The following is a 72,089-nucleotide window of genomic DNA, read 5'->3' as shown; positions in this document are numbered from 1 at the left end:
TAGTGGGCTTTCTTCAGAGTCTGAATCTAAGTCTTGAATCTGAAGAAGGGTCTCGAACTGAAACGTCACCTATTGCTTTTCTCCAGGGATGCTGTCTGACCAGCTGAGTCACTACAGCTTTTTGTGTCTATCTTCGGTGTAAACCAGCATCTGCAGTTCCTTCCTACACCAAAGGAATGAATAGGGTGGGAGGCAGGGAAAATGCCAAAAAATCGGGTTTCCCCCACGATTACTTGACCACCACACTCAGAACAAAAAACTTCCATGAGGTAAAGGAAACATAGAAACATAAAAACATAGAAAATAGGTGCAGGAGTAGGCCATTCGCCACTTCGAGCCAGCATTGCCATTCAATATGATCATGGCTGATCATCCAAAATCAGTACCCTGTTCCTGCTAAAAGCTAAATCTAACTCCATTGGAAGCAAGGAGCAGTTCAGAATTTAAATGTACAAATAGCAATTATCAAAATATCAGGAATCCATTTGTAACGGGAGACAGATAGCCGAGGCACTTACCATCTCCCCGATCACATCAGTGGGTGGCTGACTGATACAATTACAGGCCATTAGAGTAAAATTGGGTTTCCTCATATCCCTTGTCACTTGCCCTTGACGGGTTTAGTACCAATGTCATTCAGAGTTAAAAAAAATAGAGAAGAGCGAGATTGAAATCTGGAGAAAACTGGGGGTTGTGTCAGAATCCTCACTGGTTGGAGCCTCGTTGGCAACTGTGGGGCCTCGCAGCTGACGGAGTCTCGTAGCGGCGGCGGTGGAGCCTCGTGAGTCTCCGTTACATCTCTAGCCTTTGTCGATGAGGGCTTGGGGCAATCACCATGAGTGGGGGAAGGGGAAGGAACAAAGGTGGAGGCAGTGTGGGTGGATCACTGGGAGGGGGGAGGGGGGAGAACAAAGTAACTTTGTCAGCGGCGTTTATGTGGGCGACTATATGCACATCTTGGGTATGCAAGCAAAGAATTTCACTGAGACTTGTCACATGTGACAATGAAGTGTTCCTTTCCATTCCACTCCATTCCAGTTATAGCAAGCCAATTTACCTATAAACCTGTACATCTTTGGAAACCAAAAACCCACCCAGGTCACGGGGAGAACATACAAATTCCGTACAGACAGCACCTGTAGTTGGGATCAAACCCGGGCCTCCGGTGCTGCAAGCGCTGTAAGGCAGCAACTCTACCGCTGCGCCACCGTGTCGCCCATCTGGGCTAACTGGGATTATTTCTGAGTCTGCACTGAAGATGATACATGGCTTTAGTTTGTGAGCCATAAATTTGTCTTCAGTGCAGGAGTTGAAATGCCATTGTTTTTTTTTCCTGTGAAGATTCTTAATTATAATCTAGGGTTATAACAAGCAGGTTAATGTAATTCTGGTTGGCTCCTGTAGATATGCAGGGGTTTGGGTACTTTGGAAATGGCAGGCTCCTGTGAAAAAGGTCAAACTCTGCTGAGGTGACAAAGGGACTCGAGGTGCAGGAGGCCCATGTGATCTAAATGATGCCATCAAGTCTGGATTTCTGAAGAAGCTCCCAACTGTTTCTGTTCCTGGAAGCCCTAGGTGTCATTAAAGATAAACTTATCTTCCCACAAATATCTTAGATTTAGCTCAACGAAATCCACCCTCTTCGCATACCTAGTTTAAAGCATGATTGACTGTTGTTTGTATATCAGGGAAGAAACAATGGTATATTGAGTATATAAGACCAAGCCATGTGTGGACTTCATCTTACACCTGTATCTCGAATGACAATAGAAAATAGACAATAGACAATAGGTGCAGGAGTAGGCCATTCAGCGCCATTCAAAGTGATCATGGCTGATCATCCCCAATCAGTACCCCGTTCCTGCCTTCTCCCCGTATATCTTGACTCCGCTATCTTTAAGAGCCCTATCGACCTCTCTCTTGAAAGTATTCAGAGAACTGGCCTCCACTGCCCTCTGAGGCAGATAATTCCACACTCACAACTCTGTGTGAATAAATGTTTCCTCATCTCCGTTCTAAATGATTTACCTCTTATTCTTAAACTGTGGCCCCTGGTTCTGCACCCCCCAACATCGGGAACAGGTTTCCTGCCATCGGGAACAGGTTTCCTAGCGTGTCCAAACCCTTAATAATCTTATATGTTTCAATAAGAAGCCCTCTCATCCTTCTAAATTCCAGAGTATACGAGCCCAGCCGCTCCATTCTCTCAGCATATGACAGTACCGCCATCCCGGGAATTAACCTTGTAAACCTACGCTGCACTCCCTCAATAGCAAGAATGTCCTTCCTCAAATTAGGGGACCAAAACTGCACACAATACTCCAGGTGTGGGCTCACTCGGGCTCTGTACAACAGCAGAATGACCTCTTTGTTCCTATGCTCAACTCCTCTTGTTATGCAGGCCAACATGACATTCACTTTCTTCCTTGCCTGCTATACCAGCATGCTTACTTTCAGTCTGAAGAAGGGATTCGGCCCGAAACGTTACCTATCTCCTTCGCTCCATAGATGCTGCTGCACCCGCTGAGTTTCTCCAGCATTTTTGTGAACCTGCTTACTTTCATTGACTGATGTACAAGGACCCCCAGATCCCATTGTACTTCCCCTTTTTCCAACTTGACACCATTTAGATAATAATCTGCCTTCCTGTTTTTGCTACCATAGTGGATAACTTCACATTTATCCACATTAAACTTCATCTGCCATGCATCTGCCCATTCACCCAACCTGTCCAAGTCACCCTGCATTCTCATAGCATCCTCCTCAAGGTTCACACTTCCACCCAGCTTTGTGTCCTCAAATTTGCTAATGTTACTTTGAATCCTTTCATCTAAATAATTGATATATATTGTAAATAGCTGTGGTCCCAGCACTGAGCATTGCGGTACCCGACTAGTCACTGCCTGCCATGCTGAAATGGACCTGTTAATCCCTACTCTTTGTTTCCTGTCTGCCAATCAATTTTCTATCCATGTCAGCACTCTACCCCCAATACCATGTGCTCTAATGTTGCCCACTAATCTCCTATGTGTGAGATGATGCTAGTAGGGTTGCCAACTGTCCCGTATTAGCCGGGACATTCTCGGTTCATGAGTTGGAGGGGCGCTGGACTTTGCTTGTGACATCACGGGGGCCAAAACTCCTCAGCTGGCCCTCCGGCTGGGCTTTGTGTACAGTCCAACACCCGGGCCAACTCATCATTCACCCAGCCATGGCCGAGTCGGGACCTTGAGTTCTATTGACCAGGCCGCTGTTAAACAAGTCCCTAACATGCAGTAGCAGAGAGCTAGACTCATTGTTTTGTTGTTATGCTTCTGTTTTATTGTTCTTTTAATAAACGCTTCATTTTTAACAGTTGAAGAATTCTTTCTCCATCATTGATCCGTATCCTCGAAACCGGCTTGTTTCATTACAGTGCCGTACCAAGGAAGTTTCCACTGGTGGGAGAGTCTGGGACCAGAGGTCATAGCCTCAGAATTAAAAGGTGCTCTTTTAAAAAGGAGGTAAGGAGGAACTTCTTTAGTCAGAAGGTAATTAATCTGTGGAACTCATTGCACAGAGGACTGTGGAGACCAAGTCAATGGATATTTTTAAGGCAGAGATAGACAAGTTCTTGATTAGAACGGGTGTCAATGGTTATAGGGAGATGGCAGGAAAATGGGAGTAGGTGGCAGAGATCAGCCATGATTGAATGGCGGAGTGGACACAATGGGACAAATGGCCTGTTTCTACTGCTATAACTTGTGAACTTGTGCAATAATTCGGGAACTACATTGTTAAATTTCTATGAATAGACGTTTTTTTGATTGTTCGATGCCCGAGGCATGATACTGTGCAGCGAAAAGCTGTCACAGTAGCAACTGACACTCCCCAGCAGGAGACATCATATTATTGGCAGTAACTTTGAATTTTCATAGCAAGATTGAACTATCATTAGGACACACAGTATGTGATTAACTGATGAAAGTCACCAAAGTCTAATAACAACCATCTTTTTTTCTCTTCTGAGCCAAATTAAAGAGATGACAACTTTGATTTAGATTAAGCAAAAAACATAAAACTGTATCCATTGATAATTTTTCTGAGCGAGTTTAACAATCAAGGATGTCGAGGTACCAAAACTTGAAATACAAAATCTTGTTAATTATCATTTTTTAATAACATTTCTGATTGTGTCCTTGTGCCAAAAGGGTGCCAAAACGCCTGGCATTTTGATTTACGCATTTTTGGAATAACGTGCTTTCAGACTGAAAGTAGAGGGGGGGGGGGGGGGGAGGGGGAGATGGTATGAAGAGCTGGAAATGACCCTGTTCTTTTCTTGCCTCCAGCTCTGCACCCTTATTTTCAAGCTGAAGAAGGGTCCCAACCAGAAACGTCACCCATACTTTTTCTCCAGAGATACTGCCTGACCCCGCTGAGTTACTCCAGAACTTTGTGTCTATCAATAGTAAATTTTAGTCTACTTTAGAGATGGAGCATGGAAACAGGCCCTTCAGGCCACAGAATCCACGCTGACCATCGATCACTCGTTTACACTAGTTGTAAGCTATCCCACCTACTCATCTCCACCTTAATACACGAGGGGAACTTTACAGAGGCCGAGTGACCTAGAAACCCGCACATGTTTTTTCCAGGATTTCGGAGCAAACCAGAGCACCCTGAAAAAACCCAATGCGGTCACAGGGAGAACGTGCAAATGCCCACACAGGCAGCTCCCGAAGTCAGGATCGGACCCGGGTCTCTAGTGCTGCGACGCAGCAACACTGTCAGCTGCGCCACCCGAAATGTACTTCAGTCTGTGGAAGAATGATTTTAAAGATATCGTTAATGCTTATATTAAATCTGCTTTTCGTTCTATTTGTGTGCATGAGTCATTGTGCGAGGCATTTGACATGGAAACTAAGAATGCTATGATGTATATACTTCCACCAATAAGTAATTTATCTTTATTATTTTGGGCATACATAATTATAACAAATCTCCACAAACAAAAAGAGAACCGTGCAAGTGCTTAGTTCCTGTGCAATAATGTGCTTAGGCAGGGAGATGAAAATAAATGGCCCCATTAGAGACACAGCCTGACCAATTTGTTTTCATTTCAACTTGAAAAGATTGCACTGTTTAGCTACAAACAAATGCCGTTATTTACATTCGATCAACAATCGGTCAAACAGTGGAGAGACATTTTTTTAATTAATTGCTCTGAGGCGCGAGTCAGAAATAATTTTACTGACTGGGCTATGGACATGATCTTCTAATACAATGCAAAACTTCATCATTTGAAGTACTTACAATGTAATCAAATATATATTAGACAAGACAGATTGTTCAGAATACTCTTTTATAGACAAATAGTCGCATAATATATGGGACAATATATTGACTAAAAACTAATGAATTAAGAAACATAGAAACATAGAAAATAGGTGCAGGAGGAGGCCATTTGGCCCTTCGAGCCAGCACTGCCGTTCATTGTGATCATGTCTGATCGTCCCCTATCAATAACCCGTGCCTGCCTTCTCCCCATATCCATTGACTCCACTAGCCCCTAGAGATCTATCTAACTCTCTTTTAAATCCATCCAGTGATTTGGCCTCCACTGCCCTCTGGGGCAGGGAGTTCCATACATTTACAACTCTCTGGGTGAAAACGTTTTTTCTCACCACAGTCTTAAATGACCTCCCTTTATTCTAAGACTGTGGCCCCTGTTTCTGGACTCGCCCAACATTAAGAACATATTGTTCAAGGAGGAACTGCAGTTGCTGGAAAATCGAAGGTACACAAAAATGCTGGAGAAACTCAGCGGGTGCAGCAGCATCTATGGAGCGAAGAAAATAGGCAACGTTTCGGGCCAAAACCCTTCTTCAGACTGATAGGGGGTGGCGGGGAGAAGGAAGGAAAAAGGACGAGGAGGAGCCCGAGGGCTGAGGGATGGGAGGAGACAGCATGGGCTAACAAAATTGGGAGAATTCAATGTTCATGCCCGCAGGATGCAGGCTCCCCAAGCGGAATATGAGGTGCTGTTCCTCCAATTTCTGGTGTTGCTCACTCTGGCCATGGAGGAGACCCAGGACAGAGAGATCGGATGGGGAATGGGAGGGGGAGTTGAAGTGTTGAGCCACCGGTAGGTCAGGTAGGTTCTTGCGGACCGAGCGGAGGTGTTCGGCGAATCAATCGCCCAACCTCCGCTTAGTCTCACCGATGTAGATCAGCTGACATCTAGAGCAGCGGATGCAATAGATGAGGTTGGAGGAGATACAGGTGAACCTCTGTCGCACCTGGAACCACTGCTTGGGTCCTTGAATGGAGTCGAGGGGGGAGGTAATGGGACAGGTGTTGCATCTCTTGCGGTTGCAACGGAAAATGCCCGGGGAGGGGGTGGTACGGGAGGGAAGGGAAGAATTGACAAGGGAGTTTAGGAGGGAGGCAGACATGGGGGGAGATGGGAAGATGTGGTGAGTGGTGGGGTCACGATGGGGTCACGTTGGAGGTGGTGAAACTGACGGAGGATTACTTGTTGTATTTGATGGCTGGTGGGGTGAAAGATGAGGACTAGGGGGACTCTGCCCTTGTTGCGAGTGTGGGGATGGATGAGACCCTGGTGCGAGCCTCATCTATGGTGGCGGAGGGGAACCCCCGTTCCCTGAAGAATGAGGACATTTCAGATGCCCTGGTGTGGAACGTCTCATCCTGGGAACAGATGCGGCGTAGAAGGAGAAATTGGGAGTAGGGGATGGAGTCTTTACAGGGGGCAGGGTGGGAAGACGTGTAGTCCAGATAGCCATGGGAGTCAGTGGGTTTATAGTGTATGTCGGTCAGAAGTCTATCACCTATGATGGAGATAGTGAGGTCAAGGAATGGTAGGGAAGTGTCGGAAATAGTCCAGGTGTATTTGAGTGCCGGATGGAAGTTGGTGGTGAAGTGGATGAAGTCAGTCAGTTATGTGCGGGTGCAGGAGGTGGCACCAAAACAGTCATCGATGTAACGGAGGTAGAGGTCGGGGATGGGGCCCTGGTACGTATTGAACAAGGATTGTTCAACGTACCCGACAAAGAGGCAGGCGTAGCTGGGGCCCATGCGTGTGCCCATAGTTATGCCTTGTATTTGGAGGAAATGGGAGGAGTTAAATGTGAAGTTATTGAGGGTAAGGACCAGCTCCGCTAGGCGGAGGAGAGTGTCAGTGGCTGGGTATAGGTTGCTCCTCTGGTCGAGGAAGAACCGGAGGGCTTTGAGACCATCCTGGTGGGGGATGGAGGTGTAGAGTGACTGGACGTCCATGGTGAAGATGAAGGGGTGAGGGCCTAGAGAATGGAATGCGCGGAGGTGGCGGAGAGTGTCTGAGGTCTCTTGAATATAGGTAGGAAGGGATTTAACCAAGGGGGATAGGATGGAGTCAAGGTATGTGGAGATGAGTTCGGTGGGGCACGAAGAGGCAGAGACAATGGGTTGACCGGGACTGTCAGGTTTGTGGACTCCTACATATTTCCTGCATCTAACTTGTCCAGTCCTTTTATAATTTTATATGTTTCTATAAGATACCCCCTCATCCTTCTAAACTCCAGTGAATACAAGCCTAGTCTTTTCAATCTTTCCTCATATGACAGTCCCGCCATTCCAGTGATCAATCTCGTGAACCTACGCTGCACTGCCTCAATCACAAGGATGTCCTTCCTCAAATTAGGAGACCAAAACTGTACACAATACACCAGATGTGGTCTCACCAGAGCCCTATACAACCGCAGAAGAACCTCTTTACTCCTATACTAATGTCCTCTTGTTATGAAGAGCAACATTCCATTAGCTTTCTTCACTGCCTGCTGTACCTGTAAACCAACTTTCAGTGACCGGTGTACAAGGACACCCAGGTCTCGCTGCACCTCCCCCTTACCTAACCTAACCCCATTGAGATAATAATCTGCCCCCTTGTTTTTGCCGCCAAAGTGGATAACCTCACATTTATCTATATTATACTGCATCTGCCACGCATCTGCCCTACTCACTCAACCTGTCCAGGTCACCCTGCAAACTCCTAACATCCTCTTCACAGTTCACACTGCCACCCAGCTTTGTGTCATCCGCAAACTTGCTAGTGTTGCTCCTAATTCCCTCTTCCAAATCATTAATATATATGGTAAACAGTTGTGGCCCCAACACCGAGCCTTGCGGCACTCCACTCGTCACTGCCTGCCATTCTGAAAAGGACCCGTTCACTCCTACTCTTTGCTTCCGGTCTGCCAACCAATTTTCTATCCATGTCAACACCCTACCCCCAATACCATTTGCTCTAATTTTAGTCGCCAGTCTCCCGTGCAGGACCTTATCAAAGGCTTTCTGAAAGTCTAGATACACTACATCCACTGGCACCCCTTCATCCATTTTACTTGTCACATTCTCAAAAATTTCCAGAAGATTAGTCAAGCAGGATTTCCCTTTCATTAATCCATGTTGACTTGGACTAATCCTTTTACTGCTATCCAAATGCCCCATTATTACCTCTTTAGTAATTGACTCCAGCATCTTTCCCACCATCGAAGTCAGGCTAACTGGTCTGTAATTCCTTGTTTTCTCTCTCGCTCCTTTCTTGAAGAGTGGGATAACATTAGCTATCCTCCAGTCCACAGGAACTGATCCTGAATCTATTGAACATTGGAAAATGATCACCAATGTGTCCACTATTTCTAGAGCCACCTCCCTGAGGACCCTGGGATGCAGACCATCAGACCCAGGGGATTTATCATCCTTCAGTCTCATTAGCCTACCCAATACTATTTCTCGCCTAATGAAAATTTCAATATAACACAATGATCCTTCAGTTTGGGACTATCAGCAGACACTGTGCTCTCACATTTAATGTAATACTCAGACAGTTCAATAATATGAGCACTTTGAAAGTATGTGCAGTGGTTGAAATGAGTTCATGATTTTCAATACATTTTCATCTTCTGATTTGAAAAAATCTTTACAAAATACGATAACTAATTATATATAAAGTGTAAAAAGATTACCGACTCTGCATATAACATAGATTTACTTTATTGGTTATTGGTTTACTGTTATCACTTGTATTAAGATACGGTGAGAAATTTAGTTTTGCATGCTCTCCAGACAAATGAAATCATATATGAGTACAACAGGTGTAGAAAGCATTTTACCAGGGTACATCACAGCTTAGTTTGGGAACAGCTCCATCCAAGACCGCAAGAAATTGCAGCAAATTGTGGACGCAGCCCAGACTATCACCCAAACCAACCTCCCTTCTATTGATTCCATTTATACCTCACGCTGCCTCGGCAAGGCCAGCAGCATAATTAAGGATGAGTCACACTCTGGCCACTCCCTCTTCTCCCCTCTCCCATCGGGCAAAAGATATAAAAGTGTGAAAACGCACACCTCTAGATTCGGGGAAAGTTTCTTCCCAGCTGTTATCAGGCATTGAATCATCCTACTACAACCAGAGAGCAGTGCTGAACTACTAACTACTATCGACCCCCCCGAACTATCCTTGATCGGACTTTACTGGCTTTACCTTGCACTAAATGTTATTCCCTTATCATGTATCTGAACACTGTGGATGGCTCGATTGTAATCATGTATTGTCATTCTGTTGATTGGTTAACACGCAACAAAAGCTTTTCACTGTACCTCAGTACACGTGACAATAAACTAAATTGAACAGGTTATGCAAAAGACAAAATAAACAGAGTGCAAAGTTTAAAAAATGAACAGTTTTAAACAAACTCGAATGAATGTGGGTGAGGTGAATAACAAGGCACAATGGTTGTGTATGGTGGAAATGGCAATGTTTCGGAGATGGAGTTTAGTTTAGTTTAGAGATGCAGTGCAAAAACAGGCTCTTTGGCCCAATAAGTCCATGCGGACCAGCGAGCCCCGCGGACTAACACCATCCTACACACACTAGGGACAATTTATAATGTTATCAAACCAATTAACCTATAAATCTGTACGTCTTTGGAGAATGGAAGGAAACTGAAGGACCCTGAGAAAACCTATGCAGGTCACGGCGAGAATGTACAAATTCCATACCGACAGCAGCAAAACTTCATAGCTCTGTGAAAGTGGAGATAAAATGATAAAGAAGGCATATGGTATGCTTGCCTTCACCAGTCAGGGCATTGAGCATAATAGTCAGGTAGTCATGTTGAACTTTGGTTTGGCAACATTTGAAGTATTGTGTGTAGTTTGGGGCACTATTACATGAAATACTAGACTAAGTGGGATCCGTTGTGTCCCAGCATCACACGGGAGCTGGACCACCTCTCCACCAATTCCAATATTGATGACCAGTGGGGGGGGGGGGAACTGGTTTCCAGAGGGCTGGTATGGACATCATGGGCCGAATGGTTTCTTGGGCTGGCGGCTCAGTCACTCAAGCCTGTTGTGCTGGCAGCTCACTCACTCACATCTGGTGGGCTGGCAATTGACACGGCTGTACGTGAGAGCATTTATTTCTAAAATCAATATCAAGCGCAAACAGGAAGTAGTTAAGATTAGACTTTTAATTATATAGAAGGCAAGGCAACTTTAATTAGGCAAGGCAACTTTAATTGGGCAAGGCAACTTTAATTGGGCAAGGTAACTTTAATTAGGCAAGGCAACTTTAATTAGGCAACACAGCTTCAGCATTTCCAAACCACAGGCAACACAGCTTTAACATTTCCAAACCAAAGGCAACACAGCTTTAGCATTTCCAAACAATATTTTCAAACCACATTAAGGACACTGACAGGTCAGTAAAAACACTCACAGTTTAGTAGACATGTGTTCAGTGTTATTCACAGCTCAGACTGAGAGACGTGACCCTCTCGCTCCCCCATCTTGCAGAGACTGTCTGAGGCACTCAACACTTACAGGTTTTTTAGTCCCTCTGGAAGGGGCGTGGCCTTCAGGAGAGAGAATCTCAACATTTTTTAAATACTAATAACTCTTTTATTTTTCATCGATGGGAGCGGAGGGGAACTCTGAGTAAGATGGCCAAATATCACAGCCGTAAGTGGCAGCGTTTTTTCGAAAATCAATATACAGAACACCAGGAAGTGGTCAAGATCAGACTTTTAGTAATATAGATGTAGAGCTTTGGAGAGGGTGCAGAGGATCAGAATGAATGAGCTACATAGAAAGGTTGGAAGAACTTGGATTGTTTTTTGCTGGAGTGTCAGAGGAGAGAGGCAATTTGTCTGACAGCAGGTCAGGATTGATTTCGGGTCTTTGGCGCTGTAAGGCAGCAACTCTACAGTTGAGCCAGTGTGCTGCCACCATGTGCCACTGCATGCCATATTGGAAAGGATGATGATATAAGATGCCAAGGTCACGAGCGGTCAGCTTGGGCAGAGATAATGGAGAAGGTTGGAATCAATGATGAAGTGGTAGAAAACCAATTTAGGTCTGAGGAAGTTTCTGATAATCTGGTGCTACACATCAGATAGTCAAGAGGCAAGAGTGTTTAATTGTCTTAAGCCCCAGACAGAACAATGAAATTCTTACTTGCAGCAGCACAACAGAATATGTAAACTGTAACCAATATAATAATTAAGAGAGAAACAAAAAATAGATAGATAGACAGAGGGAGTATAATATTCTGAGACAACGAATGGTCAATAAACGATAATGCCAGTACATCAGTGGAATTTGAGCTGATGTCCTACAATGACGTTACCACAATAATAAGTCGGAAAAAAAGTCCTCAGGATAAATCATTATCTGCTTGAATATAACATTACATCTTCTCACTTCTAAGATAGACATGAAAAGCTGGAGTAACTCAGCGGGTCAGGCAGCATCTATAGAGAGAAGGAATGGGTGACGTTTCAGGTTGAGACCCTTCTTCAGACCCAAGGTTGTGTGTGATAAAATGGTCCTCTGCAATATTAATTGCCAGGACTAAATTGTAACATCAAGAATAATTCTTAGTAGCATCCAGTCTGCAATAGGATGCATAGGATGCCAAATATCAAGGATGGTTTTTATTTTTCAGTACAAGTGATGCTAATCTCCATGAAGAATTGACAATCACGCAATATCTGTTCCGTTCTGCATTTATTGAATTATCTTCAAGTGAATAATAGTGTCTTGTGTGACCTGCCTGCATAGAATAGAACAGCACAGGAACAAGCCCTTCGACCCACAATGTATGTGCTGACCCTAATGCCAATTTAAAATGGAGGAACAACACCTCATATTTCGCTTGGGTAGTTTGCACCCCAGCGGTATGAACATTAACTTCTCTAACTTCAGATAGTCTTTGCTTTCTCTCTCCATTCTTTTCCCCTTCCCAGTTCCCCCACCAGTCTTACTGCCTCCGACTAAATTCTATCTTTGTCCCGTCCACTCTCCTGACGTCAGATTGATGAAGGGTCTCGACCCGAAATGTCACCCATTCCTTCCCTCCAGAGATGCTGCCTGTCCCGCTGAGTTACTCCAGCTTTTCGTGTCTATCTTTCGTTTAAACCAGCAACTGCAGTTCCTTCCTGCACATTATATAAATCACTCTATGTTAAAGAGGCTCAAAGTTATGGTAATTAGATATCAGGAAGTGCTGCAATAACTAAATGTAACAATATATAATGATAGTGTCAGCATTTACCAATGCCAATCTCTTCATTTCTGACTGATTGATTGAATGATGTCATGATACAGCATTGTTCAATGTAAATATATTCAAGAACCAATGTAATTATTCCTGGAATAAATGCAATAGCATTGATCAGTGAAAAAAACATTTAGTTTGCATTTTAATCACACACATCTTGTATAACTCCAATAAAAATCCTTTGAATGTCACATTAGTTCAGTGTGCATCTTCTATCAACTGATTGTTTTGTGGAAAACAAACTGCTGGGATATTAATGTGTAAAGATTGATTTATTATTTTTTAAACCACACCTGAATCATCCAAATGAGCTATTAAGTTTTTGTAACTAAGTCAACCACTTGTCGAATTGTTCTCAATTCATTTTGATTCCGTCATAGCCTTCCAAAAATAGGCTTATTGATTACAATTAATCAACTTCTACGTTTGAAAATTCTTTTTTTTTATATGTTTATTTTATTAGAAGCAATTGTACAAGAATAAAGCAATCGGCATGACAATTATACAATTTTCATACAGCTTCATTTTTAACATTTTATAAATTGATTCATAAATCGAGAAGAATAAATTGATAGATAAATCGAGAAAAGGAGAAAAAAGGAAAGAATGAAGAAAAAGGAGATACAAAAAAAGAGATAAGAAAAGACCCCTGAACTGCCAAAGAAAAAAAAAAGAAAGATGAGAAACCCCTACCCCCCCAAAAAAAAAACTGAGCTATGTCCCACTGTCCTCCCCCCCGCTCCCCCCCTTTCCTCCCATATATCTTTTGAATTAGATAAACCCAACTCGTCTTCCCATGCTCGCCTATACATCTCAGAGAGTGGGGTATCAACATTTAAGAGTGTGTTATAAATGTAAGATATCAACTTACTTGTATCGGCATGTCTACTCAGACAATCATCTAATATATCTGGTTACGTTTGAAAATTAATTCACATCTCATACTTCCAATGACCAGTCATTCTCCGCTCTCCTTCCCCCAAATATTTATTTCTTCCCACTTTCAATGCCACTGCGGCGACCTAATCTTCGAGTTTCGACGATTTTACACTCGACTCAAACTCGCAGCATGGTGGACACAAGGTCCTGGGAGGTCCTATGAGGTCACTGGAACTCTCCTTCATGCTCGAGATAAGTTCTCGAATACTCATGGCCTCAGCATGTTGAAAAAATTTCCGCAAGTAAAATTTGGTTGGCATGGTTCTTTTTGAACTCATAGTGCAGTGGAGTGGGTCGCTATGTAGTTACAGGCAGTCGAGGGCAGCCGTAGGCAATCTCCTTTCCTGACCGGGCATTTTGATTGGCTCATTGGAGTTTTTACGACCAGGGGAAACCAACCGGTAAGTAAAATGCCCGCTTAACTTTATTAAAATTCTCCACTTCTTCTCCCCCCCTTTCTCTCCCCTTCTCTCCCCTACTCCCCCCTTCTTCCCCATTCTCTCCCCTTCTCTCCCCCTTTCTCCCCTGCTCTCCCCTTCTCCGCACACCCCCCCTCCCCCCTCTGCGCTCTCCAAAGGACTTACCGTACACTGTGCAGCCGTTTACCTTCCTCTTCATCGCGGGTGTGACTTTCAGACAGCGCTCCCCTGCTTTCCCTGGCCCCCGTCTTTGCAATGTGTTTGTGAGTGTGTGTGTCTGTGTGCGGTCGGTCGATCGAGCTCGCGGTTTCAACGCGGACGGTCGATCCAGCTCAAGGTTTTCCAGGCATGTGCCCTTGAGCTTGAAGGTCGAAGGCACTCTTCTTAACTTAGATTGCCGCAGTGGGACAGCCCCTTGACCTTCTTGTCTCCTATTTTTTAAATCACATTCTAGTTTAGTTTAGCGAAACAGGCCCTTCGGCCCACCAAGTCCGCACCGACCAACAATGCACACACATTAACACTATCCTACACACACTAGGGACAGTTTACAAATATACCAACCCAATTAACCTACACACCTGTACAACTTTGGAGTGTGGGAGGAAACCGAAGATCTCGTAGAGAACCCGCACGGTCACGGGGAGAATGCACAAACTCCCTACGGACAGCACCTGTAGTCGGGATTGAACCCGGGTCTCCGGCATTGCAAGTGTAGTAAGGCAACAACTTTACCGCTGAGCCACTGTACCATCCTAATCTAAATTGCCTTGTTTTAAAAAAATATTTTATACTTCAATGTATTGTTTCATAAATTTGTGAAGTGATAGAGTTATACAGCATGAAAACAGACCCTTTGGCCCAACTCATCCATGCTGACCAAGTTGTCCATATACACCTGAGCTTGTTCCATTTGCCTGTCTTTGGACCATATCCCTCTAAACCTTTATTATTCAAGCACCTGTCCAAATGGCTTTAACATGTTGTACCACGCCGCCATCACCACCCTTTGCATGGAAAATGTTGCCCTTCAAGTCTTTTCTTTGACTGGATAGCATGCACACAAAATATTTCCATTTTACCTCAGTTCATGGGCCAACAATATACTAAACTAAACTAAACTAATTTCCTCTTCTGTAATCATATTGATTTTCCTTGCATACTATGTAGTACTGTGTAATTGGTAAGTTTAAAGAACAACCATTATATTCTGGAATTATCGTCAACTTTTGTCCTTTTAAATGATGCCCAAGACTACATCTTCACCATTTCTTATTTTCACATTTCCACATTTCTTCCACTGCATCTGAGGCAACCAAGCCTCTTTATTGCCTGTGAAGTACTATATTGCGATCAGGGAAATGCACCAAAAACAATAACTTTATTTCAAAATTAATAATGAACGGAGAGAAAGAAATGGATAGTGAGTTTCTAGCCATGTAAATGATGAGACTACCGTTCTCCTCATGATTCAAAGGTCGTGGAGTCCCTCTTCATTCTTCCACATCATTCTTTAATCAAGACCTTGCTGATTTTCTACCAAGAATGTATCTAATTTTATTCAACTAGATATTTTCATTTATTTCATCTTTTAAAATAAAAATGTATTTGCAATATTATTTTTCCTTTCTTTCGCTTGAACATCCTCTCCCTATGTTTTAGTGCTCCGTTTTGTAATTAGCTTAAAACAATTCCCCTGACATTGAGGAGCAGTTTTAATCGATGCTGGGCTTACCAGAGCTTTCAAATCTGCTGACTATGGATATTTACACAAGTAATCAACTCTGGTTGCATGGGATAGAGGAAGGCATTGTGAGCAGCCAACAGTCCGAAACCAATAAAAAAATATTAAATTGAATAGTTTACACTCAGTTTTCTTCACCAAGAAAAAAATGTGCACTTTGACCAGAGAGTTTTTACATTGGCAGAGCCTACATTAACTATTAAAATGAAATGCAGTTCAATTCTATATCCATGAAAATTCCCAAGCAACAATCATATATTACAATTAAAAATATTTCACAATACTAATGTTAAGGGGTTTGAAGTTGTTAATTACAACAGCACACATAACTTCAAATGATAAATGCAGAACATTTAGTTTTGAATGTCTGAAGAAGGGTCTCAACCCGAAATGTCATCTATTCCTTTTCTCCAGAGATGCAGCCTGTCCCGCTGAGTTACTCCAGATTTTGGCGTCTATCTTCGGTTTAAACCAGCATCTACAGATTCTTCCTACACATTACTTTTAATCAATCTACTCTCCTTTGTCTGTTCACTCTCTCGTCTTGCCTTTTTATTCCACCCTTGATTATTCATTTTTATTTTTCATTTTTATTTCATCTTTCATTATTTCATTATTTCAAAATTACATTTTTCCTTAGCTTTAATACAGTCACTCAGTCCATCCAATTAATTTTTGCTGTTACATTGCTCTGTCCCTGAGTTGGATGCGATTTGAAAATTGAAGAGTGCACAGCACTTCAAGTTTTATTATTTGGCTATTAATTGAGGCCGGACTGTTGAATTGTCAAGCCTGAGGATCAGATGGTCAGTGGGTGGTGGGAAGGAACTGCAGATGCTGGTTTTAATCAAAGATAGGCACAAAATGCTGGAGTAACTCAGCGGGACAGGCAGCATCTCTGGAGAGAACGAATGCGTGATGTTTTGGGTCGAGACCCTTCTTAAGACTGATGTCAGGGGAGTGGGCGGTACAGAGGTAAGGAAGTGTATAGATAAGGAGGTGTAAGGTGTGAAAACATGGGGAATGGATATCAAGGAAAATGTCAAATCGATCATAGTTGGGAGAAGGTAACAGCAAAGCAAACAAAGATCAAGTTGTCGGAGACAGTACGATTGGTCGAAGAACTGGGAAAGAGGGGACTCCCCCTTCTCTGACCAGTGATGAGTGCCGGGGACTAGTGAGCATCCAGTAGGAGACGTGACACTTCAACATTTTCTTTTCACAAAAGTAAAATATCTTAAACATCTTAAATTACATCTTAAAATAAAAGATATCTTACAACATATCTTAAAATATCTTATCCAAATAGTGAAAGGCTTGGATAGAGTTAATGGGGAAAGGAAGTTTCCACTAGTGAGAGAGTCTAGGATTGAGGTTATAGCCTCAGAATTAAAGGACGTCCTTTTAGGAAGGAGATGAGGAGAAATTTCTTTAATCATAGGGTGGTGAATCTGTGGAATTCTTTGTCACAGAAGGCTGTGGAGGCCGTCAATGGATATTTTTAAAGCAGAGATAGAAATATTCTTGACTGGTATGGGCGTCAGGGATTATGGGGAGAAGGCAGGAGAATGGGTTTAGGAGGGAGAGATACAGTAGATCAGCCATGATTGAATGGCGGAGCAGACTTGATGGGCCAAATGGCCTAATTCTGCTCCTATCACTTATGACCTTAATAACATGAGAGAAACAAAGGAATATTCCAAATCACCTGCGGGCAGCACAGTGGCGCAGCTGGTAGAGTTGCTGCCACACAGTGCCAGAGACCCGGTTACAATCCTGACCTCAGGTGCTGTCTGTGAACGGAGTTTCCACGTTCTCCCTATGACTACTAGGGTTTCCTCCAACATCGTAGAGATGTGCAGGTTTGTATAGGAAGGAACTGCAGATGCTGGTTTAAACCGAAGATAGACACAAAATGCTGGGGTAAGATCAAACAGCATCTCTGGAGAGAAGGAATGGGTGACGTTTCAAGGTCGAGTCTGAAGTAGGGCCTCTACCCGAAACGTCACCTATACTGTCTCTCCAGAGATGCTCTCTGACCCGCTGAGTTACTCCAGCTTCTTGTGTCTATGTTGTGCAGGTTTGTAGGGTAATTGATGTCTATAAATGTGGATGCGAAAATGGTATAACATAGAAACAGTGTGATCGATGGTCAGCATGGACTTGGTGGGCCGAAGGGCCTGTTTCATACTGTATCTTGCAATCAATCAATCAGAAATGGAAGGCATCAGGTCTGTATCCAGTCCAGCTTTCATCTGAACAGCTGAGCAAAGAACATTATCGTCATTGCCTCGCTCCCTTGCCCGAGAGAGACACAAAATGCTGGAGTAACTCAGGCAGCATCTCAGAAGAGAAGGAATGGGTGACGTTTCAGGTCGAGACCCTTCTTCAGACTGATAAATCCCTTGCCTTTACAGTTTTGCACTAAATCAACTTGAGACCTTCAAATATTTTGATTTTGAGTTATTGTCAGAGGCTCTAATAATAATTGGTAACAAGCTTTTACAAATTCACCACAGATATTTAGGAATTGGTTATTACAAATAACCTGAATAACTGGACCATAAATAAATGTTCACAATGTTTGCTGGAAGCAGAATGTACCCGCAGCAGAGCTCATCTGTCGAAAATAGCAGTGCATGTTTGAAACATCTGTTATCTCCTTCAGGACGCTCACCAATGCTCACCCTACAGATGTAGCAAGGGGCAACATCTACTGTATTACACTGAGGTTCAATAAAGCAAGTTGAATGATAGTCTAGGATCCAATTAGCTGCTGCAGTGACATTCTACCTGACTCTCCACTTCATCCACAGGAGGGTCTAACAGAGGTCCTCCTGTCTAATGTGTTTCCTTCCACATCGACTATGAACTGCTCCCATCAACAGTAGACATGTCCACTTTCGATAGATGTTTTAATGAGTAGTTTGCTTCCTCTTGTCAATGGAAGCGCGGTGGCACGGTGGTAGAGTTACTGCCTTGCAGTGCCAGAGATGTGGGTTTGATTCTGACTCAGAGTTCTGTCTGTCTGGAGTTGGTACGTTATGCCCGCGGTTTTCTCCAGGTGCTCCAGTTTCCTCCCACACTATAAAGAAGTGTAGGTTTGTAATTTAATTTGCTTTGGTAACAATTGTAACTTGTCACTAGTGTGCAGGATAGTGTCAATGTACTCGGTAATCGGTGGGCCAAAGACTCACACGATCTCTACAGTCCTCACGAGGAAAGCAGTGATTCACATTAGGGTCTAACTTCAATGGTCAATAGCTTCCTTATTGTCACGTGTACCAGGTACAGTGAAACACATTTTTTGCATACAGCTCAGCAAGAATATCCACGTACATAAGCACAATCCCCCAGACAGTACAGAGTTTACAGATCAGCCCACCAAGTTCATTTTTTATTTTACAGTCCCAGCTTAGACACAAAATGCTGGAGTAACTCAGCGGGTGAGGCAGCATCTCTGGAGACAAGGAATGGGCGACGCTTCGGGTCGAGACCATTCTTCGGACATAAACATCGCCCATTCCTTCTCTGCAGAGATGTTGCCTCACCCACAGAGTTACTCCAGCATTTTGTGTCCACCTTCGATTTAAACCAGCATCTGCAGTTCTTTCTTACAACGTTATAGTCACAGCTGTTCTTGGCCACAAAGACCCTTTGCAGCCGTTACCTCCATTCTGGTCGTCCCGCAATCCTTCACCCTTCCACGGCTTCTTGTCCTCTGGTGGCATCTTTTTCAGTTCAATTTAGTTTATTGTACCGAGGTACAATGAAAAGCTTTTGTTGCGTGCTAACCAGTCAGCGGAAAGACGATACATGATTACAATCGATCCATCCACATGGTAAGGGAATAATGTTTAGTGCAAGGTAAAGCCAGTAAAGTAAAGATTCAAGATTCAAGAGAGTTTATTGTCATGTGTCCCAGATAGGACAATTACATTCTTACTTTGCTTCAGCACAACAGAATATAGTAGGCATGAATACAGAACAGATCAGTGTGTTCATATACCATTATATAAATATATACACACATGAATAAATAAACAGATAAAGTGCAAATAAACAGATAATGGTCTATTGATGTTCAGAGTTTTGTTTCATTTGAGTTTAATAGCCGGATGGCTGTGGGGGAATTGCTATTTCTGAACCTGGACGTTGCAGTCTTCAGGCTCCTGTACCTTCTATCTGAAGGTAGCGGGGAGATGAGTGTGTGGCCTGGATGGTGTGGGTCCTTGATGATGCTGCCAGCCTTTTTGAGGCAGCATCATCAAAGATAGTCCAAGGGTCACGAAGGAGGTAGATAGTAATTCAGCACTGCTCTTTAGTTGTTGGTGGGATGATTCAGTTAAAGGTATTACATGACTTGCCCCATTTTGCACATGCATAATTTGTATCAGCAGCCTCAACAGGTAGAGGAATGGCTTTATTACTAAAACAGAAAATCTCAAGTCTGGACTAATAACCTAGGGAAAATAAATTATGATCATGTAGAAACAAGGAACTGCAGATGCTGGTTTACCAAAGAAGGACACAGTGCTGGAGTAACTCAACACGTCAGGCGGCATTCCTGAAGAACATGGATAGGGACACGATGGATAGAACTGCAGATTCTATCCTACAACTGAAGATAGACACAAAAAGCTAAAGTAACTCAGTAGGTCAGACAGCATCACTGGAGAATAGGTGATGTTTCAGGTCGAGACTCTTCTTTCTGAAGAAACATCACCTATTCCTTTTCTCCAGAGATGCTGTCTGACCCACTGAGTTAGATAGATAGATATAGATAGATAGCCTTTTATTGTCATTCAGACAGAAGTCTGAACGAAATTGAAGCAGTCATACATACAATACAATACAATAAAAAACAACAATAAACACAAATTAACATCCACCACAGTGAGTCCACCCAACATCTCCTCACTGTGATGGAGGCAAAAGTCTTAGGTCTCCAGTCTCTTCCCTCCTCTTCTCCTTCTGCGCTGAGGCGATACCCCCCGGGCGATGTTACAACTGTCCCGCGGCTCAAACACCGCGGCCCGGGGTGGTCGAAGCTGCCGCTCACCAGTCCTGCTGACGCAACCGCTGGCCCGCGGCCGAACCCCGGACTCAGGCCACCGCCGTCAGAACACCGTGCAAGCCACCGGAGCATCGTTCCAGCCCCGAGCCGGATCGCCCTCACGTGAGTGCCGTTACCGTCTCAGCCTCGGGCTGGGCCACCCCGACCGGGCACCGCTCCTCCCTCGGGCTGGGCCGCCCCGACTGGGCGCCGCTCCTCCCTCAGGCTCGGCCACCCCGACTGGGCGCCGCTCCTCCCTCGGGCTGGGCCGCCCCGACCGGGCACCGCTCCTCCCTCGGGCTGGGCCGCCCCGACCGGGCACCGCTTCTCCCTCGGGCTGGGCCGCCGCGACTGGGCACCGCTCCTCCCTCGGGCTGGGCCGCCCCGACCGGGCGCCGCTCCTCCCTCGGGCTGGGAGCGCCGTACCTCCCCGAGCTCGGCCACTCCGACGGGAGCACCGTTCCTTCCTCGGGCCGGCCGTCCTCACGGTAGCATCACAGCCCCTCACGGAAGCCCTGTTCCAGCCCCGAGCCGGGCCGTCCTCACGGGAGCGAGCTCAGTGCGAGTCCTGGCGGGCTCTGCCTCCTGAGCCTCGAGGTCGCCAGCTCCGCCATTAGGCCTCAGCGCAGACGGAGGCAGAGAAGGGGAATACGACATAAAAGTCGCATTCCCCCGCAGGGAGAGACAGCAAGCCCCGTTTCAACCCCCCCCCCCAAACAGAAACTAAAAACCAAAACTAGACTAACCAAAACGAAAATAAACAACCCAAAAAACACGAAACAAACAGGACTGCCGGAGAGCCGCTGCAGCCAGAGCCGCGCCGCCACTACTTACTCCAGCTTTTTGTGTCTATCTTTGGATAGGTACATTTCAAGTTGGGATCCTTCTTCAGAGTGATTGTAGGGGTGGGGGCAAGAATGCTAGAATAATAATGGTGCATGGATAGGACAGGTTTGGAGGGTTATGGACCAAGTGCAGGCAAGTGGGATTAGTGCAGCTGGGACATTGTTGGCCGGTGTGGGCGAGTTGGGCCGAAGGGCCTGTTTACACACTGAATCACTCTCTGACTATGAATTCAATAAGAGAGGTAGGATAAAGCATGTCAGGTCAAGGTTGAACACAGGCAAGGGGGTGTTTTTAAGCCAATCATTATGTGGCCAATTAAAACATGGAGACCAGGTTTAAATATCTGAAAATATCTGCCATCAGTTAAAGTACTTATTCTGGGGAAAAATAATTATTTATTGACGTAGGGGACATGTCATTGTAACCTGCAGACAGTTTCTTCCCAGCTGCTATCAGGCAACTGATCCATCCTATCACCAACTGGAGAGCGGTCCTGAGCTACCATCCTATCTACTTCTTTGAGACCTTCAAACCATCAAGCTTTTCACTGTACCTCGGTACACGTGATAATAATAAATGAAACTAAACTGATTTGAATGACTTTTCACTTACCACTAAGTTTGCTGAGTAAGCCATTCAAATGTATTGTCCACTAACCAAGAGTCAATGGTCAATGGTTCTTTTTATTGTCACATATGTAATTTTAATTTCATTTTTTAGAGATGCAGCATGCAAACAGGCCCTTTGGCCCACCGGGATCTGTGCCAACCAGCACTCCCCGCACTATCCTACAAACTAGGGACAATTTTTTACATTTACCAATCCAATTAACCTACAAACCTCTATGTCTTTGGAGTGTGGGAGGAAACCGAAGATCTCTGAGATCTGCGCAGGTTACGGGGAGAACGAACAAACTCCGTACAGACAGCACCCGTAGTCAGGATCGAACTTGGGTCTCTGGTGTTGCAAGCGCTGTAAGGCAGCAACTCTACCGCTGCGCCACCATGCCATCCTTAATTGTTAATTAATTTAAATTATTCGCCTTACAAAGTGTCCAGTTGAGTATCGCCATACCCCCGATCCCCGATTGGCAAGTGTACAGAATAATCCACCGAGTCGCACGCAGGAGGCATGTTCAAAGTTTACGCTCCAGTTCGTATGAGCGGTACCTGTTCCAGGCGAGACCCAGGCTGTTGTTGGCCCTCTGCTTCCTTGGATGTCATGTCCCTCTCCTCGCCCGTCCACCTTTGTTCCCCGGCGGAGCCTCCCACAGCCGATCACGAGGGAGGTCTGACCCTGGTTCCCTCTCCTCTTCCACTGAGCTCACTCCTTTCCTGGTCTGGCTCCATCCTCAGAGTCTCTGGTCTATGGTGGACGAGTAGGGGCTTGCTTGGCGGATTCCCCTTACAGGCTGGTAGACCGCTGGGTCTGATGAACCGAGGGCCGGCTTGGCGACTTCCTCCTGCATGCCTCGATCCGTCCACTCTTCCGTTCATCCACACGGGGCCGGCTCCCCTGATGCTAAGATCCGCTGGACCTTCAGTGTGACCAGGGGATCAGCTCAGCGGGCTCATCCTGAAGCCACGATCTCCGACCTTATAGACAGGCACAAAATGCTGGAGGAAATCAGATTCTTCAGTCTGAAGAAGGGTCCTGACCCGAAAGGTCACCCATTTCTTCCCTCCTAAGCGCTGCCTGTCCCGCTGATTTACTCCAGGATTTTGTGTTTATCTTCAGAGCCTTGAGTGGGAGCCTCGGCAGCAGTGGGAGCCTCGGCAGCAGTGGGAGCCTCGGCGGTGGTGGGGCATCGGCGGTGGGGGGCCTCAGCGGTGGTGGGGCCTCACGATTGACCTATGATCAGTGGCTGATTAGCGTGAGGGAAGGGAGGGGAGTGGAAGACAATGGGGACTCGGTGTGGGGGGACCGCCGTGAGGGACGGTAGGAGAACAAAGGGGGTCCCGGTGTGGGGAAGGGGGGGGGTAGTCGTAGGTGGTTTTAGTTAATTGCCTTTGCTGAACAGTCATTTTCATTGGCTCATTGAGGGAAAAAAAACGTAAGCAGGAGTTTTCAGAACCAAGCATAACCGACCGGTAATGTTAAATGTCCGCCGAACTACACAGCTGTGTAACTCTGTCTTAATCAAAGTTGTCTGGCTTCTTAAAAGTTGTCTCCACAACTTTGCCCCCTTCTCCCCCCTTCTCCCCCCTTCTCCCCCCCTCTTTTAAAGGACTTACCGTGCACTGTGCTTTAGCCGTCTTAATTACAGCACCAACCTTCCTGTTCATCACGGTGTGTGTCTGTATCACCTTGGCTTTGCACTGTGTGAATTTCAGACAGCGCTTGCCCTGGCCCCCACCTTTGCGATGTGTTTGTGTGTGTGTGTTCCACTCTGACAGTCGCCGTTCCAGTTGCTGGTTTTTCAGGTGACTGCCGGCAACTTGACAGTCACCAGCAGTCTGCTGAAAAATCGCCTAAGTGGGACAAGCCCATAATTATTATTGCAGTTATAAACCATTGAGCTAAATAACCTCTAAACCCTTGGCTTTACCACTATGATTATAGTGTTGGATGCTTCTTTTGCCTGTGTGTTTACAATACCATAGCCTTCCCAATTGAGCATTCACTCTGCATTCACTCTCCATTAAAGCAAATAGATTTTATTAGTTAGCTTATTTTAGGCTGATAGATTTTATTAGTGGACCCAGTTTGGGTTAATGGATATTATTAGTTAACTAATTTTTGGTTAATAGATTGTCTTATTTTGGTTAAGTGTAAGCATTAGTAAGTTATGTTGCAAGCGTTTTTGGGGATTGAAGGTGACAATAGCATAATTGCCAGTCTTGTTTTCTTTCCTTAGGAGCAGTTACAGTAGTTCTGTAATCATGTCTGCAGACATTTTAAAAGGTCAACTTGTAGGATTAAAGCCCTGTCCCACTGTACGAGTTCATTCAAGAGTTCTCCCGAGTTTGCCCTGATTCGAACTCGGAGATTTACGGTAATGGCCGCTCGTAGGTACTCGGGGCTCTCGTGGACATTTTTCAACATGTTGAAAAATCTTCACGAGTCTTCCCGAGCTTACCGCATTTCCCGAGTACCTGCAGTTAGCGTTACGAGCCGCTAAGAGACGTCCCCGAGCTCCGACGTACCTGCTACGTTCATTCTATGTGCATACCACGAACTTGATTTTTTTTTTAAACTCGGGAGAGCACTTGAATGAACTCGTACAGTGGGACAGGGCTTTATCAGTCCATCTCTATTTGACAAATCTTCTGGAAAAACTAACAAGATCAAAATTTCAGCCTGTTGATAATCCCGGGGCATTTCCTCTCCTTTTGGTAGTTTATTTCTGCACATTGATATTCTTTTATTAGGATATATTCCAGGTATACTTCTGAAGAAAGTTATAAATTCACAATCGCATTTTCTCGGATCTTAGACAACTCTCAATTAAAAATAATAGGCATTTACTCTTAATTATAACTATATGTTAACCCAGGTATATCGAGCAAGACAATGTTATTTCTTTGTCAACATTTTAATTATGTTGATGATTTTATTGATGCCAATTCACTGTCTACTTCAGTTTGAAATGTTCATTATTAATAACTGCGCAGCATCGAGAGATCAAATGCATTTGTGATTCAATGTCAAATAACGTTAAGGGTTTTATTGATAACATCAGTAGATTAAATCTTCTAATGAATGTATCTAGGTATACCGAAATATACCTAAAAAAGAAGAATCAATGGTTTTATCAATAAAATGTTGTACATTTTACCCAAGCTTCTTTGCAGGTGGAATGGGTAGCAGCCGTCGAATCTAAGGAAATGTTGGACCTGACAGCAATGTCGGAGTCATTGTGTCAGGGGTTATGGCGGAGAAGGCAGGAGAATGGGGTGAGGAAGGAGAGATAGATCAGACATGATTGAATGGCGGAGTAGAATTGATGGGCCAAATGGCCTAATTCTGCTCCTATCACTTATGAACCTATGAATGCTGGACCTAAAGAGAGAGATTGACCTGAGGGCAGTGACTGAACTGAGACAGTGATGGAACCGAGGGTTGTGACTGAACTGAGGATAGTGACTGAGCTCAGTGATGGAGTTGAGGACAGTGATGGAGTTGGGACAGTGATGGAGTTGGGACAGTGATGGAGTTGGGACAGTGATGGAGCTGAGGACAGTGATGGAGCTGAGGACAGTGATGGAGTTGGGACAGTGATGGAGCTGAGGACAGTGATGGAGCTGAGGACAGTGATGGAGCTGAGGACAGTGATGGAGCTGAGGACAGTGATGGAGCTGAGGACAGTGATGGAGCTGAGGACAGTGATGGAGCTGAGGACAGTGATGGAGCTGAGGACAGTGATGGAGCTGAGGACAGTGATGGAGCTGAGGACAGTGATGGAGCTGAGGACAGTGATGGAGTTGGGACAGTGATGGAGCTGAGGACAGTGATGGAGCTGAGGACAGTGATGGAGTTAGACAAAAGTGCTGGAGAAACTCAGCGGGTGCAGCTGCATCTATGGATCAAAGGAAATAGGCAACATTTCAGGCCAAAACCCTTCTTCAGACTGATGTGGGGGGGGGGGGGGGGGGGTAGAAAGGAGAAAGGAAGAGGAGGAGCCAGAGGGCTGAGGGAGAGCTGAGAAGGGGAGGAGACAGCAAGGGCTACCGGAAATTGGAGAAGTTAATATTTATGCTGCTAGGGTGCAGGCAGCCTAAGTGGAATATGAGGTGCTCTCCTCCAATTTCCGGTGGTGCTCACTCTGGCCATGGAGGAGGCCCAGGATAGAAAGGTCGGATTCGGAATGGGAGGGGGAGTTGAAGTGCTGAGCCTCAGGGAGATAGAAAACATAGAAAACATAGAAAATAGGTGCAGGAGTAGGCCATTCGCCCCTTCGAACCTGCACCCCCATTCAATATGATCATGGCTGATCATCCAACTCAGTATCCCGTACCTGCCTTCTCTCCATACCCCCTGATCCCTTTAGCCACAAGGGCCACATCTAACTCCCTCTTAAATATAGCCAATGAACTGGCCTCAACTACCTTCTGTGGCAGAGAGTTCCAGAGATTCACCACTCTCTGTGTGAAAAATGTTTTTCTCATCTTGGTCCCAAAGGATTTCCCCTTTATCCTTAAACTGTGACCCCTTGTCCGTCCTGGACTTCACCAACATCGGGAACAATCTTCCTGCATCTAGCCTGTCCAATCCCTTAAGAATTTTGTAAGTTTCTATAAGAGGATCTCCTGAGGACAATGATTGAGCTAAGACAGTGATGGAGTTAAGGACAGTGATGGAGCTGAGGACAGTGATGGAGTTGAGGACAGTGATGGAGCTGAGGACAGTGATGGAGTTGAGGACAGTGATGGAGCTGAGGAGATGTTAGACCTGTCACCAATGCTGAACCTGAGACAATGGCTGACCTGAGGCTGGGGCACCTGCAGGCAGTGATGAACCTGAGGACATTAGTTAAAGCATTTTAAGTCTAAATATCTGTTAAACAACATAGTTGTTTTTATTTTAGTTTAGAGATACAGTGTGGAAACTGGCCCTTCGACCCACCAAGTCTGCAACGACTGCAGACTAACCTAAACACACTAAGGACTATTTACATGTATACCAAGCCAATTAACCTACAAACCTGGACATCTTTGGAGTGTGGGGGGAAAACCGAAGAACTTGGCAAAAACCCACACAGTCACGGGGAGAACGTACAAACTCCGTACAGACAGCACCCGTAGTCAGGATCGAGCCCGGGTCTCAGGCTCTGTAAGCGTTGTAAGGCAGTAACTCTATCGTTGAGCCACCGTGCCAACCAATAGATTAAACCAGAGGACATAGGTTTAAGGTGAGAGGGGACAGATTGAATAGGAACCTCAGGGCCAACCTTTTCACATATAGTGTGGTGGGCGCATGGAACATGGTGCCTCAGGAGTTAGTTGAGGCAGGCACTATAGCAATATTTAGAAAACATCTGGACTAGTGTATGAATAAGAGATGTTTAGAGAGATATGGGCCAAATATGGGCAAGTGGGACTAGCGTAGATGGGCCATCTTGGTAGGCAAAGGCAAGTTGGGCTGAAGGGCCTGATTCCGCACCGTATGATTCGAAGATTCTATTACAACAAAATATTTATTAATCACCATATCCGGATACTTCGATGCTGTAAACATTATGCCTTCGCACTTTGATTCCTATTGGAGATTTTCGAAGTATAATGCCTCTAAATTCTGTCCCTTTGATTCAATGTTATTTCTCTTTCTCACTTCCCTATCTGTACCTAATTTGACATTGAATTCACTGCCATAATTTACTCTTATTTCACTGTTCATTTCACAATCCTTCAACGCGATGGTTAAGGAGATACACAATGACTCAGGTCAACGGCACTTTGATTACTGACGTGCTTCGATTAGAGTCAGTTCGCAGCGAATATGTTGGATTTAGGAATGAGCCAGCGCTGATGTCTTCTAAACCCTAGATGGCAGTAATGCACCAAATCTATCACAGCTGGTTTGCAGGTGTACATGCTAATTACTTTCAATTTTATATCCTCACTCACTCTGGTAGTCAGCTGCTCTTTTGTCAAATTCAAGAGATGGTTTATAAGTAGTAATAGTGTAATCTCTTGGATCTTTGTCAGATGGTAAATTACCACAGAGAATTGCAGTGTTTGCCACACTAATGAACAGCAAGATGGGATGCAAATCTGTGTGGAAAAAAATCAACCTGTACAGAGCAGGAAAAAGTCCCTCATTAAAGCACGGCCGCTTGGGATATTACAGGTATCAGTTAATGTGGAAAATGTATTACATCACTGTATCACAGGGTTTTGTCTGAATAAAATATTCATTCCGTCAGTAATAATTAATGTGGAAGCAAGCAATATATTCATCAAATCTTGCACAAATGTTTTCATTCGAGCAAGAACTTTCACCAGTATCAAACATTTTGCATGCGAAGTACAAGTTATTTTAAATTAACTACCCAAGCCATAATGCTCATGGTGTACGGGTGATGATTGAGCAGATTCTTTATTCAATACTCTCGGTGTTTCCAGCTTTCTGAAGGAGGAAAGGTTCACCATGTAGAATAGAACGACACACACAATGGGATACCATTTAGATGAATGTGTCCATCTTAATACTTTGAATAGATAATCCATGTCATCCCACTCTCTTGGTTTTTTCCCAGTGAGTTTTCCAAATATTGAAATTCCCTGTCTTCTTCCAGGAAAGGCAATGAGTTGCATTCCTCATCGTAACACGGCACGGTGGTGCAGTGGTAGAGTTGCTGCCTTACAGCGAATGCAGCGCCGGAGACCTGGGTTTGATCCTGACCACGGGTGCTGTCTGTACGGTGTTTGTACGTTCTCTCCGTGACCTGCGTGGGTTTTCTCCGCAATCTTTGGTTACCCCTCAAATTCCAAAGACGTACTGGTATGAAGGTTAATTGGCTTGGTAAATGTAAAGATTGTCCCTAGTGGGTATAGGATAGTGTTAATGTGCAGGGATCGCTGGTCGGCGCGGACCCAGTGGGCCGATAGGGCCTGTTTCCGCGCTGTATCTCTATACTAAACTAAAACAAACCCCACAGAAGAAAAAAATCACATCTCCACGTGTTTTTGCTGATTAACTTAAATCTTTGTCCTCTAATTGCTGTCTCCTTTGCCAATTTCTGGCAATCTGTATTACAAAAACCCTTCTTGATTTCCAACATCCGTATGACATTCCCCTTAAACTTCTCTGTCTCAAGGAGACCACTCCCATCTTCGCCTGGCTCTACACTATTCACTGTGTGAAGTGAAAGAATCAAGAATCAGGAATCAAGAATCAGGAATCAGGAATCCCAAATCTCAAATCTGGAATCTGGAATATCAAATCTCAAATCTCAAATCTGGTAACTGGTATCTGGAATCTGGAATCAAGAACCAGGAACCAGGAAACAGGATCCAGACGATAAACAACAGACAACAACAGAGATGATGTCTCAGGTTTTGAGATCAATGATAAGTGTACAGGCTCATGTCTACCAGGCTAGTCTGTCTACTGCTGCTCCATACGGGTGCGCAGTACTCAGCTGGGGCATACACAAGAGCTAAGAAAGAGGTGCAAAGAGTTGATGGACTGGCTCCCCAACCTGTTCCTGCCAGGCGTCGGATGAGGCCATTACGTGCCTTGACCTTGTCGCGGAGACCAGCCAGGTATTGACGAAATGTAAGCGACCTGTCCAGCTTTATGCTGAGGTAAGTGGGTGTTTGTTGGAAGTCCAAGCACCTGTTGTTAAAGAAGTGAGTCATAGAGTTATTCAGCATGGAAACAGGCCCTTTAGCCCAACTCATCCATGCCGACCAAGGCTAGTCCTATTTGCCTGCAATTAGTCCATATCTCTCCAAACCATTTATTTCCATTGCCTGAGGGTGGCACCAGCAAAGGAGGACTAACCAGAGCAGGTTAGAGGAGGCAGAGGACGATTAAAGGCCCTGTCCCATTTACGTGTCCTTGGCACGCAAATTACGCGACCTTGTCATCGCGTTGAGGCGCACGGGCATCGTGTGGCCGCGTGGGGCCGGTCCCACTGAGAATCGCGGAGGGGTATGGAATTGTGCGCGGTATTGCCCGGTGCTCCGAAATTTTGTAGCGAACAAAATCTTAGTGCACCACCGGCCTGTCACGTAACTGACAGCCAAAGTGGGACAGGCCCAACACCCTGGCGTGACACAACGTCTCACATCCAACAGCAGCAGAAGCAGGCAAACGATCGGCGAGCTCGGCCTGGGACTCACGGCCGTTGCGGTCCAGATCCGTCCCCACTTCTACTCCCAGAGCGGGCCAAGAAAATTGAAGATAGACACAGAATGCTGGAGTAACTCAACGAGACCGGCAGCATCTCCGGAGAGAAGCAATGGGTGACGTTTCAGGTCAAGACACTTCTTTCAGACTGAAGAAGGGTCTCGACCCGAAACATCACCCATTGCTTCTCTCCAGAGATGCTGCCGGTCCCACTGAGTTACTCCAGCATTTTGTGTCCATCTTCAAATGACGTCACGCGCTCCAGACGGATGTGCGGGTGCATGAAGTCGCGAGCGACCTTCGCGGGATCGTCGCGTCTAATTAGCGTGCCAAGGACACGTAAGTGGGACAGGGGCTTAAGGGAATACTTCAATCGGTGGAAACATAGAAAATAGTTGCAGGCGTAGGTCATTTGATATGATCATGGCTGATCATCCAAAATCAGTACCCCGTTCCTGCTTTCTCCCCATATCCCTTGATTCCATTTGCCCTAAGAGTTATATCTAACTCTCTCTAGAAAACATCCAGTGAATTGGCCTCCACTGCCTTCTGTGGCAGAGAATTCCACAGAGATCACAATTCTCTAGGTGAATTTTTTTTTCCTCATCTCAGTCCTAAATGGCCTACCGCTTATTCTTAAACTGTGACTCCTTGTTCTGGACTCCCCCAACATCAGGAACTATTTCCTGCATCTAGCCTGTCCAATCCCTCAAGAATTTTATATGTTTCTATAAGATCCCCTCGCCTCCTTCTAAATTCCAGTGACTATAAGCCCAGTCCATCCATTCTTTCATCATATGCCAGTCCCGCCATCCCGGGAATTAACCTGGTGAACCTACGCTGCAAACCCTCAATAGCAATAATGTCCTTCCTCAAATGAGGAGAACAAAACTGCACACATAGACTAGGCCATGTTCAAGGATTTGTCAGGAGATCTGATTGAATATGCCACAGTCATCACTGATTCAAGAAGAAATGCATGGATGCGTCTACTGTGACCGCACCCTGTTCCTTTTTTTAATCAAAAATATTTATTCAAATATTAAACTAACATATACAGCACAGCAAAAACCAAACAGAACCCACCACCATAATACATGACAAATAATAAATTATTATACAATTACTGTATCTTACACTCCTTGTCAAGGATGCATTTAACCCCCCGCGGTGCCCAGCAGTCCCGGAAATCCCCCAGGGCACCCGTGGACAGCGCATAGACCCTCTTCCTCTTCCCTCCTGGCACCGAGCCCTCTTCCTCCTCACGCCGTGACTCGTGGATGGCCAGCTCTGCCAGGCCCAGGAGCAACCCAACCAGGACATCCTCGGCCCTACCCTCTCCCCAACGCACAGGGTGTCCAAAGAGCACCCTCTCCCTTGGAGGTTGCTCTGATCCCTTTGACTAGCTGGCAGGCGTGAGGTGGCCAATTCCCGGCTTTAGTGCAAATGTGGGGCCATTTCAACCTTGTCAGCCTACTCGCTATAAAACCCAAACTTTCAGGCCAGGCTGGGTGAAAATGTGAGAGAAAGCAGAAGAGAAAGATGAAAGAGCAAAGAAGAAAGAGGGTAAATGAAAGAGGAAATAGGGAGGAGGAAAGGAAAGTGGAAAGAGGGAAGAGGGAAGAGGAAATGGGAAAGAGGGAAGAGGGAAGAGGAAATGGGAAAGGGGGAAGGGGAAAGGGGAGTGGGGAGAGGGGAGAGGGGAGAAGGGTAAGGGGAGAGTGAGGAACGAAGATAAAGTGGGCTTCTTCCCTCCTACCTGTGTTCCCCTGTCATAAGTATGAGGAAGACTGAGCCACAGGGGCAGACCTGAGACCACTAGCACCACTGTATGGGCTGGACTGGGCTGCTGGGCAAAGAAGTGCCGAGACAGGCTAAGGCTTTACTTAAGGCTAAGACTGAGTGGCCGGGACAAGCTTGAGATGCCAGAACCTCTTCCTGCCCACAGATAATGAGGGATTGTGCCCACACACACACACGCAGAGGCAAAGACTGGCTGCCACGATAATCCAAAGACCAACAGAGTTGCCTCTCCAAGCTCAAAGTTGAGCCGCCAGCAAGAAACCTGTACCTTTATCTCTCTACATCATCGTCTCTATCTTGCGTTTCCCTTTTGAAGAAGGTTTTGAAGAAGGGTCTCGACCCTTCTCTCCAGAGATGTTGGCTGCCCCGCTGAGTTACTCCAGCTTTTTGTGTCTATCTGTCAGCCTCTCGCTTTATGCAAGGGCAAACTGCAGGAAGATGCCTGCCATTGTCAGGTCTCCTGCTTTCAAGACCCAGGACTAAGCTGCTGGGATGAGCTTGAGATTGCCCAAGTCATTGCTATGGTGAGGGTCTTGGACTTCCTTACTACTGTAAATAGAACAAACCACGCGAGTTAAGCCTACTGCCAGTGTTGGTGTGGTCACTGTGTCGAACATTGTCCTCGACTCCACCCCGCATACAAAAACATCCTGAGTCTTTTCCAACCAGAAGCCCTGGATGAGCCAAGAGAGACATCTTCCCGAGGTGCTGCTGCTAAGCCAAGGCCAGAGCCTCAAGGGTCAGAACCCGGGCCTCGCGGGTCGGATCCTCGTGGGTTGGATGTGGAGCATCGTGGGTCGACGGAGCCCGCGGCCAATGGCCACTGGATCTGCAGAGCCCGCAGCTGGGGGCTGGGTCAGCAGCACAGAGTTGTCTGGAGAGGACCCGATGGCGATAGTGGAGAGGTCGGTGTGGCGGTCGAAGATGGCGCCGACCGACGGACGAGGACGGACATGTGGAAGTGAGGACGCCGCTGCCGAGGGAACGAACAAAGGAGGACCCGGCGTGGGGGGACCGCCGTGAGGGAGAAGGAGATTGGGAGAACAATTAAGGAACTGGAGTGGGAGTACTTTATAACTTTATCAGCGCCCTCTATGTGATGACTATTTGCATACCTTGGGTGTGCAAGCAAAGAATTTCACTGTGACGGTCACATGTGACTATAAAGTATTCATTCATTCATTCAGTTTCATAATCTGCTGCGGGATTTATCTGTGACACTTGGGACTGGCAAGGCTAAACAAGCCTGCCACAAAAGAGGTGATTAGTTTCAAGTTGCCTATTGCCTCAACAGATCAACTGCAGATACTATTTTACAGGCTCTTCACTCTACTCTGGTCCATCTAGATACTAGGAACCACTATTGCATCAGGATGCTGTTCGTGAGCTACAGCTTGGTGGACAACAGAATAATTTCCTCCAAACTCATAACCAAGCTCCAAGACCTGAACCTCTATTGTCCTTTTGCAACTGGATCCTTGACCTCTTTTCACCAGCACACCACTAGCTGTGGATAGGACAAACAAAGGACAAAGGACAAAGGACAAAGGACATTTATTTGTCACGTACACCAATTGGTGTAGTGAAATGTGTCTTGCCATGAAGCACACAGATTAAGATAAGACACAACATTAAAGAATTTAACAATAATCATAAAAACATCCCCCCACAATGGTTCCCATTATGAGGGAAGGCACAAAGTTCAGTCCCCAGACACAAAATGCTGGAGCAGCTCAGCAGGTCAGGCAGCAACTCTGGATAGAAGGAGTTAGTGACATTTCGGGTCTAGACCCTTATTCAGATTGAGTGCCAGGGGAGATGGAGACACAGAGATATGGTAGGATTAGATGTGAAAACGAGACATCAAAGAGGACGAATATCAAGGGAAATGGAGAATAGATCATCGTTAGCTAGGAGAAGGTGACAATGAAGCATACAGAGATAAAATTTAATCAGGAAGACAGTCAGACTGGTCAGAGGGACAGAGAGAGAGGGAAAGCAAGGATTAGTTGAAGTTAGAGAAGTCGATATTCATATCGCTGGGTTGGAAGCCGCCCAAGCGAAATATGAGGTGCTGACCCTCCAATTTGCACTGGGCCTCACTCTGACAATGTTTGTTGTTTTCAAATGTATGTATGTCCAGATATACTTAAGTTAATTGTTTAACGCTAATGACGCCAGGGATAGAATGATAGACATGGTAAGACTACAATTAACCTTTGCCTGTTCCTAGTGAAGTTAATTGTTAACTCATTTGCACAACTGTTGAAATTGGATGAACTTGACTGAGATTTGGAACAATAAATCATATGCTGATGATGTTTAAAATTCAGCTGTGCAGCTTCCAGTTTATTGTGATGTTATAATTACTCAAACTGCTACTTCTTCAGTGAAAAACATGAATTTTGCTTTACAGGGGAGGATACCAAATGTACAAAAGTTTGGATTTGGAAAGGCAGTGAGACTCTAGGGCCTGTCCCACTTAGGTGATTTTTTTCGGCAACTACAGGTGACTAGGCTGTCGCCACATGGTCGCGGGGTGCCGCCTGTATGGTCTTGAGTAGTCTCCTCAAGTCGCCTAAAGAGTCGTAACTTTTTTCTTGTTGCCGCTGGATTTTTAAATATTCGAAACCTTTCGCCGACTGTGGGCTTGACGTAGCTTGTCTTCTGTCATAGGTTCTGTCGTAGGTTGTCGCCAGGATGACGCAGGTCGTCAACAGGTAAAGTAGGCTGTCACCGGGTGATGACTTCTGTTAATTCCATTGGCGACTATGGACTACGTCAACCTACGCCAACCGGCGACAGGCACCGACGACTGAATTGTCTTCAGTTGTCGTTTACAGGATTGTGGATTGTCGTAGTTTGTCACAGGTTGACGTAGGTTGACTTCGATTGTTGTAGGTTGTCACCAGTGTGGTCGTAGGTGGATGTCCTAATGGGTCGCCAGTTGTCGGTAGCTTGCCATAGCAGTTCGCATACCGTCCGAACAGATCCACGGACGATGCGGTCTCCCAGATTTTGCACACCGCTCTCTCTCATCTTGACAGCCAGAAGGGGGGCTACATGAGGATGCTGTTCATAGACTTCAGTTCAGCCTTCAACACGATAGTCCCCACCAGACTGGCCGGGAAGCTACTGGAATTGGGGCTCAACACCTCCCTGTGTGCCTGGGTCCTGGACTTTCTCACCGCCAGGCCCCAGGTAGTCAAGATGGGAGGGAATACATCGAAGTCCCTCACCTTGAGCACAGGATCGCCCCAGGGTTGCGTCCTCAGCCCCCTATTGTACTCCCTGTACACACATGACTGTGTGGCTAGGTTCAGCTCCAACTCAATAATTAAGTTTGCTGATGACACTGTGGTGGTGGGCCTGATCTCAGACAACGATGAGAAGGCCTACCGGGAGGAGGTGGCTGATCTGGCACTCTGGTGCCAGGATAACAGCCTCCTATTGAACATCAAAAAAACGAAGGAGCTGATTGTGGACTTTAGGAGGGCACATCAACCGAGGACGTACACTCAATTGAGGATAAATGGGGATCCTGTGGATAGGGTGAGCTGTTTTAAATATCTGGGAGTCCACATCTCTGAGGATATGACATGGACATCACACGCCGCAGCACTCGTGAGTAAGGCAAGGCAGCACCTTTACCACCTCAGGCAATTGAGGAAATTCAGAGTGTCTCCGAGGATCCTCGAGTGCTTCTACGCAGCGGCTGTGGAAAGCATATTGTCCGGAAATATTACCATCTGGTTTGGGAATTGCTCTGCCCAGGACAAGAAGGTTCTGCAGAGAGTAGTGCGTTCGGCCGAACGCACTATGGGAACTTCACTCGCCCCCCTGCAGGAACTATACATCAGGAGTTGCAACTCCAGAGCCAATAAAATCATGGGAGACCCCTTCCACCCCTGCAACGGACTGTTCCAGCTGCTACGGTCAGGCAAACGCCTCCGTTGCCATGCTGTGAGAACGGAGAGGTTGAGAAGGAGTTTCTTCCCAGAGGCCATTCGGACTGTAAACTCCTATCTCACCAGGGACTAACTTTACTGAACGTTTTTCCTTCCAATATTTAATATGTAAAAGAATATGTGTGTGTTCATGATTGTGTTTATAGTTTGTTTGTCTTTTTGCACAAAGTCCGCGAGCATTGCCACTTTTCATTTCACTACACATCTCGTATGTGTATGTGACGAATAATCTTGACTTGACGTCGACTAGGTGGTAGGTTGTCGTAGGCGTTGTCGGAGGGGGGGTCCAGTCGCCAGTTTTTCGGTGACCTGCTACAACTGTGATTGTTGCCGGTAGTCGCCAAAAAAAAATCGCCTAAGTGGGACAGGTCCATTAGGCTCTGAGTTATCAGTGCCAAAGCTTACTGCAAAGTGTACTCAAAACTGTTTCCATTCTACTAGTTCAGGATTATTCATATTGTCCGTAACAACTTCAAAACTAAAAAGATCTGGGACTTTTTTGCATTACTGTTGCTAAGTATATGAGCAGGAGTTTACTGCACAATATATCTGAGACATGGTTGTAAAAGAATTACTGATTTTAGTTTTTTTTTTCTAAATTGCCCAGTTCAGTCAAGTTTTGATCCTTTTGATGTGTTTCCTGATTATGCAAATTCAATTATTGCAAATCCAACAAATGCTTTGATGTCCTTTTTTTGTGTGATATGCAGGGCAAATTATATTACACAAGTGGACATTGTAACCTGATAGTTTGTGCATTTGAATTTATTTTATTTTAATTGCTCAATTACTGGATGGCGTTTGATGTTGGGGTCCATCAGTTATGAAATGCGGAGAAAACCTGGACAAGCATGATGTGATAGACGAAAAAAGCTGGCGTAACTCAGCGAGACAGGCTGCATCTCCCTTAATAGAAGGAATGGGTGACGTTTTGGGGTCTTCATGGATGTGCACAGTTTGTTGTCCGTTACGCTGGAAATGCAAACATCTGCACATGTTTCAACAACAGTCCTAATTTCACAATGCCAAGGCAAATTGTCACAATGTGCCTTTAAGAAAGTGCTGGAGGAACTCAATGGGTCAAGCAGCATCTGAATAGGGAATGGACAGGTGACATTTCAGGTCAGGACCCTTCTTCAGTTTTGAAGGAAGTTCCATCTGTCCATTCCCTCCCCAGGTGCTGCCTGACCCATTGAGTTCCTCTTGCACTGTACACTCTGCTCTGGTTTCCAGCATCTGCACCTCTTTGCTATGCCGTCCTGAGCTATGGTGTAACTCTCGGAAAGAGGCAGCAAATCAAAAGTTAAATTGTCGACATTTCCCCCCATATTTTCCCATTTATTCTGCTCCCATCTGGCAGCAAATACAGAAAGCACGCACCATCAGACTGAGTTTCTTCCCTCTAATATCAGGTTTCTGAACCGTTAGTCTTTAAGCTAGGTTACTGTCCGATTCACCTCGACCCCATTAAAGACATGTTTTTTTTGTCAATGGAACTGATGCTTTACAATGTTGAGGTATTAAGCATTCTATATCTACCCCTTTGCTCTATGGATTGTAGTACTTGAGTTTGACGATTGTATTTATGTATAGTATATCTGACTACAGGTGCTGTCTCTACTGCGTTTGTACATTCTCCCTGTGACCACATGCGTTTCCTCCGAGTGCTCCGATTAGCTCCCATGCTTCAACGATGTACAGGTTTGTAGGTTAATTGGCTTTGGGGAAAAAAATATATAAATTGTCTCTGGTGTGTAGGATAGTGCTAGTGTTTGCAGTGATTGCTGGTTGGGGCAGACTCGATGGGCCGAAGGCCCTGTTTCCGCAAGTTTGATGTTTGAATTTGCAGTGTGAAGTACAAAAGATTTCTGTCTGTATCTCTAAAGTCTAAAGTCTGATCTGTTTGGATAACATGCAAAAGAAAAGCTTTTAATTCTACCTCGGTAAAAGTGACAATAATAACCCAAACCAGCACCTAAAATGTTGGAACAATAACCTGCATCTGTAACACGCTCCTCCTCTCTGATTCCTCCTGTTCTCCAGGTATCTTTAATTTCTTTGTTCTATATCCCCCTATATTGCCGTCTATATCTCTTGTTTCCCTCTCCCCTGCCTCTCAGTCTGAAGAAGGGTCTCGACCCGAAATGTCACCCATTCCTTCTCTCCAGAGATGCTGCCTGTCCCCCTCAGTTACTCCAGCATTTTGTGCCTATCTCAGGTTCAGAGGTAGGGTCCAACCTGAATCATCAAGATTTCCTCTCCCCTTACGAATGCTGCATGGCTTGTTGAGTTCTGCAAGCATTTTGTTCAATGGGGCAAGATACCATCATCTTTAATCTTCCACATCACCAATCTAAAGTTACATTCTCCAACATACGTCATTACTGCATCATCCACTCAAACCTGTGAGGGCTCAGGATAAATAATTTTTGGATATTATGAGTGCCTTTAGGACTCTAAAACTGTGCCTTTTGTTTCACACACAATATCCATTGTAAAGCACAGAAGTATATCCATTTGATGTACTTATGGATCTTGGAGTCCAAATCACTATCTCCCCTGAAAGTGGCAACACAATTAGATAGAGTGGTAAAGAACGCATGTGGTATGCTTGCCTTCATTGTTCAGGACATTGAGTATAAGGGTCTGGAAATAATGATGCGTTATAGGACTTTGGTCAGGCCGCAGTTGGAGTACTGCGTACAGTTCTGGTCTGCCCATACAGGAAGGATGTGGAGGCTTTGGAAAGGGTGCTGAGAAGATTTACCTGAAAAAGTAATATTTAAGAGGCACCTGGACAGATACTCGAATGAACAGGGGACAGAGGTATATATAATTAACACAGGAAATTGGGATTACTATAGATAGGCATGATGGTCTGTATTGATGTGTTGGGCTGAAGGGCCTGTTTCTAGGCTCCTCGAGTCTATAAATGGCTATAATGGATGAAAATATTTGAGTCTGGAAATAAAATGTGCTTGTGAGGTATTTGGCAGGGTGACATGTGAAACTGTGATGAAGCAAGTTAATGTTAGTATGAATCATCTGGTTCAGAGTATTGGCAGCTGATAAATAAACATGGTGAAATGAGCTGTTGCTAGTGATGCAGTAGGTAGCCCTGATACAGAGTCTCGACCTGAATCATCGACAATCCGGTCCTCTGCCCCCTCCTCCCCCCAGAGATGCTGCCTGAACTGCCGAGTTCCTCCAGCAGTTTTCTTTTCCATTCCAATTCCACCATCTGCAGTCTCCTGTACCTTCATGCTGCAGTTGGTAAATGGTACTTGAAGGAGCATTTGCTGTCCCTGAGCTAGAAGCAAAGTTCTGGAGTAACACAGCAGAACGGCAGTCCTTAACCTATGATGAGCATTTGTCGGCACTGGGCCTGTACTCGCTAGAGTTTTAGAAGAAATAGGGGGGGACCTCATTTAAACATACAGAATAGTGAAAGGCTTGGATGTGGATGTGGAGAGGATGTTTCCACTAGTGGGACAGTCTAGGACTGGAGGTGATAGCCTCAGAATTAAAGGACATTCTTTTAGGAAGGAGATAAGGAGGAATTTCTTTAGTCAGAGTGGTGAATCTGTGGAATTATTTGCCACAGAAGGCTGTGGAGGCCAAGTCAGTGGATATTTTGAAGCCAGAGATAGATAGATTCTTGATTAATACAGGTGTCAGTGGTTATGAGGAGATGGCAGGAAAATGGGGTTGGGAGGGAGAGATAGACCAGCCATGATTGAATGCCAGAGTAGACTTGATGGGCCAAATGGCCTCATTCTATTCCTATCACTTATGGCCTTATGATCTCTGGAGTAAAAAGTTGCATCCTTTTTCCAGCCTTTTTCTCCAGAGATGCTGCTTGACCGAATTAATTACTCCAGCATTTTACGTCTATCTTTGGTATAAACCAGCACCTGCAGTTCTTTGTTTCTACAGTCACTGTCCCCGAATGGTCTCATCCAACACTGTACAAATCTCCCAGCATTACATTTGCTCCCTGTAGATGCTAGACAACTATCTTGACCCTCATTCACCACTTAACCCAGGGCTTTCATGCACAATCAGGTGGTGTCAATTCCATTGAAGCCAAGGATATGAAATCCAGGAACTCATCCTGGGAATTTTTTGTATTGCATGTGCACCGCCATTCAAAATTAAAACAACAACAAATCTACATCTCTTTGGTAGAAAGACACAAAGTGCTGGAGTAACTCAGCGTGTCAGGCAGCATTTCTGGAGAACATTTGATAGGTGGCGTTTCAGGTCAGGACCCTTCCTCAGACTTTCTCTGTTTTTTTAAGAGATACAGCAGGGAAACAGGCCCTTCGGTCCACCGAGTCTGCGCTGACCATCGATCACACCATGCACTAGCACTATCCTACACATTAAGAACAATTTACAATCTCTACTGAAGCCAATTAACCTACAAACTTGTAGGTCTTCGGAGTGCGGGAGAAAACCGGAGCACCCGGGGAAATCCAACATGGTCACGGGGAGAACTTACGATCTCCAAACTGCGTACTCAACATGGGCGGAAATCGCTTTTAAAACATGGGGGGGACACAATGAGGCCTAACATCTAGGACAGTGGTCGGCAAGCTACGGCCCACGGCCAGGATCCGGCCCTTAACCCGAAATCATCCGGCCCGCCGGTGTATTTCTTTTTCAATTAATTTTCGCGACTTGGGAACTGCAGCCAGTCCCGGGCGCAACCTGGGCCCTACAGCCAGTCCTGGGGCACGCAGGCAACGTGGACGCTACAGCCAGTCCTGGGGCACGCAGGCAACCTGGACCCTACAGCCAGTCCCGGGGCATGCAGGCAACCTGGGCCCTACAGCCAGTCCTGGGGCACGCAGGCAACCTGGGCCCTACAGCCAGTCCTGGGGCACGCAGGCAACCTGGGCCCTACAGCTAGTCCTGGGGCACGCAGGCAACCTGGGCCCTACAGCCAGTCCTGGGGCACGCAGGCAACCTGGGCCCTACAGCCAGTCCTGGGGCACGCAGGCAACCTGGGCCCTACAGCTAGTCCTGGGGCACGCAGGCAACCTGGGCCCTACAGCCAGTCCTGGGGCACGCAGGCAACCTGGGCCCTACAGCTAGTCCTGGGGCACGCAGGCAACCTGGGCCCTACAGCTAGTCCTGGGGCACACAGGCAACCTGGGCCCTACAGCCAGTCCTGGGGCACACAGGCAACCTGGGCCCTACAGCCAGTCCTGGGGCACGCAGGCAACCTGGGCCCTACAGCTAGTCCTGGGGCACGCAGGCAACCTGGGCCCTACAGCTAGTCCTGGGGCACGCAGGCAACCTGGGCCCTACAGCTAGTCCTGGGGCACACAGGCAACCTGGGCCCTACAGCCAGTCCTGGGGCACACAGGCAACCTGGGCCCTACAGCCAGTCCTGGGGCACACAGGCAACCTGGGCCCTACAGCCAGTCCTGGGGCACCCAGGCAACCTGGGCCCTACAGCCAGTCCTATGGCACGCAGGCAACCTGGGCCCTACAGCCAGTCCTGGGGCACGCAGGCAACGTGGGCGCTACAGCCAGTCCTGGGGCACGCAGGCAACCTGGGCCCTACAGCCAGTCCTGGGGCACGCAGGCAACCTGGGCCCTACAGCCAGTCCTGGAGCACGCAGGCAACCTGGGCCCTACAGCCAGTCCTGGGGCACGCAGGCAACCTGGGCCCTACAGCCAGTCCTGGGGCACGCAGGCAACCTGGGCCCTACAGCTAGTCCTGGGGCATGCAGGCAACGTGGGCCCTACAGCCAGTCCTGGGGCACGCAGGCAACGTGGGCGCCTCAGCCAGTCCTGGGGCACGCAGGCAACGTGGGCGCTACAGCCAGTCCTGGGGCACGCAGGCAACCTGGGCCCTACAGCCAGTCCTGGGGCACGCAGGCAACGTGGGCGCCTCAGCCAGTCCTGGGGCACGCAGGCAACGTGGGCGCTACAGCCAGTCCTGGGGCACGCAGGCAACCTGGGCCCTACAGCCAGTCCTGGGGCACGCAGGCAACGTGGGCGCTACAGCCAGTCCTGGGGCACGCAGGCAACATGGGCGCTACAGCCAGTCCTGGGGCACGCAGGCAACGTGGGCGCTACAGCTAGTCCTGGGGCACGCAGGCAACGTGGGCACTACAGCCAGTCCTGCCAGCCGACCTGGGCACTAGAGCCAGTCCTGGGGAACGCAGGCAACCTGGGAACTACAGCCAGTCCTGGGGCACTACAGCCAGTCCTGGGGCACGCAGGCAGCCTGGGCCCTACAGCCAGTCCTGCCAGCCGACCTGGGTGCTACAGCCAGTCCTGGGGCAGGCGAGCCGACCTGATCGCGCAGGCGACTTGGGAACTGCAGGTCCTTTGGCCCACTGTGTCCCCGCCAACCAGCAATCAACCTGTACACTAGCATCATCTGACACACGAGGGACAATTTGCAATTTACGGAAGCACTTAACCTACAAACCTGCACGACTTTGGAATGTGGGGCAGACGAGTTGACCTGGGCGCTACAGCCAGACCTGGGGCAGGCGAGCCGACCTGGGATGGGCTGTAACGCCCAGGTCACAAAACATGGCGGGGGGAGGGGGGGGGGGGAGATTGATCCCCACCTCTTAAAACATGGTCCCCCGTGTCTCCCCCAGGATTTCCGCTCATGGTTAGTCAGGATCGAACCCGGGTCTGTGGTGCTTTCAGGCAGCAACTCTAGTGCTGCACCACCATACCACCCCAGTAACTTCTCTTTTTCAGAAAGTCTGCTTTGAAATTCATGGCTGACCATTCACACAGATCATTTAGCGATATACCCTGCTCTGGCTAATCAATGTCGATACCTCACTGATAAATCCCCGTCGGTCATTCTGGTTGGTGACATCGGTACAGCTGCATACCACTCAGTGCCACAGCCTCTGTTGTATCTGTCTCCAACATTTGCCAGTGATGTAAACCTGATAAATTTAACGAGAAAAATGCGGTATTAGTATTATAATATAAACCAGGGTAATCGTTCACCCTCATCGAACAAGAAAATTAATCGTAAGCATTCCTCTGAGACCAATTAAATCAGTTGGAACTTCATACAAGACTTCGAACTGGAGAACTTATTTCATGAATTTAAAGGTTGAAATCTGACCTTCAAAGATTTACTGGGAGAAAAAATGGATGGTGCTGGAAAGGAACCAACAGAATTCTGATCCTGATTAATGCTTGCCCCTTGAGCTCATTGCAGGAAGCACAGGAATCACTGCTCACTATTCTCAACACTCCACAAGGAGGCGTCCTCATCCCCCTTCATTACTCCTTGTACACCCACGACTGTGCAGCCCCGTATATATCTAATCCAATTTACAAATTCGCAGACGACACCAACATTGTGGGCTGGATATCAAATAATGATGAGGTGGAGTACAGGAAGGAGATCGAGAACCTTGTGTCCTGGTGTCGAGACAACAACCTTTCTCTCAATGTTAGCAAGACAAAGGAGATAGTGATCGACTTCAGGAAGGTACACATACCTCAGTCTGCATTGACGGCGCCAAAGCAGAGATGGTCGAAAGCTTCAAATTCCTAGGAGTCACTATCATCAACAACTTCTCCTGGACCACCCATATTGTAGCAATGGCCAAGAAAGTACACCAACGCCTCAACTTCCTTAAGAGGCTTAGGAACTTCGGCATGTCCCCAACAACTCTCACCAACTTTTACAGATGCGCCTTAGAAAGCATTTTATCGGGATGCATCACAGTATGGTTTGGAAACAGATCCATCCAAGACCACAATAAAATGCAGAGAAATGTGAATGCAGCCCAGACCATCACACAAACCAACCTCCTATCTATTGACTCCATTTATACCTCACGCTGACTCGGCAAGGCCAGCAGCATAATCAAGGATGAAGGGCCTGGTTCCACACTATATGACAATGAAGCTATAATTGTAAAATGGGCTGTAAATGTTTGGCATGGACTAGATGGACAAAAGGCCTATATCTGTGCAGTATCTCTCCATGATTCTATATCTCACAATTAAATTAAATTTAAACAATTTTAAACAATTTAAAATAATTTAACAACTATTTATGCCAACAACTACCAAAACTACTGTATATGGGTGGCACAATGGTAGAGTTGCTGTCTTACAGCGTCAGAGACCCTTGTTTAACCCTGACTACCGGTGCTGTCTGTTTGCATGTTCTCCCTTTGACTGTGCGGGTTTTCTCCAGTTTCCTTCCACACTCCAAAGACGTGCAGGACTGTAGGTTCTGTAAAATTGCCCTCAGTGTGAAGGCGGCAAATCTAGGATAACATAGCACTAGTGTGCGGGTGATCAATGGTCGGCATGGACTCAGTGGGCAGAAGGGCCTGTTTCCACGCTGTTTCCACGCTGTAACTAAACTAAACTAAACAATAAAATGAATAAAATAGAAAGACAGTTCCAATTATGTCAGCTACGGGAACAATCAATAAGAAACTCAAAATAATTTCACACCTCAAACTAATTGCCACGGAGCTAAACATGTTCCCTTTCTACATTAGTCTACCCTTTATTCATGAAAATCTCAAACAAAGCTGCTAGAAAGCTGAAATAAGAATAGAAATTGCTGGAAACTCAGAAAGTCAGATGGCATCTGTGTTAGGGGGACGGTCAAAATGTTGACTCTATGCTCCTTTGTCAGAAATATTACCTACATCGTGACATGCACAATTGTAGAGCCTTCATGTTCTCGTTGCGAGCTGTGGGGAAAGGTCCCAGTAAGATTGAACAAGTTAACAAAGGTAAAATGGTGGATCACAAAGCTGTGGTAGACTGAGGTGAGAAAAACTTTTTCACCCAGAGAGTTGTGAATTTATGGAATTCCCTGCCACAGAGGGTAGTGGAGGCCAAGTCACTGGATGGATTTAAGAGAGAGTTAGATAGAGCTCTAGGGGCTAGTGGAGTCAAGGGATATAGGGAGAAGGCAGGCACGGGTTATTGATGGGAGACGATCAGCCATGATCACAATGAATGGCGATGCTGACTCGAGGGCCGAATGGCCGCCTCCTGCACCTATTTTCTCTGTTTCTATGTTTCTAGACAAAAGTGCTGGAGAAACTCAGCGGGTGCGGCAGCATCAATGGAGCGAAGGAAATAGGCAACGTTTCGGGCTGAAACCCTTCTTCAGACTGATGTAGGATGGGGGCGGGAAGAAGAAAGGAAGAGGAGGAGCCTGAGGGCTAAGCGAGAGCTGAGAAGGGGAGGAGACAACAAGGGCTACTGGAAATTAGAGAAATCAATGTTCATGACGCTGGGGTGCAGACTGCCCAAGCGGAATATGAGGTGCTGCTCCTCCGATTTCCGATGGTGCTCACTCTGGCCATGGAGGAGGCCCAGGACAGAAAGGTCGGATTCGGAATGGGATGGGGAGTTGAAGTGCTGAGCCACAGGGAGATCAAGTTGGTGAATGCAGACCGAGCGGAAGTGTTCAGCGAAACGATCCCCAAACCTACACTTGGTCTCACCAAGGTAGATCAGCTGACATCTAGAGCAGTGGATGCAATAGATGAGGTTGGAGGAGATGTAGGTGAACCTCTGTCGCACCTGGAACGTCTGCTTGTGTCCTTGAACGGAGTCGAGGGGGAAGGTAAAGCAACAAGTGTAGTATCTCTTGCAGTTGCAAGGGGAAGTGCCCAGGGAGGGGGTGGTGCGGGTGGGAAGGAAAGAATTGACAAGGGAGTTGCGGAGGGAGTGGTCTTTGCAGAAAGCAGACAGGGGGGGGAGATGGGAAGATGTGGCGAGTGGTGGGGTCACGTTGGAGGTGGCGCAAATGACAAAGGACTATTTGTTGTATGTGACGGCTAATGGAGTGAAAGGTGAGGACTAGGGGGACTTTGCCCTTGTTCTGCGTGGGGAGATGGGGAGAGAGAGCAGTGCTGCGGGGTATTGAAGAGACCATGGTGAGAGCTTCACATATAGGAGGGGAGGGGAACCCCTGTACCCTGAAGAATGATCACAAAGCTATTATTGCCAAAATTAATTTGAGACTCTTACAAGAAAAATTACTTCTTGGGGTACAATGTATGACCCGGCATGGGGGGATCACCGTGGGGGGAGGGGGAGAACAAAGGAAGACCCGGTGTGGGAAGACCCGTGAGTGAGCGGAGGGGGAAAGAAAATGTACACCTGGCACGGGATACTTTGTAACTTTGTCAACGTCCTTTCCCTGGCGACTATTTACATACCTTGGGTATGCAATCAAAGAATTTCACTGTGATTTTTGTAACATGTGACAAAGTGTTCAATTCAATTCAATTCAATTCAATCAGCTGTGCTCTCGTTGAAATTTGGCCTTCATTTACAAAAATAATTGCCCTCTTTCATAAATTAAAACCAAAAAGTAGGCACTGCATTTTATGATGCAGTACCTGTGAAGAGGAGAAAACATTGACAGGTTTGCATTGGTTTACGGGTATGTTGTTTCTGTGCAATGTATGGTTTGGGCGGTTTTTGTGTGGCAGAAGGCACTTAAAACTTCAGGGAGGCAGTTGTCGCTTTTGTTGTGCATTAGATACAATGTCATTGTGGTGCAGAGAGGCATTGCTCCTTCTGGCATAGTGGACGGGAATGATTCATGAAGACCATTTATTTGTCTGTTTAAATCAGCCTCATACTCCCACACCTATATTTAGAAATCAAATAGTGTTTGACATTCTCATTAATTACAAGTGGAACCAGAGCATTATATCCACGGAATGATCAACCACCTTTCCCTCCAAAAAGGCCGGCTGAAAAGCAATGAAAAATGTAAACAGGGTTCATACCTCAGATGGTGGTGCTGCTTTTTTGTTAATTAACATGTTGTGATATTATAGAATAAAAACCTCTGATCGAACATGTATTGTAAGAAAATTGTTCAATTATTTGCAGGGTGTCTAGTTCCTCGGAAGGTGGGTTGCCAACTATCCCGTATTAGCCGGGACATCCCATATATTTAACTGAACTGTTCTGTATTTTTGTTTACAATATTCTGTTGTGCTGCAGCAAGCAAGAATTTATTTTTGTTTTAATTAGTTTTCTACGACTAACAAGTCAGATTTCATAGTTTGGTGAGTTAAGTTTCAGTAGAAGGAAGTCATAGAGTCATAGAGTCATAGAGTGATTCAGTGTGGAAACAGGCCCATCGGCCCAACTTGCCCACACTGGACAACATGTCCCAGCTACACTAGTCCCACCTGCCTGCGCTTGGTCCATATCCCTCCATATCTGTCCTATCCATGTGCCTGTCTAACTGGTTCTTAAACGTCCCAGCCTCAACTACCTTCTCTGGCAGCTTGTTCCATACACCCACCACCTTTTGTGTGAAAAAGTTACCCCTCAGATTCTCATGATACCTTTTCCCCTTCACCTTGAACCCATGTCCGCAGGTCCTCGATTCCCCTACTCTGGGCAAGAGATTCTGTGTGTCCACCCAATCTATTCCTCTCATGATTTTATAGACCTCTATGTGATCAACTCTTATCCTCTTGTGCTCCAGCGAATAGAGACCCAGCCTACTCAATCTCTCCCTATAACTCAGACCCTCCAGTCCTGGCAACATCCTCGTAAATCTTCTCTGAACCAGTTCAAGCTTGACACAATCTTTCCAATAACATGGTGCCCAGAACTGAACACAATACTCCAAATGCAGTCTCACCAATGTCTAAAACACCTGCAACATGATTTCCCAACTTCTATAATTGATACTGATGAAGGCCAATGTGCCAAAAGCCTATTAGACCACCTTATCTACCTGCCACACCACCTTCAAGGAACCAGGTAGCAGCACTCCTAGATCCCTCTGCCATACAACACTCCCCAGAGGCCTACCATTCACTGTGTAGGTGCTGCCCATTTTAGACGTCCCAAAATGCAATACCTCACATTTCTCTGTATTAAATTCCATCAACCATTCCTATGCCCTCCTGGCCAATGGATCTGGCTGCAATCTTTCACAACTATCTTCACTATCTGCACCCACTTTTGTATCATCAGCAAACTTGCTAATCTTGCTTATGCTTACGTTCATGCTTATGCACCAAGTGGTACAACCCCTGACACCATTCCAGGGGTTTCAGTAACAAGCCTCCCTGTGGGATATCATTATGACACAGATGAGACAATCTTCCAGATATCTGCACTTAGTTTTAGTTTTTTTAGTTTTAGAGATACAGCATAGAAACAGGCCCTTCGGCCCATTGAGTCCACGCTGACCAACGATCACCCGTACACAGTTTCGCACCCTACACACCAGGGGCAATTTACAGAAGCCAATTAACCTATACACTTGCATGTCTTGAGGTGGCACGGTGGCACAGCAAATGACTTGCTGCCTCACAAAACCAGAGACCTGGGTTTGTTCCTAACTACGGGTGCTGTCAATACGGTGTTTGATCCTGTGACTGCGTGGGTTTCCTCTGGGTGCTGCAGTTCCCTCCCACATTCCAAAGACGTGCAGGTTTGTAGGTTAATTGGCTTTGGTAAAAATTATCCCCACCGTGTGTTGGATAGTGTTAGTGTACAAGGTGATTGCTGGTTGGCCCAGTCCCAGTGAGACAAAGGACCTGTTACCCCCATATATCTCTGAAGTCTAAATTCAAATGTAAAGTCTAAAGTCTTTGGAATGTGGGAGGAAACCAGAGCACCTAGAGAAAACCAACTTATCTAAGTGTGTGGTGGGTAGAAGCATGTAGACAAATTCCACATTAATAACATTGAGCACAGAGCCTCACTGTAACTTTGACCACAACATTCAAGCTGGTGATTTCTTAGAAAGTTCTATTGACATGATTGCTTTCAATTTCCATTCCTCCATCCTAATGAGATTGAAACTGTATTGTTTTCCGCCTGTTGCTGTTTTGAAAGTAAAATCTTTCAAGAAGCAATAAAGATAAGAAGTATGGAGATAACGGTGGCATGGTGGTGCAGAGGTTGAGTTGCTTCCTTACAGCACCAGAGACCCCACTACAACCCTGATTATGAACGCTGTCTGCACGGAGTTTGTACTTTCTCCCCATGACCACATAGGTTTTCTCCGAGATCTTCGGTTTCCTCCCACACTGCAAAAGACTTACAGGTTTGTAGGTCAATTTTACTTCGGATTCACGTGAGTGACTACGTGAAGAACCCGTCCAGCACGCATGCGCGACATGAGCGTTCACACAGTGCAACAGCGACGAACGGGAGTACAAGGCGCTCCCGCTGCAGCTTAAAAAAGACGGAACATCAGGTAAGTTTATTCTGAGGTCGTATTTTCAAAAAAAGTTTGCTTTGCTTTGTCTCACCAGGTAGAGACAACTGAAAAAATGAGCAAAACAAGGCAAGCAAAAAAGACCGCCCCCCCGTTCGACTCCAACAGAGGAGCGTTCCATCAGCGAGAGGCGGCAGGACCGCACACCCTGCGGTCCGCTATTCCTGACACCGAGCCGAGCCCAGTCCCGCTAGCGCAGCCTGAGCAGCGGGCGGGAAGTAAATCTACACGGAAGACAAACCTGCCGGTAATGTCCGACATCTCCGACGAGGACGTCTCACCGCCCGAGAGCGGCAGAGACAGCCGCCTGAGCCGCATGGAGCGGCTCATGGAGCAAATGCTCCAGCGAGACTTGCTTCGGGAGCTGGGGCAGTCTCGCCAGGGGAGTTCAGGCACTCCCGCCACAGTTCTGGCCATCGCTTCCCCCTCAGCCGAGGGCAGCGTTGGCGACCAGGGCTGGGCTGGTCAAGAAGAGGGGTCACTGGCCGAAGATGTCGGGGGTACGCTTGGGGTACAGGACCAGGGAGAGCTGCTGGGTGTGGTCAACCGCTACGTGGCAGCTCCACGAGCAGGACGGCCATTAGAGCCAAAACTGGCGACCAGCATAGACTACCTGTCCTTCAAACCCCTACAAGAGCAGGTAGTCAATGAAGCTCTAGAGCTGTATTCGGCCCAAGAAGATTGCGCCTCGCTCAATGTGCCGGCCGTCAACAGCCAAATCTGGGGGCACGTTTGGCAGAACATCCGCAACCAAGAATTAAAATGACAGCGGATTCGCAGGCTCCTGACGTCAGCCATTACTTCTTATGCTCGTTCCGTGGATGGGGTGGAAATGACCACAAACCAGCAAGATACATTAGCTCTGCTGTGCAACACCCAATTCGAGATCAACAACCTCCATAAGGAGCTAATAAGACCTGCCCTCCACCCGAAATTCGCAGGGTTGTGCAAAACACTGACCTCAGAGCCACAAATCCTGCTCTTCGGTAAGGACCTCTCTAAAAAAGTGAAGGACCTGGAGGAAAAGTCCAAAACATTTGGCCTCATGAGGGCAGGCCCCGGAATGAGCAGACCCACAAAACCCAGACGGCAGTACCCCACCGCGTCCACCAGTTGACGTCAGCCTCATGGGACTGGTGAAAGCTCGGGGACCGCACATTATCCCCGAAAGCCTCACCTAAAATTAAACTCCTGGGTTGCAGATTTTGAAAAGACCGCTGCTGGGCCTGGGATTGTCAGACAACACTATCAACACGATGACAGCGTCCCACCGCATGTCCACAAGGAAACAATACTTGTCAAACATCAAGAAGTGGGAAAGATACTGTTCGAACACAGGAACCACATATTCAACTACAACTGTAACCAATATTCCTGGCTGGCCTTCACCACAATGAAGGACTCAGCTACAGCACCATTAATACAGCTAGAAGTGCTCTGTCAGCCTATTTAATTCAGGCACCAGGACAACAGGCCATGAGGTCCCACCCACTGGTGATCAAGCTCATGAGAGGCATATTTAACTCCAATCCCCCCAGACCTAGGTACACCCAAATCTGGGATGTCAGTGTGGTCCTGACATACCTTAGGGGATGGTCACCAGCCAGGTCCCTCACCCTGGAACAACTAACCCTGAAGACAGTCTTGCTGATGGCACTTGTCTCAGCACAAAGAGTCCAGTCCCTCCATCTACTACGATTGGACAACATGGTTGTAACACCAGACCGTGGCTCATTTACCATCCAGGGGCTGGTCAAACAGAGCAGGCCAGGAACATCAGGTCCAGTCATGGAATTCCAGGCTTACCCACCTGCACCATGGTTATGTGTCATGACCAACTTATTGAACTACATTGACACAACAAGAAATCCCCGAGGGAGAGAAAAAGCCTCATGGGTCAGCCACAAGAAACCTCATGGTCGGGTGACGAGCCAAACTATTTCAAGATGGCTCAAGCAGGTGCTGAAAGCCGCTGGTGTAAATACTAATGTGTATAAATCTCACTCCACCAGGGCAGCATCCACATCGGTGGCTAAGAGGATGGACGTGCCTATGGACCACATCCTGGCTACAGCGGGGTGGTATGGGGAAAAAACGTTCCAAACTTTTTATAACAAGCCGCTGGCAGAACCTGTATTGTTTGCAGAAAAAATATTAGAATCTGCAAATATATATTTTAAGACCGGGGGAGCAATTTTCTTTTTTGTTATTGTTTAATAAACACCATTATTGTTTTTACAAACAGATTCATGGTTGATTACGATAACATACTTCCTCCCTCGAATGACTTCGGCAGTGAGTGAAGTATGAACTGTTACACGGTTTGAAATCACAGAGCTTTAAAATCTTCACTTAGTCACTCACGTGACTCCGAAGTAAAATAGTAAGATTAAACGAGAACTTACCAGTTCGAAGTTTGATCTGTATTTTATGAGGAGTTACGATGAGGGATTACGTGCCCTCCGCTCCCACCCTCAATTATAGAGATCAACTGGTATTTAAGTTCTCCTTTTCTTTACTATGTTTATTTCAATTATCGTGTCTTTCTGTGATTCCACACCGCTGCTTTGAAGTATGTCGCGCATGCGTGCTGGAAGGGTTCTTCACGTAATCCCTCATCATAACTCCTCATAAAATACAGATCAAACTTCGAACTGGTAAGTTCTCGTTTAATCTTACTATTAGTTTGCTATAACTGTAAATTGTGTTTCTGGGATAGAGTTAATGTGCAGGGATCGCTGGTCAGTGCAGACTTTGTGGCCTGAGGGGCCTGTATTCGTGCTGTATCTCAAAACCAAACGAAACTAACCTAAAAGATCTTCAACTATAGAATGCCCAAAGCAGTTCCATCAGATCCTCCCATATAATGTTGCATTGTGCAAGTTGAAGAAGACAGGGTCCTTTCGATCTGTTGCAACATCTCTCTGCTGCCAAAGTATAGCCTTTGAGTACCAGGCACACACCTTGAATACATTTTTACTGTTGTTACCATAAGACCATAAGACTTGGAGCATTTGATCATGACTGATTTATTATCGAAATACGAGTTGCTGTTCCTTCAATTTGTGTTTGGCCTCACTCAGACATTTAATAAATGAACATACCTAGGCTTTTTAATAGTGGATTCAATAGTATATCAAAGACTCAGAATGTAGTAAATTTACATTGTTCACACACAAGTGTGGACAGAATGATGCATCTCCACTTCCTCCTGTAGCCAGTACCATCGAGTCAATGTTGAACCGATTCAAGTTTCCCAGGTAGGATATAAAGAAACAGTGGGGAAAATTTGCATCACCTGACCTGGAAATAGCTCGTTGTCTCTGGGTCTGACTCTTGGTATACTCTACCCAACTGTGTGTCGGAATCTTCACTGTTTAAAAAAAGCAAAACTAGATTTTTCGAGGTATTTACAATACTAAATAATTAAAAACAAGATAATACTAGACTAAGTGGGACCCGTTGGGTCCCAGCATCACACAGGAGGGCTGGTCATCCAACGTAATATTCTACCTCTCCACCAATTCTAATATTGGTGGCCAGTTGGGGGGGCTTTCTGGAGCGCTAGTATGGGTGTTGTGGGCTGAAGGGACTGGTTTCCAGAGGGCTAGTATGCAAATTGTGCGCCAAATGGATTCTTGGGCTGGCGTCTCAGTCAATCAAGCCTGTTGTGCTGGCAACTCACTCACTCACGGCTGGTGGGCTGGTAGTTGACTCACGGCTAATCCTTGAAATTCTATTTCAAGCAGGGTATAAGGTCACCAAATTCAAGTGCAGTTTCTTACCACTTCTAGCAGGGTGCAAGGCCACCAAATTCAAGTGCAGTTTCATACCATTTGAAGTAGGGGGCAAAGCCACTAAAGACAGCGAGTCGTGACCTCTCCCTCCTCCATCTTGCAGAGACTGAGCCACACCCACATTTCCGGGTTTTATAACCCCTCCTCCCCCCACCCCCCCCCCCCCCCCCCCCCCCCACACTAGAAAAGGTGTGGCTTTCATGGAGTGATTGACAGGAGAGAGATTCTCAACATTTAAAAAAAAACTAATAACACTTTTATTTTTCATTGATGGGAAGAATTATCTGCACCTGCTCAGCAGAGGGGGGACTGAGTAAGATGGCCAATAATCACAGCCGTAAGTGGTAGCGTTTTATCTAAAATCAATATACAGTGCAAATAGGAAGTGCATTTGCAGTAGTGCCTTTTAACTTCAAGCCAAAGCTCCCAAGCCTCCATTTGCAGTAAGTAGTGCCTTGCAACCTCAAGTCAAAGCTCCCAAGCCACCATTTGCAGTAAGTAGTGCCTTTCAACTTCAGCCACCATTTGCAGTAAGTGGTGTCTTTCAATTTCAAGCCACACCCAAGCCACACCCAAGCCATCATTTGCAGTAAGTAGTGCCTTTCAACTTCAAAGCTCCCAAGCCACCAATTGCAGTAAGTGGTGTCTTTCAACTTCAAGCCACACCCGCCATCATTTGCAGTAAGTGGTGTCTTTCAACTTCAAGCTACACCCAAGCCACACCCAAGCCACCATTTGCAGTAAGTAGTGCCTTTCAACTTCAAGCCAAAGCAACCAAGCCACCATTTGCTGTAATAGTGCCTTTGAACTTCAAGCCAAAGCTCCCAAGCCTCCATTTGCAGTAAGTAGTGCCTTTCAACTTCATGCCACCATTTGCAGTAAGTAGTGTCTTTCAACTTCGCCACACCCAAGCCATCATTTGCAGTAAGTAGTGCCTTTCAACTTCAGAGCTCCCAAGCCACCATTTGCAGTAAGTAGTGCCTTTCAACTTCAAGCCACACCCAAGCCATCATTTGCAGTAAGTGGTGTCTTTCAACTTCAAGCCACACCCATCCACCATTTGCAGTAAGTAGTGCCTTTTAACTTCAAGCCAAAGCAACCAAGCCACCATTTGCAGGAAGTAATGCCTTTCAACTTCAAGTCAAAGCTCCCAAGCCACATTTGCAGTAAGTAGTGCCTTTCAACTTCAAGCCAAAGCAACCAAGCCACCATTTGCTGTAATAGTGCCTTTCAACTTCAAGCCAAAGCAACCAAGCCACCATTTGCAGTAATAGTGCCTTTCAACTTCAAACCAAAGCTCCCAAGCCACCATTTGCAGTAAGTAGTGCTTTCAACTTCAAGCCAAAGCACCCAAGCCACCATTTGCAGTAAGTAGTGCCTTTCAACTTCATGCCACCATTTGCAGTAAGTAATGCCTTTCAACTTCAAGCCAATGCACCCACGCCCCCCCATTTGCAGTAAGTAGTGCCTTTCAACTTCAAGCCACACCCACGCCCCCCCCCCCCATTTGCAGGAAGTAGTGCCTTTCAACTTCAAGCCAAAGCAACCAATCCACCATTTGCAGTAAGTAGTGCATTTCAACTTCATGCCACCATTTGCAGTAAGTGGTGTCTTTCAACTTCAAGCCACACCCAAGCCACCATTTGCAGTAAGTAGTGCCTTTCAACTTCAAGCCAAAGCAATCAAGCCACCATTTGCAGTAATAGTGCCTTTCAACTTCAAGCCAATGCACCCACACCCCTGATTTACAGGAAGTAGTGCCTTTCAACTTCAAGCCACAATTTGCAGTAAGTAGTGCCTTTCAACTTCAAGTCAAAGCTCCCAAGCCACCATTTGCAGTAATAGTGCCTTTCAACTTCAAGCCAAAGCAACCGCTTTCTGGAGCGCTAGTATGAACCATTTTAGAACCAATAGACATTTTTTCTGCAAGCTTTAGAACCAATAGACTTTTTTTACAAGCTTTAGAACCAATGGACATTTTTTTTGCAAGCTTTCGAACCAATAGACATTTGTTTTGCAAGCTTTAGAACCAATATACATTTTTTTGCAAGCTTTAGAACCAATAGACATTTTTTGCAAGCTTTACAACCAATAGAGACACTTTTTGGAAGCTTTAGAACAAATATACATTTTTTTGCAAGCTTTAGAACCAATAGACATTTCTTTGCAAGCTTTAGAACCAATAGACACTTTTTTGCAAGTTTAGAACCAATAGACACCTTCTGCAAGCATTTTAGAACCACTAAGGGCACTTACATTTGAGTAGACATGTGTTCAGTGTTATTCACAGCTCAGAGCAACGTGACCCTCTGCCTTCCTCCAGCTTGCAGACACTGATTGAGGCACAACACTTCCTGGTTTTATAGTCCCTCCCCCCTGCCGCCAGCGGATGCAGCAGAGAGAATGGGGAATTTTGTAAAAACATTAATATCTCTGTCATTTTTAATCGACGGGAAAAATCCTCGGCACACATGCGGCGGAGGGGGGCTCTGAGCGAGGTGGCCAAAAATGACGGCCGTAGGTGGCGGTGTTCTCTCGGAAATCGCAGCGCAGATGGCCAAAACCGGTCAAGAACGGACTTTTAGTAATATATAGATAAAGATAGATAGATAGATAGATAGATAGATAGATAGATAGATAGATAGATAGATAGATAGATAGATAAATAGACAGATAGACAAGTAAATCAAATATTCTTACATAACTAATTCACAATCCTTATTATGGATGTAGTCCACCTCTTCCCCCACCCCGCAATGCCCAGCGGTCACGGAAACCCCCCAGGGTGCCCATGGACAGGGCGTAGTCTCCCTCAAGGAATCTTCACTAGGTGGACAATTATGGCCAAAACAATGGAATAGTAGTATCTTCTCTGAGACATTTAGAGATGGGTAATGTATGTTGGTGATAGACACAAAATGCTGGAGTAATTCAGCATCTCCTGAATGCCAGGCAGCATCTCCGCAGATGACGTTTCGGGTCGAGACCCTTCTTCAGACTAAATCGGTGTCGTTTCGGGTCGAGGCCCTTCTTCAGACTCCTAGTCTTGCTTGATGGACTCATTCACTCAAACAAAAAAGGAACAATTGCCGCATTTGTCGGTAAACTTCAAGTAATTATAACCTTCATCATAAAATGTACATTTCAGCAAGATTAGCCAGAACAATAAATCTAACCTTCCAGCCATCCGTTTCTTCCAATTATTCAAACCTCACAGTTAACTGACCTTCTAATCGTTCTAGACTTGTAATAACTTACAGAGATGGTGGAAATAATCTGCTGTCAAGCATTGGCAAATAACCTCCCAGCCCAGGGCACCCTGAAGCTGTGGGCCAGTCATTACTACAGGAGTGAGGACTGGATTTATCTCAATCATGAGTCTGAATGAACTGCAAGGTTGTATGATAAAATATTGGAGGTATGTTAATTCGGAACATTAAGGAGATTTATTTTGACCAAGAAAGCACTTGTTATGCTTTAAAGGACCACCATATGAGATGGAAGTGTTGAGACAGTAATATCTTTATTGGAAATAAAGCACTTTGAGATGACCTGGGGCTAAGAAAGGTACTCTATAAAATGACTTTTTTTTTGCTCTCTACATTTTCCGACAGATCTGAATGGTGGTTATATGAAGCTAACTCTACCTTTTCTTTGCAGTCTGATATTAAGCCAGGTACTTACTTAGGTCCTCATTGCTGACTGGTAGATCCATCATTTCAATACGGTGCAAGGACTAAAGATTAGGAAAGACAGGAAAGAGAGACAAAAAATGCTGAAAATGGATAGGTGAGAATTTTGGTTGTCTCTAAATGTCCCTTTTTCAGACCATATAGTTAAGGGGTTTGAAAAAGATAAGCAAATGTGGTGGTGGTTGGTTTGAAAAAGCTTATTATTAAAAGTCTAAACTTGACCACTTCCTGTTTGCACTTTATATTGAATTTAGAAGGAACACTACCACTTATGGCTGTGATTTTGGACCATCGTACTCAGATTCCCTCTCCGCTCATCAGGTGCAAAGGATTTTTGCCATTGATGGAAAATAAATGAGTTATTGATGTTTTTAAAATGTTGAGATTCTCTCTCCTGCCAATCACGCCATGAAAGCCACGACCCTCCCAGAGGGAGGGGGAGGGACTATAAAACCCTCCCCCTGAAGTGTGGCCATGGCTCAGTCTCTGCATGATGGGGGTAGAGAGAGGTCATGACTCTCTGTCTGAGCTGTGAACCAACTGAACACACTGAATGTCTACTGAACGGTGAGTGTGGTTTTTATGTGTTTTTTTGTGGTTGTTTTGTGGTTGGTTTGAGATGTTTTATGTGGTTTTGTTGTCGTTTCCCCCTGCTTGAAATGGTATGAAACTGCATTTGAATTTGGTGGCCCTGCACCCTGCTTGAAATGGTATGAAACTCCACTTGAATTTGGTGGCCTTGCACCCTGCTTGAAATGGTATGAAATTGCACTTGAGTTTGGTGGCCTTCCACTTTAAATGGCATGAAACTGCATTAGAATTTGGGGGCCTTGCACCCTGCTTGAAGTGGTATGAAACTGCACTTGAGTTTGGTGGCCTTCCGCTTGAAATGGCATGAAACTGCATTAGAATTTGGGGGCCTTGCACCCTGCTTGAAGTGGCATGACACTGCTCCTGAATTTGCTGGCCTTGCACCCTGCTTGAAGTGGTATGAAACTGCACTTGAATTTGGTGGCCTTGCACCCTGCTTGAAATGGTATTAAACTGCACTTGAATTCGGTGGCCTTGCACCCTGCTTGAAGTAGTATGAAAATGCACTTGAATTTGGTGGCCTTGCACCCTGCTTGAAATGGTATGAAACTGCACTTGAATTTGGTGGCCTAAAAAACCATGCTTGAAATGGTATGAAACTGCACTTGAGATTGGTGGCCTTGCACCCTGCTTGAAATGGTATGAAACTGCACTTGAGTTTGGTGGCCTTCCGCTTGAAATGGCATGAAACTGCATTAGAATTTGGGGGCCTTGCACCCTGCTTGAAGTGGCATGACACTGCTCCTGAATTTGCTGGCCTTGCACCCTGCTTGAAGTTGTATAAAACTGCATTTGAATTTGGTGGCCGTGCACCCTGCTTGAAATGATATGAAACTGCATTTGAATTTGGTGGCCCTGCACCCTGCTTGAAATGGTATGAAACTCAACTTGAATTTGCTGGCCATGCAGCTTGCTTGAAATGGTATGAAACTGCATTTGAATTTGGTGGCCTTGCACCCTGCTTGAAATGGTAGGAAACTGCACTTGAATTTGGTGGCCTTGCACGTTGCTTAAAATGGCATGAAACTGCACTTGAATTTGATGGCTTTGCACCCTGCTTGAAGCGCTCCAGAAAGCCCCCCCCCCCCCCCCCCCCCCCCACTGGCCACCAATATTGGAATTGGTGGAGAGGTGGAATATTGCGTTGGGGGACCAGCCCTCCCGTGTGAACATGGGACCCAACAGATCCCACTTAGTCTAGTAATAAACTAAATAAATGCTTCTCTGCATGAATTTCTTAATTTGGTGCAGCACATTGGTGCAGTGGTAGAGCTGCTACCTTAGAGTGCCAAAGACCCAGGTTTGATCCTGACTATGGGTGCTATCTGTGTGGAGTTTGCACATTCCCCTGTGTCCACGTGGGTTTTGTCTGGGTGTTCCAGTTTCCTTGCACACTCCAAAGACGTGCAGGTTTGTAGGTTAATGGGCTTCGGTAAATTGTCCCTGGTGTGTGTAGGATCGAACTAGTGAACGGGGATGATTGTTGGTCAGTGTGGGCCGAAGGGGTCTGTTCCCATGCTGTGTCTCGAAACCAAAGTAAGCTAAAACTGTTCAGGTAGGAGTCTTGGTTTAGGGTAAAGGAATTGGTGGAGAGCATTGCGATCTTTGTGCTAAATTAACTGTAAAGTCCAAACATATGAGAAAAGGTAACGCCGCCAAGGGACTGTGACATTGAACACAACGTTTTATTAATCCTTTCAGAATTAATAAACAAACAAAGCCCTCTCTGTAGTTTGTTTCACTGAAATGCCGAGTTGCTTTCACATGCGGCAGGTTGGGTTTGATCATTAGATGCAGAGTGTATTCTCTCGTCGCTGTCAGGAGTTCATTACTGAAACACAGCTGGACAGTTATGTCCCTAACTGTTGTGACAGTTATGCTGAGCTCTGCGGCTCACTGTCACTGGATGAAACCCTCTCTCCTCCCTTCACTCTGACGGGATTTTGAGAACGAACAGTGATGAGTATTAAACTGTCATTTATGAAGTGCAAAATATATTACTTTCTCACAGAGCCTGACAAGACTAAACGCGATCCTTCATCCCGTGCAGATGTGCAGTATATTTGTGCATTTGATTCTGTGGCAAGGAGAGAAACAAAAAGGTGCCTCTGATAGTCCATTGCGATCTCCATTTTAATAGACTGAGGCTAGGCAATTTACAACCCTCCCCCCAGCTCAACAGCAGGCAGCCTTTCCACCTCCGGGAGGCAGCCCGGGGCAGACTGCCCGCTGTAAATCGCTGTGAAGGCGCAAAGTATTTCATGCTCCAGTTTCCACTCAGATCTGGATTATTAACAGATGGCGATGCACTAAAAGTTCACTATCTCGAGGCATATCTGGTGCCCCATCGTCCAGGAGCAAGAGACTGTGAATGCAGTGACTCACCTACAGAAGCTGGGAAACATGGAAGTCTTACCAAGCTTAATGGAAAAAATCGCTGCCGCTTCCTAAATAATTTAAAAAAAAGATTCGGAGAGAATATATGGTTCTCGTTATTTTGATTGTCTAAATAAGAACATATAATGTTGGGAATATGTAGCAGGTCAAGCAATTTGAGTGTAGAGATGAATACAATTGAATGCTTCTCCGTCTTCAGATGTTGCCGAGCCTGCTGATCTATCTTTCCCTCTTAACCACATTCTCTTGCCTTCTCCCCATAACCCCTGACACCTGCACTATTCAAGAATCTATCTGTCTCTGCCTTAAAAATATCAATTTACGGCCTCCACAGCCTTCTGTGGCAATAAATTCCACAGATTCACCAATCTCTGACTGAAGAAATTCCTCTTCATCTCCTTCCGAAAGGAACGTCCTTTTATTCTAAGGCTATGACCTCTAGTCCTAGATTCTCCCACTAGTGGAAACATCCTCTCCACATCCACTCTATCCAGGCCTTTCACTATTTGGTACGTTTCAATTAGATCCCCCCCCCTCACCCTTCTAAACTCCAGCGAGTACTGGTGGGGACTCAGTGGGCTCAAAGGTCTGTTTCCACGCTGCATCTCTAAACTAAACGGACTTCCGAGCCACATTCCATCCCTGTATTTGCAACTACCTTTGAACTCCTGTGCTTTGATACTGAAGCTAAGGCCTCGCCTTCACCAACCTCCCTACTATATCTGATCACCACCACTCTTTCTCAGTTCAATTCATCTGGAAAACAAATAGCTTTTGTTTTCCTCCAGCCTTCTCTAATCTCATAGAGTCATAGAGTAATACAGTGTGGAAACAGGCCCTTTGGCCCAACTCGCCCACACCGGCCAACAATGTATAGCTACCCTAGTCCCACTTGCCTGCGCTTGGTCCATATCCCTCCAAACCTGTCCTATCCATGTACCTGTCCAACTGTTTCTTAAATGATGAGATAGTCCCAGCCTCAACTGTCTCCTTGTTCCATACACCCACCACCTTCTGTGTGAAAATGTTACCCCTCGGATTCCTATTAAATCTTTTCCCTTCACCTTGAACCTATGTCCTCTGTTCCTTCATTCCCCTACTTTGGGTAAAAGACTCTGTGCATCTACCCAATCTATTCCTCTCATGAATTTGTATATGGATCTCAGAGTGGCTGCCCCAGTGTCTTGGCAAAGAACTTTCTAATTACAGTTCAACACCTCTCATAACATTTCGACAGCAGAGGCGGTTTATAGATTCAATTGTTTCTCGCACTCTGTGGGTTGACATGCTCTTCAACAATCCCACAGCCGGAGAACAGGATTTAAGACAGAATTATAGACCATTATAGACCAAAATGATGAGGAGACGATGGAGAAAGCATGGTTGAGCCAGAAAATAGGAGCTAAAGATCACAGCAAATGAAGATAGACCGTGGCACAGCCAGATTTAGCTCTAATCCTAAAGCCATTGAATCATTAAGCTATAGAAACATGGAAACAGGCTCCTCAGTCCACCTCTGCCATCCTGATCAAGGGTCTCGACCCGAAACTTCGCCTATTTCCTTTGCTTCATAGATGCTGCCTCACCCGCTGAGTTTCTCCAGCACTTTTGTCTACCTTCGATATTCCAGCATCTGCAGTTCCTTCTTAAACAAGTTGGCTTAGTGGGTTAGTCCCATTAGCCTGCATGGCCCAGAGCTCACTGAACCCTTCCTATCCATATATCTGACCAAATTCATTTTCAAAGTCGTAATTATAACCACTTCCTCTGGCAGCTCATTTCAGATGCAGAATATTCTGTGTGAAAAAAAAATAACCCTGATCCCTTTTAAATCCTTTCCCTCTCTTCTTAAGGGTATGGCCTTTGGTTTTGGAATTCCCTGCCCTTGGGAAAAAGTGTGTGAGCGTTCACTTTATCCATGCCCCTCAAGATCCATGCCCCTCAAATGTTACGCCAGCATTTTGTGTCTGTCTCTCCTCAAGATCTTGTTCCCCTCAATAAGGTCCACATTTCCAGCCTGTATATCTGCATCCCATTCGGCATCAGGATAAATGAAAAGCATTCCAGTTCAGTAGGAGGGAATGCTAAGGGCTTGGATCAGCACAGGGATGCTTGAGGAAGATTCAGTGAACAGGATTAAGTAGATTTGGGCTCCACTTGGCTATTGGCTCAGGTGGGGTTTGCTTTATAAATAACTTGCTCCTGGTAGGACTGGCTGTGCCGAAGTAGAGATGGTTAAATAGTTCAAATTGCTAGGAATCAATATCACTAACAACTTCTCCTGGACCAGCCACATTAAAGCAATGACCAAGAAAGCACACCAATGCCTCTACTTCCTTAGCAGGCCTAGGACGTTTGGCATGTCCCCTTCAATTCTCTCCAATTTCTACAGATGCACCGTAGAAAGCATTTTATCGGGATGCATCACAGCATGGTTTGGGAACAGCTCCATCCTAGACCGTTAAGAAATTGCAGTAAATTTTGGACACAGCCAAACCATCACACAAACCAACCTCCCTTCCACCAACTCCATTTATACCTCTCGCTGCCTCGGCAAGGCCAGCAGCATAATCAAGAACGAGTCACAACCCGGCCACTTCTTTTTCTCCCGTCTCCCATCGGGCAAAAAGGTACAGAAGTGTGAAAACGCGCACCTCCAGATTCAGGGACAGTTTCTTTCCAGCTGTTATCAGGCAAATGAACCATCCTACCACAACCAGAGAGCAATGCTGAACTACTATCTACAAATTAAAAATTAAAATTAAATGTCTTTATTTATATAACACATTTTTAGTCAACTTGCATTGACCCCAAAGTGCTTCACATAATTACATCCGCACACACAGGCAAAGGTGGGTGAAGTGTCTTGCCCAAGGACACACACAGGCAAAGGTGGGTGAAGTGTCTTGCCCAAGGACACAACGACAGTATGCACTCCAAGCGGGATTCGAACCAGCTACCTTCCGGTTGCCAGCCGAACACTTAGCCCATTGTGCCATCTGTCGTCCCATCTACCTCATTGATCACCCTCGAACTTTACTGACTTTACCTTGCACTAAACGTTATTCCCTTATCATGTTCCTATACTCTGTAAAAGGCTCGATTGCAATCATGTGTTGTCTTTCTGCTGACTGGTTAGCACGCAACAAAAGCTTTTCACTGTCGGGGTAGAGAAGACAGCTGGAAAAGGGGATATTATTTGTGTCATTTTGTGTATTAACCAGAATCTGCATTACTCTGTTTTTTCACATTAGCATGCAGTAGGTTGTAGCAATGTAGATCGTACCTCCAATCATTTCACATTACATGCCATGTTATTTGAAGAAGAGCCTGACCCAAAACTTCACCTATCCATGTTCTCCAGAAATACTGCCCGACCCGTTGAGTTACAACATGGACTCTGTGTCTTTGTTGGTAAACCAGCATCTGCAGTTTTTTTTGTGCCACACTATTTGCTGAGTTGGTACGTACAACTGTACAAATCTAGATTCAGGGAAAGTTACTTCCCGGCTGTTATCAGGCAACTGAACCATCCTACCAACAACGAGAGAGTGTTCCTTAGCCAGTGTATACCTCAATGGAGGCCCTCGAACAAGAAACCTATTCTTTTTTCTCAGTGATAGGGCTTTTCGGCCCATCAAGTCTACTCTGCCATTCAATCATGGCTGGTCTATCTCTGCCTCCTAACCCCATTCTCCTGCACTCTCCCCATAACCCATGACACCCATACTAATCAAGAATCTATCTATCACTGCCTTAAAAATATCCATTGACTTGGCCCCAACAGCTTTCTGTGGCAAATAATTCCACAGACTCACCACCCTCTGACTAAAGAAATTCCTCATCTCCTTCCTAAAGGAACGTTCTTTAATTCTGAGGTGATAGCCTCTGGTCCGAGACTCGCCTACTAGTGGTAACATCATCTCCACATCCACTCTATGCAAGCCTTTCACTCTTCAGTAAGTTTCAATGAGTGTCCCCTCATCCTTCTAAATTCCAGCAAATACAGGCCCAGTGCTGTCAAATGCTCAACCATTCTCCAGAGTTGCTGCCTGACCCGCTGAGATACTCCAGCCTTTTGTGCCTGTCTTCAGTTTGCAACAACTGTTTGATCCACCAGTAACATTGGTATTGATACCTCCACTGAGGTGAAGGCTTCCTTTAACCCAAAATCCTTTCATTTAGGTTTTAATTGAGCTTATTATTTTCACTGTTGGTACAAACACAATCAGTATGGTTAAGCCTTCAGCCAACAATCTTTGCAGCATTTCGAGTGTGCTGCAACCACAAATCACATGAGATAAACATAGACACAAAATGCTTGCGTAACTCAGCAGGACTGGCAACATCTTTGGATATGTAGGAATGGGTAATGGCCCTGTCCCACTTTGGAAACCTGAACGGAAACCTCTGGAGACTTTGTGCCCCACCCAAGGTTTCCGTGCGGTTCCCGGAGGTTTTTGTCAGTCTCCCTACCTGCTTCCACTACCTGCAACCTCCGGCAACCCCCTGCAACCTCCGGGAACCGCACGGAAACCTTGGGTGGGGCACAAAGTCTCCAAAGGTTTCCGTTCAGGTTTCCTGAGTGGGGCAGGGGCATAAAGTATCGAGTCGAGACCCTTCTTCAGACTGAGAGTCAAGGGAGAGGAGGACACGGATATAAGGAAGTGTAAGGTGTGAAAACAAGATATCAAAAGAGATGTATCTCATAGAAAATGTAGTATAAATCATTGTTAGCTGGGAAAAACACAGATTTGCTGCTAACACTCGCTGATTGTGTGTTGATTAGCAATATTTTGCTTTGCTAGGCATCAAGTCTCATACCTACCTGTGTTTCAAGTTGAGCATCCAAAACAATTAACAGTCCTGGATCCCTCAAACACTTTGGCACTCTTTGCCCCAGTTAATGAGCATAACACAGAGTGCTGGAGGTATTCAGCAGGTCAGGTCATATCTGTGCTCAAGATTCCATCATCTGCAGTTAATCATGCCACCAGTAATTAATCTTTCCACACGTCAATTATTTCTCGACAGCCCTGTAGCCCATTAAATTGTCAGTATTTTTGGCAATTTCCAACCAAAGACTACTTGAGCGGCTCTTGGGTCAATGGGCACTGGTGGTTATTTGATATTTCTACACTGAGGAATACGTCAGACCCGATATCCCTACCAGGAGAACTTGAAACCCTGGCCTCCACTCAAATGAAGCTTCAATTTGCATCTGACCCAGTTGCTTGCAATTTATCTTCTCACCCAGAGAGTTGTGAATCTGTGGAATTATCTGCCACAGAAGGCAGTCGAGGCTAATTAACTGGATGTGAGTTAGATATAGAGCTAATGGAATCAAGGGATATGGGGAGAAAGCAGGAACGGGGAACTGAATTTGGATGATCAGCCATGATCAAATTGAATGGCGGTGCTGGCTCGAGGGGCCGAATGGCCTACTCCTTCACCTGTTTTCTATGTATCTATGTTTCACCTCATATAATTGGATTCACCAAGTTGACTGGATGCAGTTGGTGAGCTGTAATTCTTCCCATTGGGCCTGCAGGGAGAGCAGCGCCGAGCGTGCCCGTGCTCGTCCCCCGCAGCCGAACGCAAGAAGTTTCCTCCGATCCCCTCCCCCCCTCCGCAACATTAAAATAAACCAAAGAACATTAAAACAAACTTTTAACACACTAAAAAATAATAAAAATAATGAAAAAACTAACAGACTGCCGGCAGGGCAGCCATTGCCCCCGCGTCCCTGGGGATGTGCTTAGGTATGGTGATACTTTACTGGACTGTATATAAGAAAATGCATTTGCATGTGTGACAATAAAAGCTCCATTGAACCATTGAATCCCTACGAAAAATAAACTCAGCTCTTACTTCCAAACGCCCAGTCTGGATTCTTCCAGTCCAAGCGACCTCAACAATTTTAACACCTTCTCTCATGCCCCCCACCTCATAACCCATCCCACAAAAATGTATTTCCTCCCTCAGGACAGGAGGGCAGAGGGGGAGGTCAGGAGGGATAGTGGAGGGGTATAGGGGGAGGTGAGGAGTGGGGGAGGAGGGGGATAGAAGGATAGGAGGGGGGTAGGGTGGGGAGAGAAGGGAGGGAGGGAGGGAGGGAGTGACTGAGGGTAGGGGAAATGAGAGGGAGGGAGAGATGAGGGAGAGATTTGGGGAGGGGAGAAGGAGAGGGGAAAGAAGAGGGAGGATGATGAGGAGGGGGGGAGAGGGGGATGAGGAGGATGAGGAGGAATGAGCCGTGCCTGCACAGTTGGGCGGTGTGGGTGGGTGGTGGAATATTGATCTGGGGGGATGGGTTGCGTTGGGGGAATGGGTGAGTGGTGGAATATTGTGTTGGGCAATGGGTTGCGTTGGGGGGACCAGGCCTCCCGTGTGACAGGGACCCAACGTGTCCCACTTAGTCTGGTTACCAATTATGAACAACTGGACAATGCCAACTTGAGCCAACATGTCCACATTTAATCTGCCGAAAAAGGACACAAAGTGCTGGAGTAACTCAGCAGGACAAGCAGCAGCTCTGGAGACAATCGATAGGTGACGTTTCGAGTCAGGATCTTTCTTCAGATCTGATCCCGAAAAGTCACCTATCCATGTTCTCTAGAGATGCCCTTGACCCGCTGAGTTACTCCAGCGCTTTGTGTCCTTTTGTGTAAACCAGCATCTGCAGCTCCTTGTTTCGAATCTGCCAAACTCTAGTAAGAATTTAGTATGTTTGAACAAGTTTATCTCTCATTTTATTCAGCTCGACAGAGTATTAGCCCAGTTTGTTTACTCTCTCCTCATCTGACAAAGGGCCCAATCTCAGGAATCAATTTGATATACGTTTGCTGCATTTATTCAATTGCTCGCATAACCTTCCTTGGGTTGGGAGGGAGGTCAGACTCTACCACTGTATTTCAGATGCAACTTGTCAGGGCATTGTATGACTGGAGCAAGATGTCTCTACACCTGCATTCATATCCTCTTGAAGTAAATGCCAACATACTCTTCACCTTCCTGACTAATTCATGTGCTGCATGTTAACTTTCAGCAATATGTGTAGATGAACACGCAAGTACACATGGAAACCATCACTTTTAAACAAGACCTCACAACTAAATACTACTTATAGTTTAGTAGAGCATCAAAGAGGTCAGTCTGAAGAAGGATCTCGACCCGAAATGACACCCATTCCATCCCTCCGGAGATGCTGCCTGACCCATTGAGTTACTCCAGCATTTTGTGTCTATCTTTGATTTAAAGCAGCATCTGCAGTTCCTTCCTACACATCGATGAGGTTTGACCATGTTCATACAAGGAGCAGGTGACAGAACTTGATCAAGATATAGGTTTAGCTATCGGGGGGGGGGGGCTGAGGGGAAACGTTGTTAATTTTCTTACCTCAACGTAGATGCGATTTTGTACCGTATCATATCTCCATCCGCACTGCGGACTAACATCGAGGGGCTGGCGGCCCCTTGAGTCCTGGCATCATCCTGGTAAATCTGCTCTGAACCCTTTCAAGCTTGACAACATCTCTCCTATAACATGGTGTGTTATTTTCTGTGTACAATGTGTACATTCTGTCCAAGATCCGCAAGCTGGATGTCCTGGGAAGAGTTGTCTCAGTCTGTTCTTGGCAATTGAATTGATTTTTCCCCCCCCACCTTGAATCCATCTTTTCTCTCTGCCATTCAGAACTTCCATGCAGAACTTCCTCCAACTAAACAAGAGTAAGTCTGAGGTCATCCTACTCGGCCCCTCGGACTCAATCAAAACGATAGCAGGCAGCCTTGGAAGCCTTACCCCATTACTCAAACCTCATGTCAAAAACCTTGGCGTGATATTTGACTCTGTGATTAAATTTGACAAACAAGTCAATGCTGTGGTAAAAGCTAGCTTCTTCCAGCTTCGGACGATAGCTAAAATAAAACAATTCCTCCAATTTGACGACCTCGAAAAGATCATCCACTCATTTATCTCCTCCCGCCTCGATTACTGCAACTCCCTTTACACCAAAGATTATAGAGGAGCAAGATAGACCACTCCTCGAAAAACGCGTAGTATGACGTGTGTGATTGTCGACGCCATTTTATTGAGCATTTTATTGGGCTGTCATGGCGTCCTCATCTAAATCTTCATCTCACTGCTCCGCTATCAATTGTTCTAATCGTAAATCTAAACGACCAGACCTGTCATTCTTTAGGTTCCCTGATAAAAAAGAAAGGTTAGAAAATATTATTATTATTTTTTGTCGATATTCTGTGGTGAAAATGTTATTTTCTGTTCTCCCATCAACGGCCATTGTGAAACTAGGTTTGTCGGTACATTAGAAAGTTAGTAGACTTATTTTTAATAGATCTTTACTTACCACTATAATAAAGACAATTTTAACACTTCTGTACGTTTTTGGTTTTGTTCTTGTAAGGGATTGGTCTCCAAAATATGGCCCGCGGGACACATTAGGCCCAGTGACCACGAGATTTTTCGAGCTCAGATTCAAGTCCGAGAACGCGGCGGCTGTTACCCGTTATAGCCCTCGAATTGTCGAGACATCACAAGCAAAGATCACAAGCCCGCCGTGAAGAAGGGTGCAATCAAAGATTATACAACTCTGCTCTATCATCTTTGGGTGCAATGGTGGGCCGTGGCGTTCAGCGGCGGCGGTTGCAATCAAAGATACTAGAGGAGCTCTGCTCTATAATCTTTGGTCGGAATGGGACGGCTGAACGTTATAACATGCTATCGTTCCACCCTCCCTCTCCCCCTTCTCCCTCTCCCCCCTTCTCCCTCTCCCCCCTTCTCCCTCTTCCCCCTTCTCCCCTTCTCCCTCTCCCCTCTCGATCCCTCTCCCCTCTCGATCCCTCTCCCTTCTCTCGATCCCTCTCTCCCCGCGTGTCGCTTAAAGAAATGGCGGCCGTGACGTTCCGTCACGTACTACACGTCAGTCCATTGGATTTCGGAGGAGTGGTCTATCTTGCTCTGCTATAAGATCTTTGCTTTACACTGGCATCAGCCAATCATCCCTGTCCCACCTGCAATTGGTCCACAACGCGGCGAGACTCCTGACGGGCACCCGAAAAAAGGACCACATCACCCCGATCCTGGCCTCTCTCCACTGGCTCCCTGTGCTGTTCCGAATCAATTTCAAGCTTCTTCTTTATGTATACAAAACCCTTAACGGGTTTGCCCCACCTACATCAAAAATCTGCTAACCCACCACACCACCTCCAGGTCCCTCAGATCGGCCGACTTGGGGGTTACTGACCATCCCATGATCTATGCATAAGCTCAGGGGCGACCGCGCTTTTGCAGTTGCAGCTCCTAGACTGTGGAACAACATCCCTCTTCCCATCAGAACTGCCACCTCCATCATCTCTTTTAAGTCTAGACTTATTTCTACTCTCAAGCCTTTCTTGAGGTCCTCTGAGGGAGCGCTGTATGTATGTATTTATGTATGTATTGTTGATGCACTTTGGTCAACGAGAGTTATTTTTAAATGTGCTATAGAAATAAAAATGACTTGACTTGACTTGACTTGACTTGACTCATGAGTCTTCACTACACCCTTTCCAGATTAATGACATCCGTCCTCATAGCAGGTAGACAAAAATGCTGGAGAAACTCAGCTGGTGAGGCAGCATCCATGGAGCAAAGAAATAGGTGATGTTTCAGGGTCGAGACCCTTCTTCAGACTGATTGAAATCTCCATCCTCATAGCAGGGCAACCAGAACTGCACACAATACTCTAAACGTGGTCTCACCAATGCCTTGTACAGCTGTAATATGATATCCTAACTCATATACTCAACACACTTTCTGATGAAGGCAAATGCATCAAAAGCCTTCAACATCGCACTGACTACCTGCATTGCCATGTTTAGGGAATTCTGCACCTGCACCCCTTGGCATCTTTGTTCTACACCACTCTCCAGGACCCTGCTGTGCAAATTCTGTCCTTGTTTGACTTACCATAATTCTTGTTTTACTTAAATTCGATAGTTCATAAGTTCTAGAATCAGAATTATGCCATTCAGTCCATCAAGTCTACTCCACCATGCAATCATGGCTGATCTATCTCTCCCTCTCAACCTCATTCTCCTGCCTTCCCCTAGCCCCTGACACCTGTACTAATCAAGAATTTGTCAATCTCCGCCTTAAAAATATCCATTGACTTGGCCTCCACAGCCGTCTGTGAATGAATGAATTACACAGATTCACCATCCTCTGACTAAAGAAATTCCTCCTCATCTCCTTTCTAAAGGAATACCCTTTGATTCTGAGGCTATTGCCTCTGGTCCTAGACTCTCCCGCTAGTGGAAACATCCTCTCCACATCTACTTCTGCCATTCCACTGTCACACTTCCCCAGTTGATCCAGTTCCGTTTGTAAACATAGATATCTTTCCTCCCTGTCTCCTATACCACCAATTTTGGTGACATCTGCAAGTCTACGAATCACTTAAACTACATTCTTATCCAAATCATTAAAATAGGTGGCAGACAACAGTGGACCCAGCATAGGCCTCTGCAGCACAACACTCTTTCTGTTGCCACGGTTACTGCTTGATCGGCTGAGTGTTTCAAGCAAGGACTATTGTTAATAAGCTTTAATCTTAAATTGAAAACTAGATTGAGTCTGAAGTCAGAGATCCAATTGGAGTAGTTTTGTCAGTTCCAAGAGAGGCTAAAGCAAAGAAAGAGCTGCTGATCAGAGTCTTGTAAACCTGAAGCAACTGGAACAGAGCACTGTGGCTGGTAGCCCATAGCGTCATCAAATATGACGGCATAAAATCAAGAGCACAACTCTGATATTGATACATCGAAACATAGAAACATAAAAAATAGTTGCAGAAGTTGGGATGTAATGTTAAAATTGTACAAGGCATTGGTGAGGCCAATTCTGGAGTATGGTGTACAATTTTGGTCGCCTAATTATAGGAAGGATGTCAACAAAATAGAGAGAGTACAGAGGAGATTTACTAGAATGTTGCCTGGGTTTCAGCAACTAAGTTACAGAGAAAGGTTGAACAAGTTAGGGCTTTATTCTTTGGAGCGCAGAAGGTTAAGGGGGGACTTGATAGAGGTTTTTAAAATGATGAGAGGGATAGACAGAGTTGACGTGGAAAAGCTTTTCCCACTGAGAGTAGGGAAGTTTCAAACAAGGGGACATGACTTGAGAATTAAGGGACTGAAGTTTAGGGGTAACATGAGGGGGAACTTCTTTACTCAGAGAGTGGTAGCTGTGTGGAATGAGCTTCCAGTGAAGGTGGTGGAGGCAGGTTCGTTTTTATTATTTAAAAATAAATTGGATAGTTATATGGATGGGAAAGGAATGGAGGGTTATGGTCTGAGCGCAGGTATATGGGACTAGGGGAGATTATGTGTTCGGCACGGACTAGAAGGGTCGAGATGGCCTGTTTCCGTGCTGTAATTGTTATATGGTTATATGGTTATATAGGCCATTCGTCCCTTCGAGCCAGCACCGCCATTCAATATGATTATGGCTGATCATCTAAAGTCAGTACCCCGTTCCTGCTTTTTCCCCATATCCCTTGATTTCTTTGGCCCGATGAAATAAATCAAACTCTCTCTTGAAAACTGTAATACATAGAAGGATGCGGGAATCGAACTTTCAGAAAAGATGGGGTGCCCCCGTAAAGTGCAACAGAGCGATTACAGTGGGTAATCAGCCTTCCAGGTCGGAGCAGAGCTGTATGGTCCTGATGTTTGAGGAATACGACAAATGAGAACCCTGACTTTCAGTCTGAAGAAGGGTCTCAACCCAAACCGTCATCCATTCCTTCTCTCCAGAGATACTGCCTATATCGCTGAGCTTCTCCAGCTTTTTGTGTCTATCTTCGGTGTAAACCAGCATCTGCAGTGCCTACATGGTCGCCACATGTTCGCTGGTGGTCTCTGGTGAGTCTCCTTCATGGTCGCGAGGAGTTCCCACATTCTGGGAACTAGTCGCTGCCTCAGTATGGTCGCCACAAATTTTTCAACATGTTAAAAATGTTCTGCAACCAAAAATTGGTCGCCATGGAGAAAATCGATAATCCTGTAGTCGCAAGTGCATATGTAGTGGGGTTGCTATGTAGTTATGGGTAGTCGAGGTAGTTGTAGGTAGTATAAGTTAATCGCCTCTGACCGGTCATTTTCATTGGCTCATCGGGGAAAAAAACGTAAGCA

The sequence above is a fragment of the Amblyraja radiata genome, chromosome 3, assembly GCF_010909765.2.
Source record: "Amblyraja radiata isolate CabotCenter1 chromosome 3, sAmbRad1.1.pri, whole genome shotgun sequence".
NCBI classification, from domain to species: domain Eukaryota; kingdom Metazoa; phylum Chordata; class Chondrichthyes; order Rajiformes; family Rajidae; genus Amblyraja; species Amblyraja radiata.
This window is presented reverse-complemented; position numbering follows the sequence as displayed.